Genomic DNA, 67,747 nt, shown 5'->3' with positions numbered 1-67,747 from the left:
GTGACCGTGCTCGCCGAGGGCAGACCGAGAGCCAGGATTAACGGGTGGCCAGAGCCCCGGTGCGGATTAAACAAACCCGGCAACTTTGGACTTTGCAGCGGCATGCACCGCACTGCACTTCACTGCATTGTAAGTGCAGGGAAAAGGCAACGGGCGGGCACGATGGTGCGCCCGCGCCAAGGAACACGCCGGGATGGGAGCGGCCCCCGCTCTCGATCGCCCAGCGCGGCCAGCCCACCACTCATGACGGCAACCGGTCCGCCAACACGGAGCGAAAGCCCGGAGAGTCCATGGGAACCGGACGCTTTTACCCACGCGCGATCGAGATGATGCCATTTAGGAGGCCGTTTGACGGGATCGCGAGTGCTCGTGAGCCACGGCAGACGGCACGGGCGTACGCTGATGCTCGCCTGGCGGGCAGCGTCTTTCGGTTGTTGCGTTTGCCCCGCGGGCTGCTCGATCTGCTGGCTGGTGTCCCCTCCCGGCCCCGGCTGGTCCCAAAGGCGAAACAAGCCGGGCCGGCCCAATTGGTGCGCGTGTGCTTTTGTCGCTGGACTGGCTGCAGGCCGTGTCGTCACACCAGGATGTGCCCTTCGTACTTCCCCCCTCTTTCTCTGTTTTCTCTTCTCTCCTCTTCTCTTACAGGTGACATCTCAGTTCTCAGAACTATGGCGTACTCTACTGCTGATGGCTCTTCGTATTTCCGCAGCACGAGACTCCCTCCTCAGCGAAGGCGTTTCAACTTTCTTACCGAGGATGGCATTGGCAGGTGACAGAAGTACGGGACCTACAAGAAACAAATATTCAGTCAAAATGGGAATCACACTGTTATGGTTGTATGCATCCTGTTATGCAGAGACAGGATGTTGTTCAACTCTTCTGAGATGTATTTGATTGATACGACGATGAGTTTTAATAAAATACATTTTGTCAGAAAAATGAGTTTTAATTAAATATATTTATCAGAAAAATGAGTTTTAATAGATTTATTCTCCCTCATTAATTGCGCCATGTAAGCAAAATGACGTGGGTGGCTAAGAAATGTCTCCAATTTTATTCTCCACTCGTGTTTTTTTAATAGGTCTCATAGCAGATCAGTGGAGTCCACTCCCAGCCTCCCAGGTCCCGGGAGGATTCTTTTTTCAATAATGCCAGCATCATCGATTAAGAAAAAAAAGAATTAGATGGCCAGTACAACACCTATACAACGCCCTGATCGGTTCATGCAATTCAAGATACGTACTGCTTACACGATATCCATCTGGATGCCATGAAACCGCGGAAGAGGATTTCCGATGAATGCACGCGTGATTATTTTCAAGGCCCCTCTCTAGATATCCTCAAAAAAGGCACGAAGAAGTTGGACGCATCAACAAGCTAATTTTATCGTACCAATGGCAACAGCGCTAGATGCAAGATGGACGCACTTTGTGCCACTTGGTAAAGGGATGCCACTTTACCACTGCATCGATCTTCTCACGAACTCAGCAATCGATCGAGCACCTGCCTGAATCTTTCCCCACTTTGCGGGCCAGAATATACGCTCGAATCGAGTATATACGCGAATCTCGAATCACAGAACCGATGCCACCTGCTGCATTGATCGTGCCTAGCTTTAGTCTCTCATGTGGCCACCGCGTAAAGCATGCACGCACGTAGAGGAAAAGAGCTGCCCAGCATGGTCGAGGCTGAAGCAAATATTCCTTTCGGATTCCAGTAATCCCCTCCCTGTCGTAGTATAAAGTTCAGAAACTTTGTCACTTGTGTGCCGTCTGAAGTCCGAGCAACTTGGGCCATGTTGTTCTCTGTCAAGGGTAAGGATCGTGGAGGTACGATGACCGTTGGTCAAGTCTACTGGCATAGGCTTTCTGTCCGAGGTAAGAACAGATATGTCTCACTTTATTTTTCACTTGATAATTTTCCACTAAAACACCGGTGAAGGCTCCCATTGGTTAGGTTTTTACAACAGTTTTTTCTTAACTGAAGACGAAACAAACAAAATAAAAACATTTGCTACAATGGCTACGTGCATCGACCAAAATGCACTACCTTTTTTTTCTTAAAGCACAAGATGCCACGCCACAGTGTAAGACAAGTACCGCTTTCTCCGAAAAGCTATCTTTCTCCAGCTTCCTAAAAAACCGCATCCTAAATTTGGAGTTGTATCATGGACTATGAACTGTGCAAAATAATACCAATAAAACAAGTAGCGTGGGATGCAGCCTCCTTTTTTATTTTTTAGGGGTAATAAAAAGCTTGCTATCCTAAAACCCAGAACCCGCGAGGTGCGCAGTGGACCATAGGCTTGGAGATCTTTCCTATGGGCTTATTTACATGTTGGACCTCATTTGACCTCGTCTTTCGGCTTTATCTTTGAGGCTTCTGATTTCTTACTCTTTTAGCATCTGGGATCACGCCTTTTTGCGGATTGGCAGATCTCCAATTGCAGACGATTTTCTCTCTAATTCTAGCCTGAGAACGCATAGCCTATAATGTAAAAGAACAAAAGTAGAATATCGAAATCTAACGAACAGGGGGTTCATTCAAACGGTCGTGGCTTCACGAGATCCCCAGACAGACAATTATAATAATGAAATGCAGCTGTCCATCGTCCATGATCGCTTAGAGTCACAGTCTCACAGGCATCCATGGACGCATTATTCTTCCATACATGTCGAGCCAGTGCATGTCTGCTTCCCGTTGTCAGCTTCCACTCTGGAATATACATGCATGCAGCACAAATTAACGAAGCTGTAGCCAAGCAGTGAGGAAAGAAGCAACTCTGCGTATGGCAGCTTCTCGACTCGAGCATGCATATTCCTGAGCTTAATTATTAAGCCCTCCGATCCATATTAATTGCTAAAATATTATACTCACTCCGTCCAATAAAAGATGTCTCGATTTTGACCAAATTTGAATGCATTTATAACTAAATAATGTTTAGATACATTCAAATTTTGACAAACTTGATACATTTTCTGTTGGACGAAGGGAGTATTAGACATAATACATCCATATTTAGACATATTTGAGATAATTAATATGGATCAGATGAAATATAGAGCTCCAAGGAATGGACAAGGTCGATCCTGATGTGCTGCGTGGGCGGGCATCTTGACACCAACGCTAGAAGGCAAGCAAGCAAGCGCTGGATCGAGCGCCCATCTCCGGAAACGTGCTCTGCACAAAGAAACGAAGCACGAGCTACTCCCCGGCCTCTACGTGTATAGATACGGGGTTGGCACCCCATGCGTGATTGCCTGCGTTGCGGCATCTCACGGTCGCCGAAGCTTCTTTGGTTTGGTTTCACGTCCCGTCCCGTCCCGGCCTCCCGTGGATTATTGCCATGTTGCGCGGCCGTGGCCCGACGCGATGCGCCGGCGCCCCGTGTCCGGAATTTCTCAACGTCGACGCGACGGGGCCGGAGACGTTTATTGATGTGTCTCAGTATCACCCGGCCGGTCGGACGTACGGGATTTGATGTCCACGCACGCTTTCGGTCGGCCGTGTCGAGGAAGCTCTCGTGGCGGTTTCCTACGCGACAGCAAGGGGGGTATGGGCCGCCGGAGCCCGACAAGCGCACGGCGACAACCACCGGACATCAACGTTCCGTCGCGCGCGGTGGGCGCGGCAGGCAAGTGAACTGCATTCTGCTGTCGATCCGCTCTCCGTCGTGTAAAGCACCTTCGTCGCGTTAACATCTTCCGATCTGTCCATCACGGAACAGCGGCGCGGCCCGCCACGCCCGGCCCCGCATGGCCGCAAAAGGACGGGAAGGAACCGTCCATGCGCGGAAGGAGTGCCGATGCCGATGGATATATGTACCTGGACGCGTGGGCTTGGGCCCGGAGTTGACCGCAAGGCCTCAACCAGCTAGGCGCGGTTGAAACGGGCCATAGTGGACACTAGCGGTGCCAGAACTTCACTACTACGACTCCGAAACATGTTACTCCGTAGTACTCTGCGGAGTAAATAAGCCGAATTTGCTGAGTTAGCACAGGATCAACCGTTGCATGTCTGTCACCAGTGGCATACCACTGACTACTGAGGCCTGAGTTTGTTAAGAGAAAATGAAGTAGTATCACTGATGATACACCCCAAGGCATGACGAGAACCCACTTAAAGTAAAATCACCGCAAACGATCAAGGCATCAAGTTAGTGATGAGCTAATAGTGACCGGACCACTCACGGTCGTCCATACGCTGCCCACAAGTGGCGACATTTGCAACCCGCCTTCTCAAATGTAACCACCGATAGCTAGACGTACTGATGGCGCTTGTAAGTGGTGACATTTATAACACACCTTAAATATGACAACACCGTCAGACATATCTTTGGCGCCCGACAAATGGTGACTATCAAGTTCCTAAGTGATACTGCGTTAACAGTTACCAAGTTTTTCGATAGTAGTTAAGCATGTTTTTCGATTCGGTAGTAACTACAAGATTCTATGTACCGTTGAGACTAGAGGCTGCACATGAGTAGAGATGTGGTAGTCATAGCAATTTTGCAGTGAACGTTGTGCATATTTTGTAGCAACATAACAGCACTAGTTTTCCACAGTATATCAACACTACAACACTAGCTTCCAGTTTAGATGCACTATGCAATGCGCATCGTAGCGACACGGTACACTATGTATTGTAGCAGCAACGTAAATTAGCACGCTAGATACTCATCACATCCACACAATTACGCTCATCACGAATCTCAAAGAGTCGTCCATAAGACAAGGGTGTGCACTTGCCCTGCTTAGATTTTCCCTAATAAGGGACCTGCCCACACTTGTATTATGGGGCGACGCTTTGAGGTTCGTGCTAACCACAATTGTAGGGTTGTGATGTGTATCTACGGTGCAAATTTACGTTGCTGCTACAATACGCAATGTATAGTGTTGGTATAGTGCCTATTATACAGTGCAAGCTAGAGTTGATATATTTTGAGTAAATATCACAAAACTCCTGGTTTCTGACAAATTTAAGCAAAACTAAACATTTTTTCTTCACATAACCCGTATTCTTGGACAAAACTGTATCGCAAAACCTATAATCTCATTGGCGACGCGGCTAACAAGGAAGCTGACATCAGATCCCACCTGTCAGCCTCATAAACGAAAATTGTGTGGTTCGATTTTTTGCCGGTTCGAGCGGGCCTGGACTCGGGGCCTCCGAAACGAAAACTATGTTAACTTGATGTAAATCCCTTAACGAGCATCAAATTAACCAAGTTACTAGGGCCGGTTCGGATGGATGCGCCAGATTTCTCTTCTTATAGCAGCCCTAAGCCTGCCCGAACTGACACAGAATCGAACCAAACCAGACTAAGTTAAGACAGTTTTCATTTCTGAAGGTCCCGATGTCAGTTTCCCTGTTAGCCGCATCGACAACGAGACTACGGGTTTTCCGCTACTGTTTTGTCCAAAAATGTGTGTTATGTGATTAGAAAATGAAAGGTGTAGTTTTGAATCTAGATGGCAACGGGGACGAAACCCGCCGGATAGTGGCTGCCCAAACCCGTCCCTGCGACCCTGAACCCAAACTCGTCCCCGTACCCTTCTCCAGTCACGGGTTTCAAAATTTTCCCAGACCTGTCCCCGTCGGGTTTTTCATCCCCGTCGGGGAACCCGAACCCGTTTTCTATACAGGCAAAATAGCAGCACTACACAGGCAAAATAACAGTAACAACATTAAAGAAAAACAACAGCTTTTAGTACCATTCACACATATAATAATAGCAACACGACAACATCAAGTAATGGGTGAGGATTTAGGGTTAGGGACAATATATAGGTAGGGTTTGGGGTGCACATATGGGTTGGATCGGGCCACTTATATGGGTTGTATTGATATCTTGGCGGGTTCATCGGGTACATGGTTCGGGTAGTACTGTCCTGGGTCTAAACCCATGAAACCCGCTGGGTTTCAATTTTTACCCATTTACAAACCTGCGGGGATTAAATTTGACCCAAACCCGTCCCCTAACGGGGCCCCATTGCCATCTTGAGTTTTGAGTTACAGTTCGTCATAAATCAAGGATTTTGTGATATCTTTATCTTTACACTTATAAAGATCTGAGTTGGTGGTCGCGAGTTCACTCCAACAATACTACCCCTTAATGGCTACGGACTCATCTAATTGCCACTCATTTTATCATGTTCGCTGCAAAATTTGCTATGATCACCCCATCTCTACTCACTCACATGCAACCACTAGTCACAACAATACATTGAACCTGATAACTACTTCCAAAAAATAGTAACTAGGGTTACTATTACCAGACGGCTTGGTATCTATATATTCCAAATAACCTGGTAGATATTTTCAAACAACCTGGTAATTGTATATACAAAACTGATAACTGTTCCTAAATAATCTGGTAGGTGTATCTTAAAAATCTAGCAGCTATACACAACCAATTTGATAGCTGTATTTGAGAACCTGTCAGATGTATCTGCAAAACCTAGTAGATGTAGCAAGAAAAATCTGGTGGTTGTTTCCAAACAATATGTTAGTTCTATTTGAAAAACCTAGTCACTATTCACAAATTATCTTGTAGGTGTATTTGAAAACCCAATAACTTGTTGGAAAATTTGTTAGTCGTGTGCACTTGTTTCACGTGGTAGTGAAGTGAGCATAAGTAGTGCATAAAAATGAAAGGCTAAATGGATGTGGAGATGCGGAGTTCTACATGGATGAAGAATGAAGTTCAATAACCAGGCAACCAAGTGACCATGCCAAGTCCTACATGGATAAAGATGAAGTTCGATAACCAGGCAACAAAGTGACCATAAACTCATAACTACTGACGGAAAAAAAAGTCGCCAATTTTTTTTCTTTAACTAAACTGAATTAAGTTTCAACAAAAAAAAAATCAGTGCCAATATACAGTTGTGAGAAGGAAACTAATGCGGAGATAGTTGGAACATATTTTTTAATCAAACTTTCCTTCAAACTCAACCGAATCAAGTTTCACAAATAGATATGGAAGAGGCAAAGGGAAGAGAGGTAAGGTGTTTTGGTGGGTGCAAGTGTTCTCCACGATGGTAGCAGATCCATTATCAGATAACAGGCTTGAATAAAACATATGCGACTAAGTGATGTCATATCAAATAAATTCAGCAAGCTTAAAGTGTTTCTTGTACTGAAATAATTGCATCCAACGAAAGCAGCATCCTAGTAGGTTTGAACTGACGTAAGTTATGCTTCATGTCTCCTAGGAGTGCAAAGCGGCTACCGGGCACTATTGCCACTAGTTTATCCCTGTACAAAATAATTGTGACAACTGACGAGTAGTTCAGGCCTAGGGAAAGAACAAGGACCAATCTTCTCTAGATTTTCTATTATCTAAGAGTAGTCTTTTTGTCAGGAGATTTGAATGTTGGAGTTGAAAGAAAACAAGCAGTTACATGTAATGCATAAAAGGCTAATTCGTTTGATGTCAACTTAGTGTGAATAGAAAATCTAGAGAAGTATGAAAAAAGAAACATCATTTTGGAAACGAAAAGTACAACCCAATCACACAGATTGGACTACCCGCATCAGCAGAACCTTGAACTGACGCACTTTCAGACGTTATATTAAAAGACACATCACCAACCGCAGGCATAAGATAAAAATGTATCAGTCATTGTGACTTCAGCGTCAGAAGTGTTCCAGAACACATGGAGAAAAAGAAACATTAACACAAATGTGGAATGTTCCCTTCATGCCAGAGTGATTGTTTATTAAACCGAAAACTTGGTTAAATAGATTTGGAAGTTACTAACTTGAACACAGCAGGAAGGTATCTCACAATTGCGGGACCTAGCCCTAGGATTACACGTTTGGCTTGTTTCTGCGACAGAATCCGTAAATCACAAGACAACTTACTACTGACAATGTAATGGATCGATGAATTTGAATTTATTCATCTTTCATCAACTCGCCAACAGATTGGTCTGACTAATATGTTAAATAAAGCCAGCAACTATTCATCTTTATCTATTCATTTAAAGAAAACAAGGTACCGTGAGAAATTATAATTTCATACCCTTTCAGTTGACCTTTTCCATTTCATACTGAAAGCAAAAAGGATCTTACAAGAATACCTTCAAAGCTTTGCAGTTCATCACAACATGGAAACCTGTGCACCTGGATCCTCTGGTAGCCATACGTCTCCTAACAAGGCAGAGAGGTAGCATCAAATGATAAGTCATTCAGTATAAGCAATTCAGAACAGTGTGTTTCTATTAAAATAAGTAGCACATCACATGAAATTCAAGCAAAAGGTGGTAGCACACATCTCAAATGCAAATAGTAGAATGGCAGATTCAGACTCCCCTATAAACATTCACTACCTGCTAATATGGAGTGTCAACTGATTACTCTGATTGGGACATAGAGTCTGTTGGAGGATGACACAGAAGATTGTACTGTGGCGGCAGGTTCAGAAAAACTCATCAAAGGTTCAGGTCGCTTCCTCAATGGCAGTACTTCCTCCATTTCACAAAGGTTGGTGTATTTTGTTTCGTTAAGACAAGACTTTGACCAATAAAATCTCTATTGATATATGTTTTTCATACATGAAATTTATATCAATGGATTTGTCTTTAAAAGTTCTTGCTAATGATCATGATTTCGTATCATATAACTTATGTATTAATAGAGTAATTTTTGGTGAAATGCTTGTCTTAACGAAACGAAATACGCCAACCTTTATAAAATGGAGGGAGTGCAAATCTTTGTACAGATCGTTCATGGAAGATGCACGTCAGTTCATCAAGGCAGAGAATAGGGTCTTAAACTACAAAGCAACTGTTTCCTATCAAAATTAACAACAGAACTACAGGCAGCGTGCACCAAAAAATCCTTACAAAGTCCCGCAGGTCATAGTCGCAAATCCTGGATCGGTTGTACGTGGCAAGCAAAATCACCACTGGCCAATATATCTCTCAGTATGCATCCAATCCGATAATTGTTGACCCAGGTGGCCAGACAACGTGGAGATTTGTGTAAACCCTAAATTGTTTTTGTACATCAGATCTGTAGTTCTGAGAAATTCACTCATATAGTTATGCAGTATTATCAAAGTAGCTAAATAGCAAAACACAATTATTTTATGTTTCCATTTTATATATGAATAGATAGAATAAACGGACATTCTAAGTGGGGCACGTGCCCCACTTGGTCTTACGGGGCGGCGCGCTGAGGCCCCCTTTCTCTTCTCCGACCCCCTTCCCTCCGAATCGTGGCTCTCGATTTCATTCCTGCCCGCGATTCTCCTTCCCCAATTCCCCTTCCCCGATTCCATCCCTCACTTCCTGTTCCTCTGGTGCGGCGGCGGCTTGGGGCCACGGTGTGGCGGGATAGCTTCGGGTCGACGACAGTACAACGCGTAGCGGCGCCGGCAGCACCATGGTCCCAGGACAGCGGGCGGCGGCGGATCCATGCGGTGGTTGAAGTCGTCGCTGACCTGCAACCAGTTGCTGTAGATGGGCACGGGGAGGTGCAGCGGCCGTGGATCTTGGGCATGACAATCGTGACCAGCGCAATGATGATGCACTGACAGAGGGCCGCACAGCCGCCGATTTTGGTGAGACCGAGGCAGCAATGGAAGGTGGTGGAGTGGAACCAGAAGAGCTCGTTGTCGTCAGCGGCGCATCACGACGTCGTTGACATCCTTGTACTGGCTGTTGTCGAGGTTGGCCAAGGGAAGCTCGTCGCCGGCACCTCGCTTCCGTTCCAGGGACAAAGTAGCTAGCTGGATCACTTCACATAATGAAGACGACGGTCCTTCCGTCATACTGCTTACTACTCCACCAATAATCAAGTGCAGCCAGATTCTCGCCACGGCCTGCAGGCAAAAGACATCTGCAACTCCAGGTTATTTGAACATTAGGCTTCAAATGGATCAGATCCTGAATATCCATTCCAGGCTGAAAACTAGGATCATCTTTACTCCCAGGGATAAAAATGTTGTAGCTCATCAGCTAGCCAGCAAAGCTAAGAAATTCTCAGGATGTTCTCCTATCTTCTCTTGTACCAACAGTTCTCATAGAGGTGCTGCTTGCCCTCTTATCCAGCTTTGTAAACATCCTAGCCTAAACTCCTTTAGGCTGACATCTGTACTCTGCTGCTGATACTTGATTAAATCCGCCTTTTAAAATATAAATATAAAAAACAAATAATCAAGTGCACTTGAATGCATTGCGTTGTTTTTGAAATCTCCACCCTCTGTTGAGTGTTAGCTTGATTTTTTTTAACCCACACTAAAATGTGGATATTCCATGTTATCTTGGGGTGCTATTTGTCACGTCATGCACTGCTAATTGGAAAAATAATTGGCAGGTCGGTTGGTCCTATTCACCATGCTGTTTGTTCATATTTGCCATGTTTGTTTGGCCAGATTTACCATATTGTTTGAAAACAGCCATAGTTAACTTCGCAAATATGTATAGTTAACCTGCCAAGTGGGTATAGTTAACCGGCAAATAGACATAATTAATCCGGCAAATATGCCTAATTAGCCTGACAAGTAGGTGTGGGTAATCTGACAAGTAAGCACAGTTAACATGACAAGTAGGTGTAGATAATCTGACAATTAGACACAGTTAACCTAGCAAGCAGGGACAATTAACCTATGGACATAATTAACCCACCAAATAGGTGTGGCTAATATAGCAAGTAGCCACACTTAACTAGACAAGTAGGCACAATTAACCCAACAAGTATGCATATTAGCATGGCAAGTAGGTGCGAATAATCTGGCAAGTAGGTGCAGTTAACCTGGCAAGTAGGTCTGGATAATCTGGCAAGTAGTCATAGTTAACCTGGCAAGTAGGTCTGGATAATCTGGCAAGTAGTCATAGTTAACCTGGCAATTGATGTGGATAATCTGGCAAATACACATAGTTAATCTAACAAGTTGACATAATTAACCCGGCAAATAGGTGTGGGTAATTTAGCAAGTAGCCACGGTTAATCGGACAAGTAGGCACAATTAACCCGACAATTATGCATAATTAGCATGGCAAGTAGGTGTGGGTAATTTGGTAAGTAGGTATAGTTAACCCATCAAGTATGCATAATCAACCTAGCAAGTATGTGTGGGTAATCTGGCAAGTAAGCCTGGATAAATTGACAAGTGTGCATAGTTAATCGGGCAAGTAGAAACAATTAATCCGAGAAGTAGTCATGAGTAATTTGACAAACTGGTGTTTAAAAATCGACAAGTAAATATTAACTTGGTAAGTAAGCACAATCATTCCGGCAAGTAAACGCTTAGAAATCGACAAATAATATGATTAACCTAGTAAGTATGTCATAGTTAACCCGACAATAAGGCATGGATAATCCGGCAATAAGGCATGGATAATTGAGAATTAATATGATTATCCTGGTAAATAGGTGTGGATATCTGGCATTAATACATAGATAATTTGGTAAGTAGGATATTAAAAATAGACAAAATAGACATGGTTAATCTGGTAAGTAAGCAGTCAATCTGACAAGTATGTGTGGATAATCTGGCAATTATTTATTTAAAAATCGGCAAGTACATATAGTTAATCGGTTAATATAATAAGTAGTCACAATTAATCTGACAAGCAAACGTGGATAATCCGGCAAGTAAGAATAAAAAATCTGGAAAATAATCACAATTAAGTGCGTAGCAAATATTGGACCGACTAGTATAGGTTGGAGCATACGTGGATGATCAAACAGGCAAAAATATACTACCTCCGTTCGATAATTTTTGTCCCAAATTTGCTAAAAAAATGAATATATATATATATATATATTCGTAAAAAGCGTATAGACACATAAATACATGTAATATTTCGACAAGAATTACGAAACGTAGGAAGAAATGATCGAGTCAACGGACGAAAAAAGAAGAAGTCAACAGATCGAACGCTGGGGGCTCGGCGATAGCAGCGTAGCACGATCACCTGCCCCCGCGCGTGATGTGAGAAAACCCAGCGTGGGCTGTTTTTTCTTTTTTTCTGAGAATGCCTCCCGTGGGCTGCTGGGCTGCTGCACGCGGCTTCGATCGGATGGGTAGCGGGCTGGGTGCGGTCGCGCTGGTGGGATGCGCCGTACGGGAGGAATACGTGGGGCACGCCGTTATGCAGTAACGTCCAAGAATAAAACGTGCACACACTTATTAAGCGTTGTACGAGACTTCACGTGGAGGAGATTAAAATTAGTTGTTAACCCTATTATAACTCCCCTATGCTCTAATCAATCATACATCTACTCAACGCATAAGTCAGAGTCAATTATCCTAGTAAGCTCATTCCATTCATGCGAAGTGACAACTGCAGCAAATAGTAAAATGAGCTAGTAAAATTTAAAAAAAATTCAAGAATCATTCTCATACATGGTTCAGACATGCTGTGATGCTCTCTTACCATCAGTAACATAAGAATTATTTTGAAGTTTGCTCCCTAATTCATTTTGAGAAAATTCTTGATTTGCCACTAATATTTATGTTACAATCAGTAACATAAGAATTAGTTCCGTTCTGTTCTGGCAAAATATCTGGTCGAAACAACCTTTATGGTGAAAACTCCGTGGAAACCACATGTAGAAGTTCTACAAAAATTCTAAGCGTATACCATTTTTAGACGAAGTAATGCTTTACAAACATGTAAAGTTTGAAGTACAACCTCAAGTACGTTTGGAAGTTAGGAAAAAAAATCAGCATGAACGGTGATTTTACTGTTCGTCACTATTCATTTATCTGTTTCATTTATCTGTTTCTCTGATTCATATCTCCCAAATTGATTGAGTTTGGTCATCAAATTTTGCATGTTTATATTGCCACACTGACACGGCTCCTCAATACACTGCATTTAAAAAAAACTTCTGCATGTGGTTTCCATGGAGTTTCCACTGGATATTTCCCCGATCTGGATATGTCATTGAAATTTTCCTCACTCTGGATATGCGAGTAACAATTTGTCCTGGTTACAGATTAACCATTTTCAGTAGTTGACCGTTTATTGAAATAGTTGAAAGACCATTCTGCTACTAGTGTTTTAAGAAGTAGAAGAGGTATGTTTCAGCATTTTCTAGTGGTTGTCCCTAGTGCTTTGGATATGAAAGAGCAAGGGAAACATACATCTTTTACTCGTAACAGGTTAAAAATGGTCTTTTAACAGACAACTAATAGAAATGGTAGATCGGGAACTAGGACAGATTTTGGTTGCCCATCTGGAACGAGGAAATTTTCAATGGCAATGTCGGCACTGGAATAAATTTCAGTGGTAAATCAAGAATAGTGTTCTTCCATTTCATACAGTGTCAGTAAAGGCAGCCTAAATCGGTTAGGCTTACATCTGGCATTACAAAACTACAGGAATCACACTCACCCTCCTGGGACCCACCATCAGCTCAATCAGTTTACCAACATATCTAGTGACTTTTCTTAACTAGAGAAAGTAATATTGCATATAAATCGGTAATTGCATGCACCCCATATACTTAGACTATCTTTTGTAGCTTACGAACCCAAATTTCATCGAATGGTTTATGTGAAAAGCAAGCACTACAGCCTGTGGTCTGGATCAATGTAAATAAGGAACTTTTTGCACTTCATCTCGTATTTAGTACTTTGTCACCTCCGACGAGACTGCAGTAGGTTCATGTAATATATGTGTACGTATGAGTAACCTTTCCAGGTCACTAAAGGCCTGTTTGAATTGAAGGATTTTATCCCATAGACAATTTTCCTATAGAGACTCCTAGGTTCAAAGGAATGGATCCTCAAAAATTCCTATGGATTGCTTTCCTACCCCCTATTCCTATAGGAATTCTAGCAAGAGGTTAGACCTCTTGGAAATATTCCTTTGTGTCTTGACAACTATGGCATACACTCACCTCTATGCAAAATTCCTGTATTTTTCTTGTGGTGCAAGCAAACAACTTCTAATACTTATTCCTGTGTTTTCAATTCCAAGTAGGATTCAACATGTCATAGCATCCTATTCCTGTGTTTTAAGATTTTGGGGATCCAAAGAGGTTCTACCATGCTTCCTATCATAATTATGATTTCTGCTAAGGCCAAATAACAGAGTGTACGCAGCGCAGTTTATCTGGACGACTTTATAATTGTGACCTAACCCATGACTTTTGGGCGCCATCCAGCAATGACATCCTCTGGCAGAGCCCGAGTTTTGACAAATGAATCCCTCGAGAAAATGGTCTGCAACAGAAAAATCAAATGCTGTTAGGATAGGGTTCCCAAGGCCCATGCTCCTCAATAGAATGCAGAATGAACTTAAATGTACGAAGGAAACCCTTTATGGACTGTCAGATTGGTAGTATGGTAGCTTACATAATATATTAGTCTGTCACTAAAAGTACTACTCGGTCGTTTATAGGTCGTTCTAGTTTTTCCACTTTTTCGCATATTAGAGGTCGTTTTAGGTGGTAATTAATGGCTGCATGCACTAATCACTCTGGTTTCCAACTCTACACATTCTCGCTACCAATTAAAGATCTTGTGATTACTCCTTGGAGCGCATGGCCTGGCCTGGCCTGGCCGGTGCAGCCTTTGCATGGCCCATTTTTTGGTGCATGTGGGCTGCCAATTAAGAAAGTTCAAGCCCCAATGCGATTTTGCTGCAGAAGTAACTCAAAGCCAGCCAGTTTATGCTATGCTAATTTATGCCTTGGTATACGTGAACAACCTAAACCGGCCAATAAATTGGGAAGGAGGGGAGGATTGACCTATCTTTAGAAGTACATCAACAAAGTATATGCCAGCTTTTCTAAGGGTAACTTGCCCCATGTAGTGAGCATAACAGGCCATTGTGACATCACAAGAATTAGGGGATGTGTATTATATTCAACACATAATTAAATATGGTCAGTTGTTCGCATAAATGCCCTAAATAACATTCAGTCTCAGTTTGCACACCACATGTTTGCCTAGCCGTGATTTGGTATGAAAGATTGAAGGGCACAACACACATGCGATGCAACTACTCGATATATGGTATTTTCTCCTCACGCATAGGATACAAAGACAAACCAATTGCACCTTTGATAATTACTAACTACTTTCTTGTTTATTCTTGTGTGGGTGTCCACTAGATGAGAAATAGCACAAGACTCTAGTTCATTTGCATTATCGAGTACCAACAACCAAAAAGACAAATGTAAATTTTATTGCACTAGACTCTAGTTCATTTACATTATCAAGTACCAACGACCAAAAAGACAAATGTAAATTTTATCACAAGATGATGGAAACATACCTTCATGTATGTCGTCACATGTGCAAGTGCATCTGGGACAGACCAAGTCTTGTAGTGACCTAGAGCGATCTCCATGTGATATAATTTTGGACCAAGAGATAGATCAGCAGCAGAAACTGTTCCACCATTAATAAATGGACCCTGCAATTAGCATCTCAGATCAATTCATTGTAAATTTCATCTAAGCCATGAAGAAGAAAATGTTAACAACAAAGCTAGTATGCCAACATAAAAGGTTCTTGTGAAGCAACATCATTACACAAATACTCTGAGTAAAATGTAGTTAATATATTGCATAACAAATTCATCTTTAACTGAGCTAAGTTAATCCGAGTATCTAGACTTAAAAACTCTGATGAAAGTTTGGATATAATTTCAACTTTCAAAATAGTTCCTTTTTTACTACTGCTAGAGCACATGTCAGAGATACAACGTGAAAAGGATACTATGTTGAGTTTAAGTGGCACAAAGGTGTTTTTCCCTATATATAAACATGGTTTGGGGGCTTTAGATTACACGGCCTCTTGTGCGCCCTTCTTTCCACGATTTGGGACTCTACCTTTGGGCCCACGCTCGCCTTGGAGACTAACTTATCCCCCAAATCCTTTCCAAAGAGTGATACATATGCCACCAAGTCAAGCGACATGGGGTTTCTTGTTGGAGCTAGCCGGCGGCTAGCCAATGAGCCGCTCAACTTGCTCACTAGTCGAGTCGCTTCACCGAGTCGGGATGGTCAGACTGGCTAGGTGACTTGACAGGAGAAGCAGAAATGTCATCTTCCAAAATCATCGGGTGGTCAAACCACCTATGGACAAGCAACATCGCCCACATTTGTATGTCAGACAGTTCTTATCAGGTGATTATAAAACTACTAATTAGTACGCTCACTTGATTCGGTTATGCTTTATCGTGATGTTCTGAAGTACATAACAGGGGTAAACACCAGCAGGAGAATGGACAGGTGGAGCCAGCTTGATTGGGATGAGATTAGATCACATATGTGATGGACTAACTTGGGGAGAATTTGATTGCTCATCGATTATCAGACCTTTCATAGCTGGCTAACAACTTGGGAACAATCCCAGGGATCATGTTCCTGACAAAAACCTGGACCTGATTGATACGTGGTAACTAAAAGATGACATGAGCTTATCTCCTTCGTGCAGCCATACTGCTGTAGGACCAAGTATATGTGCAGATTGGGAACAAATTTTGTAAGATGAAGACAAAAGGTGTAAATAACCCCAAGCACATAAAAAAATTAAGGTTTGAGGGGCATCCTACTTTAAGAAAGCAATGCCAAAGGATTCTAGTCATAGGCAAGAATTGTGTGTACATTATTTTTACATGATTTAGCTGCAAAATCCAGACAAAAAAGGTATCAGATCAAGACAAATAAGGAAGGTGATTCCACAGATATTTTTTCATTCGTTAGTTCAAGAAATTTGATTCATAGGCATTCGTATAATATATGGACGTAATGTGATGTGGGACCTAGCCTACAGGAGAACGCAAGAAGGCAACCAAGGAGGGGGCCGCAGCAGGAACTTAAGGGGATAGTATCCCTAACTATCCCTAGTTTGCTTTAGCAGATATTTGTTTGATTCTCAAGTTAGTTATTTCCTAAAGTTGTTAGTTTGGCTTAGCCCCCAAGTTAGTAAGCTGGTTATATAATAACTATTCCCTCGGATCCTAAATTGTTTTCGAAATATTACATGTATCTAGACGCTTTTTAAGAATAGATACATCCATATTTGGGCAAATTTGAGTCAAGAATTTAGGATCAGAGGGAGTAGCATTCTCGATGAACAAGGCAAGCACAAACTATCCCAATTATCTCTCCCTATTTTCTTGATTTCTTCCCTGCTCTTGCGGTGCTGCAGACTCCTCTTTGGCTGTGCGTTGCACCCACACTATAACATGTAAGTACTATTCTATTATGAGCTTGGTGCTTATTCAAAATGCAATAATGCCTAGCCCTACTTTTCTCCAACTATCGTATGAACTTCTTCTGGGTTTGCATATGGATCTTATGCAAGGGAGACATGGAGATGTTGATATGACTGACGGTGTGACCAAAGTAGTACATGGTAGGATTCATGTAGCACTACACTTTTTAAAATCCTTATGTGTAGATATGGCAAGTAGATAGAGCAACAACACTTTAGAAGAACTTAAAGCTATTCTTGTCAAACCACTACTAGCTAGACTATCTCCTGAAACATTGATATTGCTACTAGGCCCACTTACATTGTCTTCTAGATAACTATTGAATGAAGTCAGCTCACTAAGTATTGCCTGTTCTGTTCCATCGTTGGGATCTTTGCTTTTGAGGAATCCAATGAAGGTGGAAAATATTTTTGACCCTCTGCGAAGAAATTCATGCACACTTATTAGTATGGCAGTGCGAACAGAATGTCATATAGTAAAAAAAAGAAATATATATATATATATACCAAGAAAATGCGCCAAAAGTAGCACAAAAGGGCAAAGGGACATACTCGCGGAAACATCTTAGAGATATAGTTACATGCACCGTCACCATTCATCTCTAAGTTTGATATGCCATGTTATAGTTACTAATTTATGTAATAACTATTAATGAAGGCACTAGAAATACAACTTACGTTGAAGCCCTTTCTGGTGGAATTGCCAAGGACGGCTGAGGATATTTTTCCTCTAATGCTTGTGTAATAACATCAGAATCAGCAACCCATTTCTCCTCAAGCTTTACAATAGGCACCTTGCCTTCTGGGTTAATTTTCAAAAACCTGATGAAGCCACGCAAAAAACATTGAGCAAAGTAACAGGCACTACTGATATGAATTCCAAAACAGTAGTTTTGTCATCCAGATGCATACCAATCTGGTTTGTTAGCGAGATCAACTAGTTTTAAATCATAAGCCAGGTGTTTCTCTTCTATTGTCAACAAAACTCTCTGCGTGAAAGGACCTGTGACCAACATATGAAATTTAATTCAGAAAGTGGTGCAGATGTTTCAACAATAGAACATAAAATTTGTAGTGCAACTATGACTTTCAGTTGCAATGCAATTGTAGAGCAAGCTCTTCCTTTAGATTCAGAGCCTAATTTTTTTGTTTCTATTCCTGGTTTTCTGAACAAAGCTGTAATTTCAGAACTGCTTTCGTCTGATGCATAAAGGCTGAGGGTGATTATCTAAAAAAACTATATCTATCAGTTGTGGCATTACACGCCTAATATAACGGCAGACAGTAGTTCATGCTCTTATGTAAGAATACAATCTTGCCAACAAGTTTTTTTGGTATCAATCAGATCCAATATTGCTGTGCCTTGGAGGCTTGCAAAAATGAATATTTATGTTGTATTAACAAAACATTAAGACAGTGTGTTGTGTCTATTGCTGAAGTAGCACTTTCTCTAACCCAGTGAAATGTGTAGTTCATGTCTGCGTGTGAAATAATGCCTTGGTATCAGTCCACAAACATAAACCCATTCAGCTTGTTCATGTGAAAATTATGGACAGTTATAGGCTCTTGGGTGAACTGGTAGGTGGATGCAATTTAATATGGTATCAGAGCCAAGAATCTCGAGCTCAAACCCCACCGAACAAGATATTAATAAAAATACATGCGGCCTAAATCGAACCCATGTCTAAGGCCTGGTGGACCCTAGATGTGAGGGGGCTTGTTGAATATAGGGTACGTTTGGTTTATGCCCAACATAGCCCTACCAAATCTTGGCAAAATTGGCTTGCCAATTATTTGGCCAACAATTCTTGAGCCCACACTTGGCCAAAGATTTGGCAAAAATCTGTGAAAGGGATGGCTAGAAGCTCATTGGCAACCAAATATTTGGCAACAAGCAAACAAACACCAAATTTTAGTTTTTCTTTTGAGAGCAACACCAAATTTTAGTGGGTTGCCAATATTTCGGCATGGTTAGAGTTGGCTCAAAACCAAACAGGCCCATAATGCCCACCTTTCTCCAACAGCTTAGTATTTTGGTGAGCAGGTCCGTGTATGCAATTTTATAAAAGTCATCTGTGTACACAAACTTCGGTTGGTCTCTAGATCTTTATGAAACCAACAGTTGCCCTTCTACAATATCGATCATTCTAAATGGCATAAGCTGACGAATTAATTGAAAACTAGTCTTAAGACTACTCAGCATATCAGACAGTTTTATCTTATATATTCATAACTCTTTGGGCCCTATGCGTAATACAGTTTGGTAACATCCAAAACCAAAACATTTTTAGCATAAAAGTATACATACATTTTGAGTCCAGCAAATCCTATGAGTCTACACAAGTGTACTACTTATAAAAGTTTTGGGTTGGCGGTGAGCTCACTCCACACCTGCACTCGTACATGATTCTTGTCTGCCGTAGTCACTGGCACCACCAAAGGTGACTGGGTGAAAAAAGTGCAAATTGATAGGTAGGCTGGGATTTGGATTTCACATCAGAAGTGAGTTGGGCTGGGCTGGTCAGACGGGCTGGACTCAGGCAAACCATAGCCATCTTGCTTTCATTGGATGGCTAGTGTTATTTAGGAGTTGCTAAAAAAGCTGCGACTGCCATGTCGTCAACCCAAAACTTTATAAGTGGTACAGATTATCTGACGAGACACAATATATGAATATAGTCATTTCCACAATGAATTCTTTGATTATGCTCTCTTACCTGCAGCAACACACGGGGTAGAAAACTAGAACCTAATATGAAAGACATTCTTAACCTGCCACTCGCCCAATATACTACCATGTCAGCATCAGCATTCTCCAAATATCTCTACTACTTATAAAGGCACCAACATATTCATCCCAACGTCCACCCCACTAAATGTACACGGAGTACTGATAGCCCCACAATTAGACTCACTAAACACGAATTACTTACTAACCATGTGCATTTAGTGATTACCTATTGAGGCTGAAATTCCACCCAGCAGGAGAATCTTTCAGCCCCTTCCCTTCTGTTCTCCGCCACCTCCTGCCTCTGCCCCGACTCGCACGCCCACCCCCGTCCTCCTTCCCTTCCCCAGAGGCCGCAGCCGCCGCCTCCCCTAAGCGGGCCTCCTCCGCCGTGCCTCAGCCAGACTCCACCTGCGATCCACAGCACCGCCGCCTCCTCCCCTCCGTAGCCCTCCTCTGCCGCGCCTCAGCCCGCCTCGCCCGCTAAGCACCTGCGATCTGGCCACTGCGCGAGACGCACCTCCGCCTCCTCCCCTACGCGGCCGCCGCGCGACGAAGCACCGCCGCCTCCTCCCCTCCTCTGCCGCGCCTCAGCCCGCCTCGCCCGCAAGCCTCCACCTGTGATCCGCGGCCACCGCGCGACGAGGCATCGCCGCCTCCTCCCCTCTGTGGCCCTCTCTGCGGCGCCTCGCCCGCTCGCATCCACCTGCGATCTGCGGACGCCGTCAGAGCCACGCGACCAGGCATCGCCGCCGCCGCCGAGCCCCCCACACGCGACCAGGAATTCTGATCGCAACCCGCCGCCATCTCATCCTTGATTCTATCAATACTTCTCATTTTTCAACTTCAACCACAACATCGTGAGGACCAGTACAGCAGGTTCATCGCACCATCCGAGGTACCTAATACCTGCATGTTTTGCCGCAACAAAGTGTATGTTTGATTTGGCTTTCAAGAACTTAGCAAACGGCAATTGTGGAATAGGAGCATAGGTTGACCTTCAAGAATAGGAGTAGAGCTTTGATCTGGACATAATTTCTTCTTATTTGTTGCTTGGCACTGGATAACAAATAGTTTGGTGCCGCCAAATTTTCATGCATTGCAATATTAGTAGATTTTCTGTTGGCTTGGGGGCTGGGTTCATATTGGGCAGCTATTTATCAGTTTATTCTAATTCAATCTGGACAGCATGGAGGATCGAATGCTATGCTCTCTTAAAATCCTCCAAGGTTGTTATTTTGTAAGTAGACCATATCTTTTAGCCACATTTCACAAAATTATCATGCATGTGCATATCGAAGCTTCCATATCTTTGGAACTAGACTACTAGAGACTAAAGAACACTCTATGAATTGTCGAAGGGAGACTGCAGACTGTAGTTAACAAGTTACATTTGGACAATGTGGAAAAATTACAGAATGCAAGCGAACCAATTGTTTCTAATCAGACTGAAAGTGACAAGGTGATCAAGGGAAATGTACTAGACAGGTATTACCTATTACATGTTATATGGTGATATTGATAGTAGTTATCTCTCAAATGTATCAGCAAGTCATTTGTTATTGTACGTCAGTGGAGATTACTACATACGCTTGCATATCATTTTGCATTTCGGTTCTTATCAATAGCTTGGACTAGAGAGTACTGGACTGTGGCAATATTTTCTGCAAAAGAACGGGATATGATATAGTGTAACTGCAGCATGAAGTTTTGTCCAAGATATTTAATGAAAGCACCTGATTAATAATGAAAACTGATGTGGCTTTTCCATCTGACTAAACCAATTTATTTCTATCTTTCAGTTGTCTTTAATCTGCAACTTTTGTAGGGATCAGTATATCTGGGACAACTAATTAGTTCACGATGATTATTTCTTCTGTCACTTTTATTATACCCTTACTATAAAGGGATGAAACAAGTGATGAAAGGTTGTACATACAAAAGGGAAGTAGGAGAGAAGCAAAAAGGAAGAAATTCATGAATAATTTTGGTTTGATGGAGAATGGAAGGTGCAACTCTCCATTAGTGAATTTCTTATTTCTCGAGCGTATAAATTGTATGAGCCATATCTAGCCGATGGTGAAACTTAAAAGAACTGAAAACATGAATGAATTTATTTTGTCGATCATATAGCAGGGATGGTTGACAATTTTAGGCGCTCCTTATTTTTGAGAGTGGCTCGGAGTACGTGCTCGATTACTAAGTTAATAGTTTTGTACACGATCCAGTAGATAATGAAGTTTTTTCATAACCTTGGCCAGAGCAAGTTTTGAGCAAAATAAACCTGAAGCTTTTTTTGGAAATGCACGAATCTCTTGGTTGATTTCTCTCACAGTGAACTAAGAATAACTGCATCTGGGTGCCTCTTGGTTGATTTATCTCACATTTTGTTTTGTTTAGAGACTTTTCCAATCCATTTGCAGAACTCGAATTAAACAGGATGACATCGTGTCTGGTATGTCAAGTAGTAGTCTGACAGAAGACCAAGACATTTGTCATCACTGTTTATTGCATTATTTTCTTGTTGATTTTATGACAATCCTGCATAGGTCACTCAGCACAGCTTCATAGGCCTAGAGATATCCCACCTGGAACTTGCTATGTTCACAAAATAATTGTTTCTCTTCGTTTTTTGTTCATCTACTTTTCATGTGAGAAAAAATAAGTGCTTTGTTATATGCATATGCTAGCTTACTAGGTAGAGTAGAAATATAGCCTCAAAAAAAAGGTAGAGTAGAAATATGCAATGTATGCAAATATTATAATGTTATCTGAGTGATTTCCTCAAAGTAATTGATGACATTTATTCCGAGTGAATTTCTGTGGTGGCAGATTTCAGTTTCTCCAAACATCGGGCTCTCTGCCAGCCCATCTCAATGATAATCTAGCATATAAACAGCCATTTGTTAAGCATAAGAATTGGCGGATCCCAATATGGTTATTGGTCTCTGTGAGATGAGTTTTGTTAGGCAACAAACCTCCTGAACAAATCACTATCAGAGCCCAATATGGTTATTGGTCTCTATCATTCTTCAATTTTAGTTTAGATAGTATAATAGACGAAATGTTTTCTTGGATGCCTCTTCGCGGCCAGAACGCAGTTCAGACTAAGGTTTTCTGGCTTGTTACACACATAACACTGAGGTAATGTGGCTGGCTTGGGACATGTTAAGGCGGTGGCCTGTGAGCAGAGAGTGTGCCTGAGGCGGCTAACGGCTACTATCTCAACCTATGGTTCTTGCACGTTAGGGGTAAGCAAGATATCAAAGGAATAGAAATCCTGATTTGCTCGAATTATTGCCTGGTTATCATGTACTTATGTGCAGCTATGAGCTAAGCATTTGGTTTTAGTTAACATACTCTAGATTAGATGGCCGGAATTAAGAAAACCTGCTGAGATTGGATGAACCGCTAAAATATACATTCTGAAGTGATTTTGTTTCATTTTTTTGCCCAGTTTCAACACAGGCATTGATGAAATGTTTTATATTTTGTAACGGCCTATGGGTCGTCAACTTCTTTTCTCGGAGAAGAAACAATGACAGTATCTGAGGAATAAGCATCGGCTAACTCTGTGCCAGCAGCCACGGTAAGACAGAGGATGCAAGCGTTATCCGGAATGATTGGGCGTAAAGCGTCTGTAGGTGGCTTTTCAAGTCTGCCGTCAAATCCCAGTGCTCAACCCTGGACGTGCGTGCACGTGCACACTTACTAGTTGTAAAAACAAACTCATGAAGATGAACATTGACCAAGAAAATTTGGATCCGGAAAACACAGATGGTAGCCCAAAGAAGCACGAAGATCTGAATGAAGCTTATCAAATTTGGCAATTTCCCATCTATGCACATGCGCTGCAATTGGTACGAACACTTTGCTGACTCTGGTACCTAAAATCCTACGTTCCCAACGTCCAGTCCCTTGCATTTTCAATACTATTTACAACAGAAATAAAGGGAGGGCGCGGACACATATAGAGGGAGCTCACAGTCGCCGAGGCGGTCGGGGACGGTGATGGAGGCCTTGGCGCAGACCTCCAGCGGCTCGGCCGAGGCGCGGGCAGTAAAGGCGCGGCGTGTAGGCAAAGCTCGGGGCCGGGAGAGGCGGCGGCCTTGGCGGAAGGTGGTAGCGAGGAGGGTCGAGGACCCCGTGGTCGATGCGGTGGCGCAGGTGGTGGTGCGGAGGAGGACAGCCATGGCTAGCTCGTCGGGACCGGTCGCCGCGGCGCTGAGGGCCTGAGGTTTAGGAGGAGAAGTGGGGGCTGAAGCTTATCTTCGGCTTCGTTGCGTGGCCGCCCCGAGAGCAAGATACCCGACCGGTAGGCTATGGCGCTCTGAACCGCTGTTTTCACCAGCAGTTTTTTTTTCCTTTTTTTTTCCTGAGGCCAGCAGTTTTGTTTCTTTGATGTACTTTGGCCGGAAACTTCTTTCTGTTTTGAAACTTCTGCCGGCTGGTCGGTTCGGGGTTGCACACCAAGATCGTAATTGAACGAGTTGATCACACACAATCACGAAGCACAGTAAAATAGATGAACAACAGGAAATAGAGAGGAACAGAAACTCTTTAGGTATAAGAGCTCACAACTAACGTTAAGTGGAGGAACGAGTCTACGGGAGATTGAGGGAGGCGCACGTATCGGTGGCCCTCCCCCCCACCCCCCCATCGACCGGTTCCTCAACACTCCCCCTTGAGCACTTATCCGTATGCCATATGCCTCAAAAACTCGGAAAAAACCCAGTGGGAAAAACACATGAAGAAAGAGCGCATAAGATACGATTGCCTCGTTAAAAACCTCATGCGAGAAACACAAGAAAACTCACTGAGGGAAAAAGAGTACAACCTGCTCAATCTCCAAGATGAGTATTTGATCGCCATGATCAAGATTTATCGATGAGTATGTGAAGTATCTTCTTCTGAACCTTGCATCTCATTAAGTCTCAACATACCGATTCCACGCACACACCTTTCAAAGGTGTATGCCGGTAGTGACTTGGTGAACAAATCAGCAAGATTTTCACACGACTTAGTATGCAGGACCTTTACCTTGTTCATCTTTTGCAACTCATGTGCATAGAAAAACTTAGGATTTATATGATTGGTGAGATTACTCTTCACATAACCCGTTTGTACTTGTGCAACACAAGCTGCATTATCTTCATAGATAATGGTGGGGGTCTAGATGATGTTCAGCCCACAGGTCTGCTGAATGTGGCGAACCATCCGTCGAAGCCATACACACTCACGTGATGCCTCGTATAGTGCTACGATTTCCGAGTGGTTCGTCGAAGTCGATATGAGACTTTGCTTTGACGATTTTCATGAAACAACAGTTCCACCACATAGAAAAATATATCCAGTCTGAGACTTGGATGTATGCGGGTCCGACAAATACCCAGCATCGGCATAGCTTATCAAAGATAGGTCTTGATTCTTTCTATAAAATAGCCCAAGATCTTTGGTCCCTTGCAGATACCGAAAGACATCCTTAACACCTTTCCAATGCCTTTTGGTAGGTTCAGAGCTGTACCTAGCCAGCAAATTGACGGCGAACGCAATGTCTGGCCGTGTACAATTCGCGAGGTACATGAGTGCTCCAATAGCACTCAGGTAAGGAAATTCCGAACTCAGAACTTCCTCCCCCTCTTCTTTCGGCCTGAAAGGGTCCTTGTCTTGCTGTAATGACCACCCAATCATGGGAGTGTTTGAAGGATATGCCTTGTCAAATCCAAATCTTTCCAACACCTTTTGAGTATAGGTAGACTAGTGCACTAGAATCCCATCATGGGAATGTTCTAGTTACAAACCTAGACAGAACTTGGTTTTACCCAAATTCTTCGTCTCAAATTCCAACTTCAAGTAGGAACTTGCTTCCTCGATATCCTTAGGTGTACCGATGATATTCAAATCATCTATGTATACCGAGATTATACAGAATCCATCTTGGGATCGCCGTATAAATACACATGGGCAATCTTCCTTGCTTGTGTAGCCCTTTTCATGTAGAAAATCGCTCAGGCGATTATAACACATTCTACCCGACTGTTTAAGTCCATATAGTGACTTCCTGAGTGGAACACTGTATAGACATCTTTTTGCTCTGTCTTGGTTCGGAACCGGGAGAACATCAGGTATCCTCATATAAATGTCTGAATCCAAGTTACCATACAGGTAAGCAGTAAGAACATCCATCAATTTCATTTTTAAGTCCATATTGACTACCATTGAGATCAAATATCTAAAGGTAATTCCATCCATGACCGGGGAGTAGGTTTCCTCATAATAAACCCCAGGTCGTTGAGTAAACCCCTGAGCAACTAACCTTGCTTTGTACCGTACTACCTCATTATTCTCATTTCTCTTGCGGACAAATGCCCACTTATAGTCGACAGGGCGTACGTGGGGAGGGGTTCGACACACAGGTCCAAAAACCTCTCTTTTGTGCAGAAATAATAATTCGGTAGCTATTGCCTTCTGCCAATCTTTCCAATCCGACCTCTTCTTACAATCAGCGAGCGAGTTAGGCTCGGGGTCAAGATCGATGATTGCGGCAATTTTCTTAGCAAAGTTTATGTCGACATTAGCAGTCGCTCGGTTTATTGATTCTCCCATGTTAACATAATCTATGGCCATTTCGTCATGGGGCGTGTCATGCGCATCCTCTATCTCCACAGGATTTCCCATTCCTAGAGCGAGGTTCTTTAGTTTTTCCGCGCCGATGTGTGCGCTCACATCTCCGCTGGGTGCTTCCACTGTTGGAAGGTTAAAGTCCGGAATTTCTTGCGCTGGAGATTCCGTACTTGTGCCAGGTCTCAATTGGCTCCCCTCACTCTGTCAGGGCTTTTTTAGTAACCAAGTGTGATAAATCCCCCTTATCCTTTTTCGTCGGGCGTCCCCGAGTACTTGGGATTTGAGGAACCGGATTTCTCGTCCTTTTAGGTCTTTGGACTCGAGCGGGTAGACCCACAGGATCCTTGGGTATCTCTACCCTTTCTGGTACATTGCGCGCAGGCACATGTGATTTTGTCACACTTCTCAAGTCACTAAAGTGATCAGGCAGTTGATTCGCTAAAGCATGAAAATCTATTATCTTTTGGACTTCTCTATGTGTCTCACTTCTCGACTTTTCTCATCAAGAGGTTGATTTCCTCCCCCTAAAGTCGGGAAGAGATCCTCGTCAAAAATGCAGTCAGCAAAGCGGGCCGTATGACAGTCTCCTGTCATGGGGTCCAGATACCTAATTATGGACACAGTCTCATAATCAACGTATATCCCCGACTTACGGAGCGGTCCCATTCCTAATCGCCGAGGGGGTGGTATCGGTACATATACCTGGCAACCGAACCTAAGAAGGTGGGAAATTTTCGGTGCCGACCCTTGCGCTAGTTGGACAAGTGAATGGATGTTGTAGGCCCTGGGTCTATAGTTGATGAGATTTGTGTCGTGCAACATTGCATGCCCCCAACATGTGGTTGGTAAATTACAACCCCGAAGGAGTGGTCTGGCAATGAATTTAATTCTCTTAATCAATGCCTCCGCTGTTCCATTTTGCGTATGGACATGCGGTACAGAGTGCTCAACCTTAATGCCAAGTGCCTTACAATAATCATCGAACACTTTTGAAAAAAATTCTTCAGCGTTGTCCATTCGAATAGACTTTATACGATGATCTGGGAAATTATTCCTCATTTGTATGATTTGCGACATCAACTTGGCAAAGGCATGGTTCCGTGTAGACAATAAGATAACACATGACCATTTAGACGAAGCGTCTATGAGCACCATGAAGTATCAAAACGGCCCCGAAAGGGGCTGAACCGACCACATATATCCCCTTGGATGCGTTCCAAATGCGCAGGGATTTCATCCCTCACTTTCAATGGTGATGGTCGAATGATTAATTTCCCCGTCGCGCATGCCGAGCACACGAAATCATCATGATTTGGGAAATTTTTAACATTCACCCCATGCCCATTTGAGTTGTTAATTATATTTCTCATCATTCTAATACCCGGGTGGTCTAATCTATCATGCCATAAGCAAAATAGTTCAGAGCTTCTAAATATAGTTTTTAAGGTAGTGTACACGGGCGGCGCTACAATCTTAGTGTAGTAAAGCCCAATGCCGAATGAAGGGAATTTTTCAACAACATGCTTACCGTAGGCATCGCGCTTTGTGATAAGTATGCACTCTTTGCCATTATCATCATCGGTCTCCACATGGAGGCCATTTGGGCGGATGTCCTTAAAACTCAAGAGAGTTCGAGTCGACTCTGGGTACAATAATGCTTCCTCAATGAGCAAAGTTGTTTCCATGGGGAGTATGATAGTAGCTTGTCCAGAGCCTACTATTTTTGACTCACCCCCTGCGATAGTCATGATACTCCCCGGAGTCTTTTCAATGGACTCGAAATAATGAGTTTCTCTCAAGATGGTGTTTGTGCTACAACTATCCACAAGGCACGTTTCCTCCATTCAAGCGCCACGCGTTCTAAAATATAGCATCTAATTAATTTATGAAGCGAGGATGTAGCAACATAATTAAGTAAATGCATTACATATTTCAGAACATAACAAGCCATCAGTATTAAATAAAAGGAACTAATGAATGAACCATATGTCATCCAATCGCTGTAAAGAATATGGTTTGCTCTCATAGAGCTTACAACCCAATTGTATCAATGAATAAACTAAAACATTAAGGGAACAATAATGACTAGGCCATTTCAGCAATCACGCCATCAGGCTCAGCCTGGACTTGCCCGCTACTCATATGGCGCCATAGAAGGCCCCACAATGGGTAACATGGGTACCTCGCTTTGGAAGTTGGCGAGTTGGTCCTCCTCGAACCGCTCCCTCAGGGCAGTCCAAAGAGCCATTGCGCTAGTCTCAGCCATATACTCTTCCTCGAGAATGTTGCAGAGATGGCACCACAGGAACTGCAGCACCTCATCATTTTCCTCAAGCGTGGTGGTAGTGACCTCGTGGGTCGAGTGACCGACCGCCCCTAGGAGTCCCTTTGACTCGAGGAAAAGCTCCACATCACACTTCCACTGGCATTTGCGCCGCTCTAATGAAGTGCGTCAAATTCCCGATGGATTATTCCGTCCATCTGCATTTTTGCAAGTAACCATGAGATTACAACAGCAATCCCTTGCACAAATGCGATGGTGATACAATGTATTCAATAAGACAATGTTCCAATATTTAAAACACGCGAGTTCATGTCTTACTTAATGATTAAAAGCAATAAGTCATAATTACAATTAATCAACAATGGTAAAACATGCTAATACAAGCATGTGCATAGAGATGCCAAGTTAAACATTTCCTAAACGTGAAAATTAGCCCCAGAAACACATTCCCGAAGCCATTTTGAGCATAAATGTGCAGTTTCAGCAAAAACTGACACTTCCAGGGACTTGCGCGCAAAAATGAAGCACATCAAACATTTGTGCGTAACTACGGTAAAATTCCGGGGCTAAAACACAAAATTCCTGGCCCAAAATACATTTCGGGTCGCCAGCCCATCCCCCCCCCCTTTTTTTCAGCCCAGAAGCTGGCCCATCCCGCACAGCCCAGCTAGGCCGGCCGTGCCAGCCCCTAGGGTTTCCCCGGGCAGCGGCTGCACAGCAGCGGCAGGGTGGCTAGCGGCGGCGGCGGCAGCCCAGCCATGCCCGAAGCAGCGCGGCCTGCACACGGCGGCACTCGCGCGTACACAGCGGTGGTGCACGCGCACATGAGGCGGCTGGGGCGGCCCGCGCGCGCCGCGCCTGTGACCCCGGCAGCCGACGGCGGCCTGCGTGCCCGGCAACGGCCCGCGCGCGCCTTCCATTGGCGGCCCGTGTCGCTCTCGAGGCTGCAGCAGCCGGCGGCGGCTCACGCCCGTGCCCGGCACGGCGGCGACGGTTCGCGTGCCCGGCAGCGACGACGATGGCAGTCCGTGCCCGCGCGCTCCTGAGGCGGCGGCGGCCGGCGCACGGGAGGTGCGCGCTCGCGCACTGGCAGGGGTGGTGCTCGCGCTCAGAAGCAGCGGGGGTGGCGCTCGCGATGGGAAAATTGGGCGACACGGCTCACTGCCATTCATGGCTGCGGTAGCCGGCGGTGCGACGCTCGACGGCGTGGCGCCGTCTCCCCTAAAAATTGGTCAACAAGTCCCTCATGCGGTGGGATTGATCGGCAATTGTGTCGGCGACTTGATCAGCAAGCGACCCGTGAGGAAAATCCAATCTTGAGGTGAAATACAACGAAAAGAAACTAATCGAAAAAACTGAATCGTAACGCAGAGAGGAATCCATTTTTGCAATAAAATTTCAGATCCAATACCTCCGTGATTTTGTCGAGATCTTGGGGTAGACTCGATGAAGGCTCGGGGTAGAGGCTCGTGCTGATAACATGTTGTGCAACTCCTGCCGGCTGGCCGGTCCCGGGCTTGCACACCAAGATCGTAGTCGAAGGAGTCGATCACACACAATCACGAAGTACAGTAAAGTAGATGAACACTAGGAAATAGAGAGGAACAGGAGCTCTTTATTAATTTCTGATCTCAACAGTACGTACAAGGTATGCCTCCTCTCCTTTATATAGGCCCAATAGGTAGGGGATAAGAGCCCACAACTAACGTTAAGTGGAGGAACGAGTCTACGGGAGATGAAGGGAGGTGCACGTATCGGTGGCCCTCCCCCCCCCCCCCCCATCGATCGGTTCCTCAACAGTTTCTAGTTGTGCTTGGAGAGGCTGCCACGGGATAAACGAGCCAATATCATGTACTACTATAATTCAAAAATATATATGATACCAATAAATATTTTTTTCACATATCATATACCAATACCATATATCATTGATGAGTCTCGCTATATCCGCCCCTCCCCCCCCCCCCCCCCCACACACACATCTCTAGTTTGAAGTCTAACTAATGTACATATACTCCACACCATGTGGCAACCTCTGCACCACGTGGGCTGCATCCGTGGTTCCGATACAAGGGCCCCCACGCATCCCTAGTTTGAGTATCAATGAATATCAATACCATATAGCGTTTGATGATACCATATATCAATGGAATATATTAATAAGGTGTCCAACACCACGTGGCAGCCTCTGCACGCACCGCTAGGTACGGAGTCATTAGAATCACCAGTTTGCTACTTTTGCATGTATTGTATACTACTCGTTTTTAGCCAGGCGCGTATTGATATAGGCCATGAACCAATATAGACACAAATTTATGCCATATTAATGATATTTATGTGTTACAATTTTGTATTAATTACGCCATAGTTTTCATATTAATTACGTAAAATTATGCCAAATTAATGAGATTTTGTGTAAATTACGTCTTTTGAATGTGTATTGGTCTATGTGTGTCTATTATTTTCTTTATGGGTATGCAAGTCTTATATTGATGCACAACTAATAAAGTACACGTGTGTTGGTACGAACAACAGAAACATGGACATTGATAGAATGTTATATTTTCAACCGTTTCATGTAAACTTCAGACTGAGTATGGAGGACAAAGTCTTTTTTTGGCTACCATCATGCTCTCCTCACACATCATGGCTCGCTTTCCTCCTTGGCATTCAAACTTTGGCTACTTCTGTGTGTGACCCTGTTGAGATGGAAAATTGGAAATTATAACATTTATATATTGTGTCCTAGGCTCCTTGCACTCATACGAGTTTGTGGCATTGTCGCAAAAATAATATTCGTAAACAAAAATTTCATTATATATTTGAACCTAGTTTCCATTTAATCAAACGGTTAGGAAAATAGATAAGCATGCTTGACAAAATGGCCATATAGTCCTGCACAAACATAAATTCAAAGAGAGGAGAAGGCTAATTTTTGCAAACATGTACTGAATTCACCTCATTATACCAATTATGTTTGCCTATTGTTCAAACAATTTTTAGGAAGGATGTTCCTAGGAAGAAAATTTTGGTATAGTTGTACAAAATTTTGTGATGGGTTATACTATGAGAGCTTGTCACGCTCTTCTTCCACCACAAGCGTCAAGAAAATAAATATTTAAACTAAATTTTGACCGGAAAATCTACCATACACATGGGCAAAGCTAGCATATACCCATTGGTTTAGAGCGTTGTTTGCTAATTCTGCTTAGACTGCTCATAATAGGAGTAACATAGATGGTAACAAGTAGTGTCAACTAAGCAATTTGATGGTGTGGCATGTTATTAAATGAAGAGAGTGGTTTGGAGTAACTAGGTACTCCCTCCATTTGAGTTTACAAGGCCCACGCGGAATTTTATGCCAAATTTTGACAAAAAATATGTTGGTAATCTGAAATTATTGCGGCACAAAAGATATATTGTTAGATTCGTATTAGAAACTCTTTCTAATGGTATAACTTTTATATACATATATTAAATACAATTTGAATAATTGTTGGTCAAAGTGTGGCACAAACTTCAATATAGCCTTATAAACCCAAACGGAGGGAGTATGTTAAGACATCAGAGAAGTCTCCTTACTTCGGCTCCATGGCAAGCTATTAAGGGCCAGTTCTTTTCAGCTTCTAAAACAGTTTTTAGGTCCAGCACAGGTGAAGCCGAAAAGAGCTCGATTCCAACCAATTTCTAGGAGCAGCCCAAACCTCAAAATCCTTCCTACGAGAAAACGCTGGTCCAGGATAACTTCCCGGGCTTCTGAAAAATCCCACCTTTCTTTGCCCCAAAAGGTCACTGCAATTACAAGAGAACTGCCACCGCAGGTACATACCGATTCGTTCTTTCTTTCTTCCAGATAGCCCTTCCCCATTGCTCCTGTCTCCTCTAATCCTCTTGTCCTCCTCTCCAGCCAAGAATTTAGGGTTCCTCCCCCAAGCAGCCGCCGCCACCAAGTCTGTGCTGCGTCGTCGCCTGTCGGAAGCCATGACGCCGGCAGCCTCTCCGGGATAACCTCCGCCGCCGCCCTGCTATTTCGCGGCGCCTCTGTCGCAGATTCGTCCCCCGGCTGCTGCCTCCGTCCCCATGCCGAGCCGCCGCGGATTTGTCCGCCGGTCCGTCGCCGCAAGAAGGCCCCGCTGGTTCTGCTGGTTCGAGCCCCATTAAGCCACACGACCGCCGGATTCATCCCCAAGCCGCCGGTCCGCCACCCCACGAAGCCGCCGCCGCCGTACTCCTCCTTGCCGCCGGAATTCAGCACGGCCGCGGACTGCATCTGCTCCGAAATCAGATCGACGACCTCCACCTCCTCTGTGTCATGTTCCTCCGGCCCGACCACCTCGTCGTGCTCTTCGTAGGAGCAGTAGAAATTTTGATTTAGAGTTTGAGTAGAGTTTTTGTTGTTTGTGTGAATGTTATTCTAATATACAGAGAACTCGATTTTGTTGTTTGTGTAAACTCTGGATGAGCATGATTTTTTTGGGTCTAATGGAGAGATCGGATTCATGTGATTCAGGTGGTTAATGGTAGAATTTTGTGGATGAGAAGAGCATGGAACGCTCGTTTCAGCACGGGGGGCAGAGGGGTACCGAAGACTTTCCGTCAGAAAACTCACGCAATAAGCTAGTTACAACAGAAGCTGAAAAGAACTGGAGTCTAGTGTTTTAGGAGCTTTTCTCCACAGCTGTTTCTGTGGACAGAGAAGCTTAAGCCGTTTCTGCAGAAGATGAAGCTAAAAAGAACCGGTCCTAAAAGGTGCTTGGTGAGGCTTCATTCTCGCCATTATATCTATGTTAAATTTGGCCGTCTTACCCTTCTCCAATTGAAGGTGACATGTTTCGGTGTTTTGCAATGGTAAAACTCACTTATGGCGAGTGTGTTCCCTGGAAAAAATATATGGTTGATAGATTTTCCACCGTTTTCTCACATGCTCAAACATGTGTCTTCTTTATGCATGGTTTCATTGTCCAACGTGACAGAAGACAACCTTGTAAGATACCCCGTAGTTGGGTCGTAACCACACTCCTTAGTATTATGAAGGATATAAAAATAAAAATAAACAAATAAAACGAAACCTCACGTATTTGTCTGTCTAGCAGTAGTGGTGTTACAAATAAACAGTCAGTCGCGTTGCCAATTTGCCATGCCGTCCCGGTCCTCCACACCGATCTCCACGCATGAAAAATATAAATATACGACATTTTTAAGGGTGAGACTCCATTTGTCCACCTTAATTGCCAATTTGGGGATGTTTGGATAAACGAGGGTGGACAAAACACCTTGTTGTCCGATGAGAGCCCCATTTGTCATCCTCATGAATGTATGATGTGTTGGTTAGGCGGACAACGGAGAAAAGATGAACAGATCTTGCACAAGTGTAGACTCTTTAGGATGTGTTTGGTTCGTAGCTGGGTCCAGCTATTGCTCAGCAAGTCTATCATGGCTTTGCTGGGCTAGTTGAGCTAGTTGTTTGGATTCACCAGAAGTATTCTAGCTTTTGCGAGTCGGTTCTAATTATCTAGAACAGTTACCATCGCGTAGAATGTGCGTCCGAATTCTTGCCGATGAGAGCGAGCCAATTCGGCTCTCCTCGCGCAGCAAGCTTTTCCTTGCTATCCCAGACTATTTGCTATTTTTTGAAGGTTCCAAATGCAATTTTTTGAAGGTTCCAAATGCAGAACCTTGCTAGGCAAGGCTAGGAGACTTTTTGCTTGAGATCCAAACATATACCCTTATTCTCTCCGAAATTTGAGAAAGAAATGAGAAGATAGACACCTTTTAAACAAGAGAAATGGAGATTTCTCGTTAGATTGCATTTTTGTCCACGAACATTTTATAAATGGACAAATTGAGAGAGTTTGGGACTTGAGAGTGCCTTCGAGATGCTCTTATTGGCAGTTGCCCTTATCGCCACTGACACTGGTGACCCCTCAAGTGGGACCCATATGCCATTGAGGTGAACATTCGCCACGTACGTATCGTGTGAAACAGCGCCGCGTACTGACGTTGACGGCCCCGAAATGTGGGCCGCCGGGCTTCGTAACGTCACGAGGCGGAGGGATGGCAGTTGGGTTCAATCGGGGCCCCGCCTCCTCGCAAGCAAGTGGGCCGCCGAAACCGCCTCTCCAATAAAACCCTCGCGCCTCTCTCCTTTCGTTCCCCTCCTCCGCGCACGCACCACACCAAGAAGCATCCCCTCCCCAAGAAAGAAAAATCTCCCCATGGAGGCCGGTGACGGCGGCGGCGGCGGCCATGGCGGCGCGGCGGGGAACGGTATCGACGAAGCGGACGCCGCCTTCTTCTCCGGCGGCCGGTACCGCTGCTGCTGCTTCTCGGCGCCGTGGCAATCGTCCTCGTACGGCCGCCGCGCGGTTGCCGGGCCGGACGAGGAGTGGTGGCACGGCGTAGGGGAAGGAGGAGGAGGGGCTGGAGCAGGGGCGGAGAGGCGGAGGTGGTGGCGGCGCGGGGTGGACGCGTTCATGAAGGTGCGGGAGTGGTCGGAGCTGGTGGCCGGCCCGCGGTGGAAGACCTTCATCCGGCGGTTCCGCCGCGGGCCCACCCGCCACGGCAGCGGCGGCGGCGTAGGGAGGAAGCTCAACTACGACGCGCTCAACTACGCGCTCAACTTCGACGAGGGCCACCCCGCCAGCCCGGAGCCCGGCGGCGACTTCGCGGGGTACCGCGACTTCTCCACGCGCTTCGCCGCGCCGCCCGGCTCCGCCAGGTCGTCCATGGACCTCGGCGGCCGCGACGCGCCGTCGCTGTTCCACCACCCGCCGCCGCGCACTCCCCCCGCCGTCGCCGCGCGGGGCTGACTGGCTGACGGCAGCCCGGCACACCCACCGATTCTTCTGTCGTAGTGGGGGTTTCGGTCGGAGACGATAAGGCTGGGACGTCCCTTTCTTCCTTCCTGGCGATGGTGGTGGCGATAGATGGTGTCCATAGGCCCGTTGGTGCGTGTTCAATTCTTTCGTTTTCTTTGCATTGTCATTGTATAAAATATCAATTTTGTCGTACTATTCACAGAATTTGTTCATCAGTCGCGTTTTAGCGCTTGTATACATACATATATATGAGAGGAATTTGCATGGCGGGTCCTTAAACTTGACAGGAATATTCAGTTTCATCTATTAACTTGCAAACTTGAAAAACGAGACCTTAAACTTGACACGCCGATTCATTTTAGTCCAAATCGACGAATTCGGGCTAAATTCGGTCATGCTGGCTGCTAATGTGGACATGGTTGGCTTGGACGGGTTCTTTTCGCGAATTTTTGGACGATGAAATCTTCCATTTTAACCCTTTGAAAGAGTTCGGTCTCGAACCCGTGGTCTAGCCCTCACTTGGAGGAGGTGACAACTACAATATTTTCACAAAATACACTTCCTCATCCTCTGACTATCCTCCCTGTGGCCACGATATGCTCTCATCTCTAGGGCCAAGACATGATAGAGTCACCTCCCTCGCCGGTGAACCCACTTCGGTCCTACATCGGCGACGTTCTCGCGATCGGTGTGCTAAGGGAACGGGGGAGGTGATGGGGGCAGTGGTGTTGACTGCTATACGACGAAGCAGCTGGCGGCGCTTTTGAACCATCGGTTCAAGACTTTGAAGGATTTGGCTTTGTGGACCGGGTATGAGACCTAACTTTTCATGGGGTTAAACGGAATACTCCATCGCTTAAAAATTTGCAAAAATGACCCCTTATGCCAGCCATGTCTACGTTAGTTGCCAGCTTAGCCGAATTAATCATGAATTCGTTGATTTGGACTAAAATGAACCAATTTGCCAAGTTTAAAGTCTCGTTTTTAAAGTTTGCAAGTTAATGGATGAAACTGAACATGACTGTCAAGTTTGAGGATCTGGGATGCAATTTCTTCTATATATCATCTCAATATCTCATAAATATGTGAAGAACTGAATTTCTTGCCCAAGAAATTGGCAGAGCAAATCTGCCAGTACATTGTATGCTCGCAAATGCTGGATTTAATTTTTAGAGGTTGCAACCGCTGGGCATCCAATATCCATCGGTGTCAACTGCCACTCATCTGGCTGTCCACACGGTACACCCCGTGAGGTAGGGATCTTGGCGTTGCCGACACGATTCGTGCAATCCGCCAATCACGTCTGCATAGTTGCATCAATCCAGCGTAGGAGTATTTAAGAAATCATTTTTATAGGAGTATGATGTTGCTGGCTTGCTGCTGATCTCAAATCTCAATGCGTGTTGGGGTTTGGACAGTGACATCTCCTTGGCCAGTGCCAAATCCCGGCCTGTTGCGCTGTTCGGGCGTTGGGTTGCGTGCCTTTGTCTGGTCTAAAACAAACTGACAGGTTTGCATGACTGGATCTGTACTGGACTGGACTACGAGGGTCCGATTAATTCAGCTGCAGCTGGTGTCGTTGAAAGATCAGTTCTTCTCTGAAAAATGGAAATATTACCTAGCTGGCCTCGGGAGTCAGTATTTTTATTGAAGAACAAAGGTCCAGACGAGGGATGGGTCTTGGTCTCAGGGTCAGTCCCCAACCGAAAGAAGAATGTCTTTGAGGCCAATTTGCGTGGATAGGGTCTATTTGGATAGAAAGGTATATGTTCCACCATTTTGGAGCATATATAAACTCAAAAACAACTGGAATTGAGGAAGGAAAAACACAACAAACTTTGAAAAGCGTGGTTTGGATGTCATGCAGAGAAAAACAAGGTAATTGTAGACAAGGAAGAAAAAACCACGGAAGAAATTGCGTTTGTTTAACTCCAAAATTCCTATGAAACTAGGGATTTCAAAGAAATCTAGATAGCCAATCCTTCCAAACGGCACTACAGAATTTTTTCATATAGGAATCCTATCCTCCAAAATTGCTAAATTTTGCTATCCTCCAGAATTCCTACATTTTGCCATTGTTTCAAATATGTTATGTTTATAACAGAACTCCGGGCATGATTAGAGCTTCTTTAAAAGGTTTTCATAGAAAACTTGGTGCTTTTTTAGAAAATTTCCATACGTCATTTGATTTGTATGATTGAATCTTATATGATTTTCTTTCTAAGGGTTCATTTGCACTATATTTCATATAAAAATCATCCAGTCTAACCTCTTGAAAAGAATCCTTTGTTTTTCCTGTGGTTCGATCAAACAAAATTTAGTGCGACCAAAATTATGTACGAGTCAAGTGAACATGACATTGCAATGCTGTATTTTTCTTTTTACTACAAATCAAAGAAGTCCTTAGGACTCTCTGCAACCCAGAAATTACAGAAAATAATTAAAGTTAAAAACATAGATGTCATTGCAATGGCATGGTGTATGCCACATGAATTCAAAGCGCAGAAATCAGTGATAGAAGTTGTTTGCATGCGCCATAGCCAAATTATTCATGAGCTATTATGTGTTTGGTGTAGCTGTCGTAGTAGACTCGTAGGTAAGGTTTATAATCTTGCAAATCAAACAATCTCTATGATAATAAGAAGAAAACAAAATCTAAGAATTGAAATTCATAGTAGTACAAAAATCTAAGGTATGGATTGCACCGTCACAATATGATGCGTGATTCGGACGATTCAGACAGCTACAATTCAGAAGAATCCAACCATGGCGGAAATGTAATATTCCCACTCTTGATGGTAACATCTGGCCAATCCAGCTCCCTTGCTTAATTTTCAATATCTGTAGCGTCTAAAATGGGAATGATACTCTTGTGATCTGACTACATGCACAACGCTCTAGTAACTAATTGGTGCTGCTGTTAAACTAATAATTGGTGCTGCTATTTTTAAGTTGAACGGGCTAAAGATCAGTGACGACCACCATTTACCAAGCCTACTGTATGGTGGACAGTAAAAAAAAATCGCAGCAACAAAAACATACACATACAACAGCCGTTATTTCCTATAAAATTACTGAACTGCAAGCTCTTCTTTTCCTACATTAAGGGTGAGCTTTGGGAGCGTCAATCAATAATCAGCGGGCATCATATTGTTGTAACAAAACTTGAAAACTAATAGGCACCGTAGCTGTGGTGTTTGAGTACTTACTGACCAGCCAATCAGATAAAAGCTACCTGCCAAGATACAATTTGGGGATGAATGTTGCAACAGAAACTTCATGTTTCAAAAGCTGATAATTATGTGTTGATTGATGCGATCCAAAAACCTATACCGTCCAATGTGATGACTAATTGACTCATCATAATATTGTTATTTCACGAATTCAAGGGGATGTTGACTTCCTGACAGCAGTGAGATAAAAGCCCCTGAGACAGAAAAAACCAGAACACGTATGACCATCTTGGAACGAATGTTCAATAGCAAACCTCCAACGTTTCTTCTTGTCCGTTTCAATCATGCATGAAACTAGCCTTTACACGTGAGCATCTGCGTATTAACAAAAAAAGGACAACGGATGTGCTGAAAGCCTGAAACTAGTATCCACCATCTTTCACAAAGAGAACAGTAATTTATTCTGACCTGGCTCGTCCGATCTTCACATGTGGGACCTGAAGCTCACCAGTATTCTGAGACTTGGAAACACTGCTCATGAAAAGAATCTTTGGGGCCTGAATCTGGGAGTGGACATCTGAAGAACCCATCTCAAAGCAGCTGCATCAGATGTCAGAACAAACAACTATATCAGATCTGGTTATTAAGAATAATTTTCTGGATCAGCATTAACTAATGAGTGAAATGCATGTGTGTTTGGTACGGCAATAGTTGTCCATGTACGGATTCATAATCAGATGTTAATACAAAATGCTAGATAGATTGCATATGATGCCTGTATTACTAGTGGAGGCATGAGAGGCTGGCACTTCTTATTGCTATCCGACTAAATATGACACAAAGATGGAAGAGCAGATAGGAAAATGCATTTGGCTCTTGAGATCCACACGACATGACACTGAATTCCACTTCACTAAGCACCTTCCCGTTTTTTTAATTTCTCTTGTCAAGATATGGTATCATGTTTAACTATTGGATCCACTCAGGACCACAAGGTGCAAGAAGCTAGAGGAGGATAATATCCAGTTTGATATCAATTCTTGCAAAAACGATAACACTAAGCACACAAAAAACTAACAAAGACTAGCTGGTCATCAAAGATGGAGCACCAAAGCAGAAGGCGTGAACATGCAGATAGGTCAACATTGCATTGATATTACATTGATAAAGAGTGAAATCACTGTATGTCACAAAACGAAAAATGAGCTGAAGAAAGAAATTTAAGCATCCAAGAAGCACCGGCATTACATTTAATTGGTACAAACACATACAATTTGTTATCTGTAAATGTATCAAAATTAAGGTGAATAAAATGATATCTCTCTCACACAATTATGGCCGAGAAACACAAAATATTACAGCAGCAGACGTTACATTTAACCAGTAAGAACAAATAGATGGCAGCTGTGAAGCTATTGAAAGTTAAGAAAATTCAAATCCCACTGAAATAAGCTGGCATATCTATACTCCCAGCATAAAGGTCTCTGCCAGCCCAGGAATGAAGCAAAGCATGACGATTGCTTTCTCCTGTTCCATCTTTTTTGCTTTCTATCAAGATAAAGCAAACTATCATTTCGTTTGTGAGTAAAGAGATTCTTGAAAGGGGAATGTAAACCCCAGAAAGTGCTTATCGAAGGAAAAGTCATTGAGAAAGGCAGCAAATGACTGACAAACTAAAGGCAAAAGAAATATGTTTAGTTAGAGTTTAAATAAATAATTGGTAAAAGAATGAAGGCTCAATCGTGAGAAGTTCCTATAGTATGTAGATGTCAATCACTATGCGCATCAGATTGACAGATGAGGGGAACACTAGGAAATAGGAACCAATTCCCCATTGGCATGAACTCAAATTTTAGACAGTAATCAACCATGAACTTGAATTTAGAAATCTAAAATAAGAGTCTGTATTGCTATTCTGCATGTGAGTTGTACAATACAGTCAACACCCTTATATATTTGACAGTCAGGAACATAAGTTTGTACATGAGCAATTTGACTAAATAAGAAAATTGCAGTATCTGACTGACACTTGATTGGCAGCAACTATCACAAAAGGAAAAATACCAAATAAGCAATTAGATACATGAATTTAAACCTATGAACCAGTAGGTTCTGGCAAACTACAGCCACATACAGTTTCTGGAACTTCTACAAGTGATTTTTATACGATGTCCTTCTACTTCTACATTAACGGGTTATTCTACGAAGCACAATTGCTCATAATAGTAACATGGGTTTTACTCAAACCATATCAAAAGATTAGTGGATCAAAATGGTATTAGTGAATGGGAAAAGTATACTTGCAACAATTCATCAGATTTATGACCTACATGAAAATTCATAAATAGATCCTACAAATTTAATCTCAGCCCATCAAGGCCGTCCCAAATCCACACAATAAACTCGCCATTTTTCCTAAAGTAGCCCCATCTACCCCACATCAATTGTTTCTGCAGCAGCCTCTGCATGTATCATTCCTTTCATTGCACAAGCATCCACAAGTATCTGATCCATCCATCACAATTCAGTAAGATCTTAATACATTCAGATCAGACAGGTAACTGAAACAAAAAATATAGATCAAATACTCACTTAATGCCAATTATCAATAGGTTAACACCATCTTTGGATTGTTGGTGAGCAGCTTAAGAATTTTTAACCATAAAAATATATTCTTCACGCTACCTTTCTATGGGATAACCGACACTTACAATTTCCAAAATTAGAATGCTCTACTATCCATAAGCGTTTTCAGAAGATGTAGTTAGTACTGAAAAAAGACCCAAGTAATAAATGGCTTTTCATCTATTGCTCTAAAGAATGTCAAGGCTGGAGTCAGAGGTCAATGCCAACTACAATTGACCAATTTTGTAAGAAATGTTTCAGATATATGACAGTAGCTTTAAACCAATACAAGAACACAAACAAAGCAGCAAGCACCAGATGTCACATGATCAATCCCATCTTCATGCAATACACTAAGCTGACATGACTACCAAAAAGTTATCCCTCCATGAGATTAACCAACTCCAATCAAAATCAGAACATAATTAGACTAGAATGATTATAGGTAAGGAATTAATTGAGTAACACTAACAAGAGAAATATTAGCTAGTATCACAGTACAGAGTCACATCACATGTTCGGTTTATCTCCGGTGCCACCTCTCTTCATCCATGGAAGGCTCCCTGCTTCTGAACAATCATCTGAGCCTGCAGGTAACTTGCCCTTCAGATTAGACCACTGCCAAATCTTAGACATGGAGAAGCTCTCGCCTTTGTTCCGTGCACAAATTTTCTTTCCCTCCATAATGTCAGCATTGACAGAACTTATCCCACCAGGTCTTGCTCTCATTGCACCACCAGCGCCATTTCTATTTTTCCCCGGCTGGAGGGCCACCTGGAGCTCAGAAGTCCCAAGAACATACTGATAGGTGCCCATCGAGAAGCATTTCCTTGCATCCAAACTGCTGCTGCTACTCTCCCCTTCCTCCCTCCTCAGCACAGCAGAATTGGCATTTCCACCTTCAACAGCACCCTGGGTGCCGACATTCTTGAACTTGCCTAGCCTCACTGGAAACACCCTCTTCTCGGCAACCGGAGTCTGCACCCCCTCTGAAGCCTTGTGCCCAGACAATCCGAACCCATCCTCGCCGTACTCGGACAACCTTCCTTCCTCTAACCCCTCATCAAAATCGAACATCGGGTTATTCTCGGCTGTGAGTCCTGGGGCGAAGAGCACCGCACGGCAGAGCGGGCACGTCGAGTTGGACAGCAGCCACGTGTCAATGCAATTCAGATGGAAGGCATGCCCGCACAGCGGCAGCAGCCGGAGCCGGTCCTCGGCGTCGAACTCGCACAGGCACACCGCGCAGTCGAAGGGCTCCTTGTCGCCACCACCACCGCCCACAACGATCTCCCGGTATGAGAACACGGGCAGCGCGTCGATGAATGCCTGGTCCAGCCCAGAGTCGTGAAGGTGGAACAGCTGCTGCAGCTGGCGCTGCAGCGCCGCGTCCGCCTCCCCCGGGCCCTGGACCGCGGACGCTGAGCCTCCTCGGCGGCGGTGCTGCTTCTTCATGAGCAGCCGCACCAGGAGGTGAAGCAGGCCGGAGATGAAGAACACCACGGCCAGAATCACGATGATGAACAGCACCGCTGGGCTAATCTTGCCGCCTCCCCCGCCGGAACTCTGCACCTGCGGCGGCGGCGGCAGCGGAGGGGGGTAAGCGTACGGGAGCGAGTCCCTGACGACGAAGGCGGCATGGAGGCGGCGCGGGGACGGAGATGTAGCCGCCGCCGCGTAGGATCCGGAGGAGGAGGAGACCACTTCAGCCATGCCTCCTACAAGCTCGGGCTGGAAGACCCCCACCCCCGCATCTCATCTGATCCGACAGCCTACCACCCGCCAGAGATGCGATCTTTTGCAATCAACCAACAACAACAATCCCCCGGCCCAAAAGACTGCCAACCAAAGTCGCACCTAAAAGCGGCGGGCTGCCTGCCCTACCCTCTGATGCAGCGGGGAAGGGGAAGCGTCCAAGGCGCTAGGTACCCAAGAAATCCTCGGGAACTCTGGGTCGGGGGGCACGGAGCAGGCAGCCAGCCACGGATGGGGAGGGAGAGGAGGAGCCGAAGAATTCAGGGAAATGGAAGGGAGGAGAGTGGTGTGGTGAGGTGAGGTGGGAGCGCACGAGACCAGACGAGCTGGGGGAAAGGGGAAAGCGACGGCGGTGGCGAGTGATGCGTCTTGGGCTCGGTGGAGTATTTTTGTGGTGGTGCGGCCGCGCTTTCGGCCGCAATCATCGTTGGGGGTCGCGGTCGCCGGTTGCGATGCGATGCGAGGGCAGAGCCACACTGGATGGGCCCCGGCTCACTGCAAGTGGGTCGCCGCAGTTTGGCCTGTCTAGCGTTTCAAACTGCCTCTGCTTCATCTCGCCCCGTGAATTGACCCGCATACACAGGGCCCGGGCCCGGGCCAGTACGAAGGTCGGCACCATAATTTTCTATTTCTTAGCTAAAAAAATATGTTTGTTTTTTCTGACCACCGTAACATGACAGTGGCACGAAACAAGAAATTTGATTATTTGTGTGGCGGGGTCATTGTTACTTGGGAATGTTAGCAACCTGTGTGTGTTGCTTTATGACACAACAAGAAATCAATTCACTATTTCAAAATGTCTGCCCATTCTAGATCAAACTAAGTGGGAGGTTAGGTACCCTTTACACTCACAAAAGTGACAGGGACAAAGCTATGATAATTGTGATAATTGTGAGTAAATTTCATATAACCACATATTTTGTCGTTAGGGTTTTAGCGAGCTACAATTGACGCCAATTCTCTCATAGAACCACAACTCTCTTGAGACAAGACTTCTCAAATAACCAAAAATTCCAGTTTAGTGGGTTTGGTTTGACAATATTTTCGACCTCGGTCCACATATAAGTGTCTATGTCGAAAAATACCCGTGCAACGACCCACCCCCGTTAACCCGGCCCTATCCAATCCCCGGACCCAGAGGAGATCAAAAACCCGTTAAAAGATGACGTGACACTTACATGTGGGCCCATCTATCGAAATCGTTATCAACACACACTAAAACTAGGTTTTAGAAGAAACTAGGTGATTCCCCGCGCGTTGCCGCAGAAAAATCTATATGCACGTCTGAATATGATTTTATAAACAAATGATAATAATATGATTTAATGTAAAATAAATATGAATATTGTAGGAAAAACGATTGTATCATTCATACCTATGCAACAAAACAATAGGTGTACTTTTGATGTGCATGAACATTAACGATTATGAAGAAACAAAAAAGTGAAGTTTCGTCAACCTGAATATTTGCAGATCTTAGAAAAATTGACATACATACATATCATGAAAATATGTGTGTTTGGTGAAATATTTATATGCAACTTGAAGATGAAAAATCTTAGGTATCAAAATATTAAATTCGAATGGATCACCAAGATGTGGATGGTGATGTGAAGCTTTTGAATGTCCATGATGTGCATGTGGATGATGATGTGGACACCTTACATGTCAAGCTTGCAAACATTAATTGCATTTTGTAGGTTATATAGATGTCTCAAGAGGCAGTGGTTCCGTGAGAAAATTAGCGTTAATTGTGATTTCGTGAAATCATAAGCACAAGATGTGTGGTTTTATTAAATTTTCTCATAAATTGTCGATTGTGTCAAGAAACCTAGTTGTGTTCGGTTTTTCTTTTGATGGAAAAGACGATCGATTCCGTCATTCGATTAGAAGAGAAGCATTACAAAGAGTAACAACGAAGTTCCTCGAGAGGAAAACCCAAAAGAAGGAAATAAAGAAAGAAAAAAGGGGTCAAAGCACCCAAAAGTCAGGTAGGAGCGCTAATCTCCCGAATCGGCGGAACAAGCCCGCAATCTACCTCTATACTCCTCCCACACTTCGTTTTGTTTTTGGGTTGTAGATGTAGAGTAGCTTCGCTCCTGTTTAGTGGGTGAGCAATTTTTGTGTCACTACATTTTGTTATTGAAAGATAATAACATTCTCCTTTGTAGAAAAGGGAAAAAGAAAAACTAACCAATCGCTTTGGAGGTTATTTTGTATGCATCAATTGATTGTGATCGTGGCCTTTGACACACCATGCGGAGTTCTATGGTTGGACGAAGTTTGTTTGATTTTAGGGAGTGTCTATTTTCTCAGTAGTCTAAGTAATAGTTATTTCTCAGTCAACAATCGTAATCATTCAATGGAGATTTTTTATCCATTCATCCTACGTTAATCTTACACGAATCTCAATGATTGAATCAAAAGGTTGTTATCATCGTCTAAGAAATAGTTATTTCTCAGTTGTCTAAAAAAATAGAAAAACCATTGATTTTATCGTAGAAGAAAATGAAATTCTCCGAACAAATTTAGGTCAATGAATTCGTAGAAAGAATCATAAGATTCTTCACTGAATCACAACAGGTTCCAATGCGTACGAAGGCTCGCGCGAGCCTCGAGATCCTGACAAAAGTCACGAAAACTCTGTGTCATAACAGGCCAAAACTGTTTGACCAGTACTCGGTTGATTTGAGGCTGGCCCAAATAGTTTCTGAGCTTTTGGCGACAAAAATTACCGAAGAAGTAACGCGACGCGGTCCGATGAACTTTGACTTCTTCCCGTCCAGCTCGGAAAGCTCCAAACGCGGGCCGAGAAACGAAACCTACAGCAGCTGAGAAGCAGAAAAGAAAAAACTACAGCGGCGACTGCATGCGAGCGGCTGTGGGACTGTCGCTAGCAAGCGCTGCGTGAGCAAAAAAAGTTTCGTCCTTTGACCTCGGCAGTACACGGAGTCGGAGAGTACGTACGGGACCAGGGCAGGACACTGGCATGTGGATACGTGATAGCGTGTAAAGTGTTTTTGCCTTTGTCTTCAGTTAAATTGACGCGCAAGGCGCCACCGCGGGCCTGCGGCAGAGTCCCCAAGCTTTGCCAGCGTAGGCGTACGCGGACGTCGTCGTCTGCTTCACTGCATGGTGACCTTGTTTCGTAGCTGCCGCTGGCCCCCTCTCGTGTCGCTCAGTAGTACCTCGTCGGTTTTCTCTGTTCATTGGCGTGTAGATGGAGCTAGAACGTGTACCTTTGTGCGATACGGGACCGGGCGGGTTTATCGGGGGAGAGAACACACGCAAAGTGAAAAGCTCAAGCGCCTCGCGTACTCGCGTAGGTCCAGCGGGTAAAACCATTTTCGGTCCGTTTTGTTGTTTTGTGTGTTTGAGTCGCGGTCCGGATGGAATATACCACTTGTTCGTTAGGTCTGCTAGTGCCCCTGACGCGACCACCCATGCGGGCCATGGAGGAAAAAGAAGCGAAATGAGGACAGGCGCACCGCAAAGATGCTGTCCTCCTCGACCTATTGCCAACCCAAAATTGAGTTGGAAATGGGTCGGGACGGATCGAAAAGCGGATGATTGCCGAAATAGGTCGCTCCGTTGGGGGGCGTGTTTTGTCCATTTCGGTCTGAACGGACCGCTCCAGCCGAAATGGCTCGCCCCGCTGGAGTTTCCCTAAGTGTTTAAGTATAAGTCTTTCTTTCATTTTAAGTTTTGGGTGAATTAGTTCAGTGCATTAAACGCCTCATGATTTTAGATTTAGGAGACCGGAGGTTTTCCTTTTTCTCTTTTTGACAGCAATTGACGGTTTTCTCGTAAACAGACGGTTTGAAGTTTCCTTAAAAAACTACTACCTCCGTCCAACAATAAGGAGCATATTAGCTTTTCTTTCACCAATGTTTTGACCACAAATTACTCTATTGATATATAATTGTATGACATATATTCATATTCATTACATTTGTACTCAAGGATATTTGCTTATGTTTATGATTTTGATCACATTAGTCACATATTCATGAAGTAATTTGTGGTCAAAGGTTTGATCAACCGAATCCTAATATGTCCCTTATTGTTGGACGGAGGGAGTAGGGTTTTGGACCTACTTCCTCAACAGTTGGGGCAGAGAGCAGTTCATTCTTTCCCCAGATTATTCCTTGGGTGACTGATGGTCCTCCATTTAGCTCCTGGCGAAGGAGCGTTGTGAATTGACGATGGGCGCTACACTTTGTGTGCTGGATCATATCTCCTGGCGAAGAAGCGTTGTGAATTGACGATGGGCGCTGCACTTGTGTGCTGGATCATATGGAAGAATAGGAACGATGTGGTCTTCGAGGTTGCGACAACTAATGTTGGCGGCATCATTGTCGAAATTGGTAGACAAATATGGTGTGTGGAGGCGAGCAAATCTGTTCGCAGTTGATAGGAATCTAGGTCCTGAGATGTTTACCGTGGCGTGACAGTGACACTGCCTAATGTAAACCTATGACTCTTGTATTGCTGCTCTGCTGCTACGTGTATTCTAGAAAAAGAAAAAGAAAAATTGGGGCTTTTATTTACAGGAATACTGTCGAACGTTCTTCTTTCTCTCCTAGAAAGAAGCCCATGCATGAATATGGGCTCTCAGCATCCGTAGAAAGGGAGGCCCTCTGCATAGGATCGTCTGACAAAGATCGGGCCCAACGGTCAAGGCCGGAAACATGACCGCGAAGGCCTAGTTTCTAGTTGGACTGGCCTAGTTTGGAATGTTGCACCCGAACGGTCAAGGCGCCGAACATGACCATACGAAGGCAGCCTTCGGTCCCCTCCAGTCGTCTTCTTCAGTAAAAACAAAAAAAAAATTCCTATGCGACCCACCTCCTAACGAGTAACGACCCAGCTTCAGAGGCAACAAATCTCTCCTCCTCCTTCCATGAGTATGAAGCTGCTCCGTGCCAACTCGATCAATTGGAGTAGCACGCAAGAACAGTACGGCGTGCAGTTCCGGCCTTAACAACCCAATGATTTGCGTGGATCACGAGATCGGCGGATCCTTCCTTCCTTTCCCCGGATGCCTACTACGAACCCGTCGCCGCCACCCGACGACCGGCACCGCAGACCCCCAAGAAATCGCAAGGAAACCGGCGTCCCGGGGTATTGATCACACGATGCCGAGCCGGAGAAATGTGCGTGTCCGTACCAAGGACCACCGCTTCCCGCCGCTACGTACGTACGTGAACGCCGACGGGACGGCTCTGCCGTGCTCTGGTTCGGTTGGCATGTGCATATATGTCAAACCTGTGGACGTCGGCTAATACTAACAAGCTTGCTCTGTTCAGCCCGATGCCGTACGAGCACGATCACCGACCGACGGCAACGTTACGAACAGTGCGTAGACCGTACAGGTGCAGCGTTTCTGGACGGCACTAATGAACGGCCAAGGCACGACGACGACCGGGTGCTACATGCGTGGGCTAGCTAGCTATTTGTGACATCACTTCGATTCGGATCACGCCCTTCTCGGCTACCTAGCTACACGACTCGCACGTAGTAGTACAGCTTAATTTGAGGACGCAACGCTGTAGTCAACTCTTGGTACTTGGAAGCCCACGCAGAATGCCAGGGAAGATCGTACCGATCTGGCGCATCTAGCTGCAGCTGCAAGCACCACTCACGCCTCGACAGAGAACACTACGTTTCTTATCTTACATAAATATAAGTAGAAGTATAAAACCCCTTCTTCTCCCCCTTGGCAATCGCATTCGGGACATTCATGATGACGTATGGGCCCTAACAGCTGCCGCAGATTAGCTTGTTCCCGGCCGGGACCAAAGACCAACCCACCGATGTGATTGACTGAATCTGAAAACTTCAATACCCCTCTTTGCATGCCGTCCCGCCCCCACTCGCTCTGAGACTCTCTACAGTCTCGGGGGCTTGCTGTGGGCTGTGGCCGCGCGCCCGCCGTCGACAGCGGCGCGGGATCCGTTAAATGGCAGAAAGGAGAAACGGACAGTGCCCACAGCTGCATGCTTGCTTGGGGGGGCATTTTTACTTGCTCGGCTGAGATGAGCCCATGAACAACAACAATTATTCGATCTCGCTCTCGTGTCCTCTTCTCGCACTGATGATTGTGTTGTGTGGCACTGTTGCCGGGACACGGTGTGGGGGCGGTGCTAATGCTGGCTGCTGCTGTTTGAAAGAGCCAGGAACCTACAATAGTTCTTGGCAGAAGACCGCCTTGTTCCCTTTTTTTCTTCCGGAGTTCCTGAGCATAAAGCTCCGAGCTACTGTACGTCTGTACTCAGTTATGATCGAGCACGCCTTCATGAATTTCGGGGATTTTTTCACCAGTTTTTCTTAGCACAAGAATTATTCAAGATACGTACATATTGCATCTGCGGTTCTGGCACATGGTTGATGATGGTATTTCCATCCTCTGGTACGCTAACTATCCGCTGGATTTATGTGGTGTCGTCTACTTCAACAAGCTGCTCTAGCTTCTTCCTTTCTGAAAAAACAATATCTGCGTTTCTGCACTCCGTCTGAAGAGTGACCGAGCTTGATTGGTCTTATCAGGCGCGCATTAGGTTGTTGGAGAAGATGTGCTAGGGCCCAGGAGAAAAGGAGTAGTCAAAACGTACGCTTTGCATCAGAGCGCAACACAGAGGAGCTAGAGGACGCGCGCGCCGTCTCGACTGGGGCATGCCATTGCCATGTCCAGCTGTGCTTCCTCAGGTACCATATCTCAAAAATACACATGTGTGAATGCCACAAATCCAATCACTACTTTGCAGTAGCTGTTTCAATGTACGGCAAGATCCATTCCGACGTGAGGAGCAAAAATACTCTCGAATGATTGGGTTAGATGACGATTTTGCAAATGGGACGGTCTAGAGATATATGACTGATTGAACGACTAATTAATTTTACACTAGCTAGAGAAGCCATCAGAACAACACAGCAAAGATGACGTTTGCGAATTGCCTTGCCACCCACAGACACCGAACGTACACTTGGGGAGAGACAAGGTCTCAAATTAAGCTTTTGCCTAGCTAGCTAAAACCCGCCGGCCTCGCCGGGCTTGCCGCCCACGTCGACGAAGTAGGACGCCATTGGAGCCGTACTGCCGCCCCCAGCGGCGCTCGTGCTTGTAGTGCTCGCGCTCTCGCCGCCGCCGTTGCTCGCCATGTCCATGGCGCCGTGGCACTGCACGACGTAGTCCTCCTCCTGCTCCTTATCCGTTTCCTCTTTGGCCGCGCCGGCCGGTGGCGCGGGCGGCGGCACGACGGAGGGCAGCTTCGAGAGCAGCGCCTCGAGGCTGCTCATGGACGGCATGATGTGCATGGAAGCCGGCCCCGGGACGGCTGCCGCGCCGTAAGGGTCGTAGAGCTCCGGAGGCGGCGGCGGCGGCGGCATCATGCCCGGCCAGGCCGCGGCGATGTCGGCCACGGCGCCGACGCCCGGGAAGACGCCGGCGGACGAGGGGTGCGGCAGGAGCACCCCCGGGATGCTCTCCAGGTACCCGAACTTGCGGCGCAGCGTCACCACGTAGCCCAGGTCCTCCGCCACCTGCGCTCACTCACCACACGGTCAAAATTAAAACGAAAGCCCCGGCCCGTACGTAGCATCACATCAAAAACCAAAAAACCGCGTGCATGGGACACACAATCTACTACTCGTGCCGTGCCACCACGCCAGATAAGCTGAGGAGGACGATAAAAGCTACTCTTTCTACGAATAGCAGCGCGCTATACTGATACTGCAGTGCACGGACGCGCGTGCAGCACATGTTTGCTTCCTTTTCCCTTCTCGGTGGAAAATTAATACGAGCGTCAGAAAAAGACCAGCGGGCATGCAGTGGCTAGTTAAAACACGAGCTGGGAAGGAAAGAAAAGGAAGAGAGTGCACGTAGGAGGAGTACCTTTTTCATGGAGCCGAGCTGCACGACGCCTTCTCTGACAGCGATCAGGGCGATGGTCTGCACAACGCACCACAGAGAGAATGAGGGGGAAGGAAAGAAAAGAGAAAGAATTGAACCACCAGCTAAGCTAAGCTAAGCTGCAGGGCACGCGATGCGATGCGATGGCGATGCAGCAGCAGAGAAGGCAGATGGTGATGGAGGAGGCAGAGAGAGCTTTTGATCGAAAGGCCGGCGATTGCGATTTGTCAAGGCAGCAGCCGTAAAATACGTAGTAGTACGTACCTGGATACCAGACTGGAACTGCGCCTCCCATGTCCTCGGTTGCTGTAAACATCCGCGTAACAGTTAAGAATCTGGCTGATTTACGATGAGTACATGCAAGGTAGGTTGATTAAGTTGGGTAATCTCCGATGGAGCGCTTACAGAGTCAGCAGGGTTGCTCCAGGAGGAGATGAGGTTCATCTCCTGCTCCTGGGGCTCCTTGAACACCCACTTGTGGTTGTGGTCCGCCGCCACTTTCCCAATCAGCCTGCAGCATGCAACCATCAACACTTAATTAACCATGCAGTGATCACCTACTTAGGCTAGCAAAGCACGTCTGAGCTGACCACGACTAATCTCGGCCAGTAGCACTCACCCTTCACCGTAGTTGTAGATGTCATGAGACATCTTGAAGAACAGCTCAGGCTGCAGGCCCTGCTTCACCTCCTGCGCTGCTGCCGCTTCGCAGTCTGAGTACGCACCCGAAGCAGCTGCTGCCCCGTCTTGGCCGCAGGCTGCAGAGGTGGCCGCGAAGTTGCAGAACCCATCCTCCCATGCCAGGATCCTAGATGAGAACGTTTTGCAAGAAACCAAAACCCAAAGACAGTAAGCCATAAAACGTAGGTGAGAAGTTATTTGGAGAAGTGCAGCATACAACAACAACTACACAAGGACTCCATGTGTACCAACCAGTTCCTCCTGTTTCCTCTGGTCCTGTCATAAGCCACACCTGGGAGATCCCATCTGGTCAAACAGATTGGGCAAGTGATTAATCAGTCAAGAAACAGCAGCTACTACCAACATTGATTATGTAACACGTACGGTTAACATACTTACATGTACCCATGATGGAGAGAAAAAAGAGGAGGAAGGGAAGAAATAATGGAGGACTCACTTGGGGGGAGGGTAGTTCCTGGGGAGGATGCGCCAGAAGACGGCGTAGACCCACTGCGAGGCGTCGCTGGTGCAGAGGCTCCGCAGCGTGTGCTGGAGCAGGTGCGTCACGGCCACCGGGCTCAGCTGCTCCTCCATTGCCGCCGGCCGGCGCAGCCCAGAGAAAGCCAAGCCAAGCAAGCTGAGCTTGATGGCTGCAGTTAATTGCACTTGATCTCTAGCTAGCTACTCGCCCGAAGTGAAATCTGGATTCTACTGGCGCGGATTATGCGCCGTCAGTGGCAGGGAGAGGAAAGGAGCGTTGCCAATCAAGAATCTTGGAGTGGAACTAGCTAGCGCAAGCTAGGTGCTTCCTTTCCTCCGTGTGATCTCTCTATATGGTCGTGACTTGTGAGGCTTGCCCACCGCCGAATGAGAACGCCACACTTGCCCAAAATTTATACTCCTTCCTCTCTTTCTCTCTCTACCCCCTTCTCTCAACCCACCTCTCTCTCTACCCTCTCCCTCAAGACTGAAGATGATGGGGTCTGGCTTGGGTTGCTACATATTATGAGTACTTAAATGCTGCATGATATACAAAAGATATATATTTTTTTCTCTATCTATCCAACTTTAACCATGGTCCACAATTTTGTTTTATTATTAGTTCTGCGGAATGAGAAAATTCTGCTTGTTTTAGTCCTTGGATGGTTTCGATCCCAACTGTCTCCTTCATGCCCACACATAGACTCAAAATGTAGAGGACTGTTCTTTGTACGGCTCCTTGCGGATTAATTGCGGCGAATCTCTAAATAATGTGTTCCTCCTGCCTTGCCCATGCTTTGCGGCTGTCTTTTCTTGTACAGCGGTATTTTTTTTTCAAGGGGAGACATATTAAAAGGCGGAAAGATTACAAGCTTTTACCATTGCCATTGCAATTAGCAGGCTGTGGTACACAAACACAACCAATAAAACACACCCTCATACGCCCAAACTGAGCTAGGAGATGAGCATCAGCATTCTCATTTCTATGAACCTTGGCCAAAGTATGTGATGTACCAAGCACCATTTTTTCTTGTACACTTGCATTCTTTAAGAGTAAGCTTAACAGAAGTCTCTATTCTTTTGGTATTCTAAAAATGTATGAAAAGCGCATGATAAAATAGAAATCATTATATATGGAAAAAAGATGACTTGGAAATACAAGATTTCAGTTAACTTGGCGTTCGATTCGGAGTGACAAGAAAAAAAGGCGCAAATCCTAGTAAGGCTTTAAAATCAAAATCAAACAACGTGCAAAAAATAAAACTAGGATGTTATTATGGAACCTCATCCTGTTTCTCTTGGATTGTAGAACTTCTGATATTTCTTCAAACAGAGACCGAACCAAGGTCCCTATTTTTTTTTTGCTTCACCTCGTTCGTTCTAATCAAATGGATAAGTTGTACCACCAATTGAAGAAATGTTTCTTCTACTTTTTCTAAGAACCAAAGTAGCATCTTGCAAGCTTTTCTAAGCCATAGAATTGAACGTTTGCATCCTTAAATTTCTATATACAAGTCAACGTAATTAGATCTATTGTAGTAAAATAAAACTCTTATATGGGCCGGCCGTAAATCCTACGTGACGACGACTAAGTCAACATTTTCCAATCATAAGTCAAGACGCCCACGTGGCGCAGTTAATCTTACGTGACAAAAGAAAACAAGTCAACAAGTCAAGTCTCTCATGTCATGGTCAAAGGGTGGAATGAGATAGAGTAAGGGTAAGAAAGGTGGGGGGATGAGGCTTTTGGTCCATGGTGGACCATGGACCAACCTTCACTTTCCCCTCATGGTGCACACAAAAGTCATGGACCAAAGCGCTACTTTTACCATTTTACCCCCATTTTTCTCTTCCCCTCAAGGGTAGTCATGGTCTTTCGTCATGGACTCCTAGGCTATAAATACCCTCATGGGGGCATGTACCATTCACTCTCAACTTGAATAAACTCAAGGGAAGAGGGCTAGAGTGCTCCTTCTAAGGTTCGCTCTCGCGCGCCGCTCTCGACTAAAAGTCGACCGGCCTCGAGGAAGCCTTCTAGGGGACTCTAGTTTCGAGACTCTGAGCTAACCTTGGTTGGCACGGGCTCGAAGGAGAAGGGGTTGGGTTAGAGTTACGAGGGTATTCTAACCTCGATACTTGGAAAGACGCTTTCGGTCCAAGTACGAGGCGGCCCCGACCAATCTCTCGCTAAAGATGTCTTCGGAAGATCCGCTCGGCCCAAGCACTTGGCTAACAACCCCCTCGAAGTCTTTCCTAACATAGGATTAAATCGCACCCGCAGGGTCGATCGAACCTATTCAAAAAATATCGACGTGTCACTTGTCCAAGTATACGGCGACCTTCGCTATAAGGCCAGCGTGCACGCCCTACTTTTATACCCGCACTTGTGCCATCGAGCATTGGCACCCCTTACTCTAATTGTTGTTGACAACAATAGTGACGCCGACCGTGGGGAACCCTCGCCGCAATTGAAGATTTAATGGCCCCGACGAAGCCTACTTCATCGGGTCCTCAACTTGCCGCGAAGTCTACACGGTTGCAAACAAAGAAAGCAATTGCCTCGGGGGCTCCCGAGGAAGAAGGAATACTCACCAATCCGGACTTCACCGCGAGCATGGTCGCTCCGACGGAAGTCGCGGTCGCCCCTTCGCTACCGGCCGTCCCGAAAGGAACCGAGGTGTTCGAAACCGTCGTAGGCGGTCCCTCGACACTCACCAACGTGGTGGCAAGGATCGGCGAGCTGCCTACGGTTGCCACCCTCGCAGGGGATACGGAACTCGGCATGCCTCGCTCGATGGGCTTCCCGCCACCTTCCCTACAACCGGTAGTGACCCTGCCCTCGGAACCTACAAGAGGAAACAATGTGGCGTCAGGAGGATCCGCGCCAGAAAATCAAGGAGTCCCAGCCTACGACCCCTCCAACCTGGGATTACATCCACTGGCGCTCGCCGCGATCGCCCATGGAGCTCCTTGGTATCATCCTTATTGGGGGCTTCCGACGCAAGGTGCTCTCCAAGTCGCACACGCTCAACATCAACCTCGCTTTGCGAGTGCCCCGCAAGCGCCCCTTGCTCCTCCTGTCAGGGTCGAGCAAGGTGGCAACCAGGTACCACCTCAAGCTGCGCCTTGCGGGGAACGAGACCCCAGCGTGCATGGGAACGAGCAAGTGTCGGAATCCGGAGCCCGTGATGGCGGCGAAAGGAATTCCCGTATACGCTTCGACCCTCCAACAAAACGCCGAGATCATTCTCCAAGCGACCTCTAGCGACGAAAGCGACGAGGGAGGACCTCGCCACCGAAGGAACCAAAAGAATCGGCCGACCTGCAACCCGCTCACGCGGGAGATCCAAGACGCGCCTTTTTCGCCAAGGTTCAAGCCTCCTACAATACGGCCGTACGACGGGGAATCGAATCCTCTTCAATTCCTGGACGTCTACTCCACCGCAAGACGGACCGCCGGTGGAGGCCCCGTCGAGATGTGCAACCTCTTTCCGCTCGCGCTCACCGGAATGGCGCAAACTTGGTTTTATAACCTACAGAAGAACTCCATGCACTCGTGGGAGCGCCTCCAAGAGGTCTTCATCACCAACTTTCAAGGAAACTTCAGAGAACCCGTGCAGGCTCACGAGCTATACGCCGTAAAACAATAGCCGGGGGAATCCCTCCGGAGCTTCTTCCATCGCTTTGCGAAGGTGCGAAGCCAAATCACCAACCCGCCGTCGACCACCGTGATCGACGCATGCATGCAAGGCCTTCTCCAAGGAGAAGTGAATCGGGCCCTAAGTCGTAACCCACCGAAGACGACCGAGGAGCTTTATCGAATCTTGCAAGAATACGCCCGGGGCGAAGACGGGGACATCGCCAAAAAGGACGCGCCATGCGCCGCTCCCGAAGGAGCTCCCTCGTCCGACAAACCCCCTGTGCCAACTTCGTCTTCCAGGAAGAAGAGGAGGTGGGGAAAAAAGGCCCCCGGCGACCAAGCCCGGAAGATGTTCGCCGTCGAAGGACAAGCACCATCCCAAAAGACTTGGCAACCCAAGAAGCCACCTCGCCCTGCCGAGGGAGGAACTGGGAGATGTCTCATCCACAACACGGAAAGCCACAGCACCGAAGAGTGCAACACTTTCATCGCGGCTCGCGAATAATTTCAGGCACGAATGCAAGCCCGGTGCAGGGATGAGAAGACAGCCGAGGCTCCACGCCTCGCCAACGTCCTTGTTGCTGACCCAGCACCCAAGAAGGATAACCTCCCTTTTCAGGAACCCGCACATCACGTCGGAGTGACACTCGGGGGCTCCGCCACGGGACGGGGATCAAAGCAGCAACGCAAGGAGTATGCTCGCGAAGTCAACATCATGGGAATTTTCACCCCGACACCACCACCCAAGTGGGCGAGCGTGCCAATTGCCTTCACTGAAGAAGACGCCAAGGGGATACGCTTCCTGATGTGGGTCGGGGTGGCCCGATCTTTCGATGAGATTGGTAACTCTCGATTTGGGTAGGAGGTGACGTTGACTACTTTTTTTATTGGCTTTTTCTAGACTGTAGGTAAAACAGATCTAAACTATGGAAAAACTGAAAAAATCTCATCGAGCAACCTTAATCTCTGATACCACGTGATGTGGGTCAGGGTGGCCCGATCTTTCGATGAGATTGGTAACTCTCGATTTGGGTAGGAGGTGACATTGTCGATCGACTACGGCCTAGGAGGCAGCGTCTTAGCAATCGATACACCAACTCCAAAGGGTTATTGATCACGTGGGGGCACGATCAACCTAACCACGAAGGTCTTTGTTCCTGCAAGCAATCGAAGAACAAGCAAGAACAAGATAAATAGCGGATGCAATCTAAAATTGCGAATATAGTATATCAAACCAATGTCTCAATGAGACGATAAGTTGGAGTTCCGAAAGCGGTAAAACAGGTGGTCTAACCGACACACGCGATTACACGAAGTAGTAGCGATGACTAACTTTGAACTAAACAAAACCCAAGGTCCTTAGAGGGGTTCATGGGGTATATAAAGGAGGAGGGAGAGATATTTTCGTCCACCTTGAGTAAGGAGGCCGAAATTCAACTCTATCTCTAACTTTCCTAACAAACTACAACTCTTTAGGAAACAGAAAAACAGATCCGTCAGCTTGTTTTGTCCGCCACGGTCAGCACGAGTCGAATCTCTTGATGGGGCCAGATCCGTTGGAGAGGTCTTGCAATTACCTTTACAACAGGTACTTCTTTGCTTGATTTGGACTCCGGATGCGGCCTGGGTGATGAAGACAAATTCGGGTCTCCTGACAGTTCGGACCTGAATCGGATTCAACTTTAATTCATGATATCTTTCTCTAGCAAGCTCCGTATCATGTGCCGTTTGATTTGTTGGAAAGTAGACTTGATAGGCTTCACTTTGAATCTCCCTTTGCAGGCTATCACACTTCATCTTCACTTTGGACTTGTAAAGTTCAATAAGATGCCTACATAATAAGATTACACAAGATAGTAGTTCCTCCTCTTTGCAAGTAACATATTGAAAACATTTTGTAATTGAATTCACCTGATTATAATTGTTATTAGATACACCAACAATTAGGGTTCTAATGGTCGTATCCATGGTTAGCATCTCCATATCACTTCCCACATGACGACGCCTTCTTTGTGACGGCGATCGTCGCCAATTGTGAGCTCAAGAAGATTTTTGAGGATGATGGAAGCTCCAGCGACATCCTATATCTGAGCACGTTGAAGAAGCTGATGGAACCACAAGGGAGATACAAGAACGGCTCGCTGCAGCCATCCCTTTATCCCCTCACCGGCTTCGTGCCAGGGAAGTCCATTCAGCTGCTCGGACAATTTGAGCTCCTCACGACCTTCAGAGACGCCACAAATCATCGGACCGAGCTTGTGCGCTTCGACCTGGTGGATATGGAGGCCTCCTTTAACGCCATCCTTAGGAGGATGACGCTAAACCGTCTTTGCGCCGCCATCCACCACAACTTCTTGTGCATGAAGATCCCAGGCCCAAAGGGTGCGATAGGAAGACACTCTACCGCCACGAGACCAAGTACGCTGAAAAGGGAGAATCATCCAAGAGTATAAACATGCTTTCGAACGCGGGAACATCCGAAACCAATCACCCGGAGCGCTACATCCCTAAGCCCCTCCGCGAAGAACTCAACGAACTACGCGTCTTCCAAGATGACGCCACGCGCACGGTGAAGATTGGAGCCGACCTACCGAGTAAACTCGAGGAAGAGCTCGTCGACCTGCTTCGAAAGAATTCCGACCTCTTCGCTTGGTCACCTTCCGACATGGGAGGAGTCCCGCGCGACGTCATGAAACATCGCCTCGCCGTGAGACCCGACAAAGCTCCCGTAAAGCAAAAGCTTCGGAAGCTCTCCACCGAGCGAAGCGAAGTCATCAAGTTAGTAATCGCCAAACTCTCCGACGCCGGTCTCATCCGAGAAGTTTGGCACCCTGAGTGGTTAGCCAATCTGTTCTTGGTAAAGAAAGCCAACGGCAAGTGGCGAATGTGTGTCGATTTTACCGACTTGAACAAGGCGTGCCCAAGGACGACTACCCACTCCCTCGGATCGACTAACTGGTCGACTCCACGACAGGATGTGAAAGGTTGAGCTTCTAGGACGCCTATTCAGGGTATCACCAAGTCCACATGGCCAAGGAAGACGAGGAAAAGACCAGCTTCATCACTCCCATCGGCACCTTCTGCTATCGCAGAATGCCTTTTGGTTTGAGGAATGCCGGCGCAATTTTCCAATGCCTCGTCAGCCTCATCCTCAAAGAACAATTGGGGAGAAACGCCGAAGTCTACGTTGACGACGCCGTCATCAAAAGTCAAATTGTGAAGACCCATCCCAAGGACCTGCAAGAAACCTTCGACAATCTCTGCAAGTATGGCATGAAGCTCAATCCGGAGAAGTGTGCATTCAGAGGTCGAGGGGGAAAACTCTTGGGCTTCCTCGTCTCTCAACGACGGATCGAGTCCAACCCGGAGAAAATCCGGGCCGTCGTGGAGATGGAGCCTTCTCGCTCCGTGAAAGATGTGCAACGCCTAGCGGGAAGAATGGGGGCCTTGGGGCGATTCGTTGCCTGGTCAGCCGAGAAGGGTCTTCCTTTTTTCAAAGCCTTGAGAAGCCTCGACAACTTTGAGTGGACCGACGAAGCTCAAAGTGCCTTCGAAGAGCTCAAGACCTATTTGTCGACCCCTCCGCTTCTCACGAGCCCAAAGCTGGGGGAGACTTTCCTCCTGTACCTTCCCGCGACCCCGGTCGCCGTAAGCGTAGCACTCGTGAAGGAAGAAGACGGGTCACAGCGCCCAGTATATTACGTGAGCGAAGCCTTGGGAGGAGCAAAAAGTTGATACACCCAGATCGAGAAGATCGCATACGCCCTCCTCATGGCCTCTCGAAAACTCCGTCATTACTTCATGGGCCACACCATCATGGTGCCAACTATCTTCCCACTCAAGGAAGTCTTCGGCAATAAGGAGGACACCGGAAGAATCGCCAAATGGGCAACGGAATTGGTCCCCTTCTCGCTGGAACTCACAGCGAGAACGGCCATAAATCCCAAGTCCTGGCTGACTTTGTGGCCGAGTGGCATGCTCCACTAACCCCGCCCGAAGAAATTGCATCCAAGATCGAGCCCCCCGAACCACATTGAATAATGAGCTTCAATGGCTCCAAGCGCCTCGACGGCGCCGGGGCTGGAGTCATACTCATCAGCTCCGAAGGCAAGATCTTGGAGTACGCCGCGCATCTTGACTCAATGCCACCAACAATATGGCAGAATATGAGGCGCTACTTCTCGGGCTTCAACTGGCCAAGGCCATGGGAGTCCGACGACTTCTCATCCAAGGAGACTCCCAACTGGTGATAAACCAAATGGACAAGTCATATCAATGCCTTGATGAGAGGATGAAGAAATATATCGAAGAAGTTCGCGAGATGGAATGATATTTCCTGGGCATGGAGGCGCGACACATTCCACGAGGAGAAAATCACCTGGCCAACAGGTTAGCCCAAACAGCCGGTTCTAAAGAGCTGCTGCCACCCGGAGCATTCTTCGAAGTAATTCGCGCCCCCATCCATAAAGAAAGAAGCCGACACCCTTGATGAAGCTTCAAAGATCAGCATGGTCAGCGACACTCCACCCTCTTGGATGACACCGATTGTCCGCGCCTTGAAAGGCGAGGTGGACGAAGAAGCGGAAGGCCCAAGCGTCAAAACTCTGCTCGCAAAAGCCAAGATGTACGTCCTCCTCGACGGCATCCTATACAAGAAAGGAGCGGCCGCATTGTTTAAATGCATAACTCCTGACCGAGGAGCCGAGCTCCTCATGGAAATCCACTCAGGAATATGCAGCCTGGCTCTTGCGCCAAGAGCCACCGCGGCAAAAGCCTACGTCAGGATTCTATTGGCCCACCATGGTGCAAGACGCAATCACCATATTGCGGAAATGCGAAACTTGCCAGAAAATGGCTAAGTCAATCCATGCGCCTGTGACTTCCCTGAAGAACATCCCGATAACATGTACACGCTAGCGTGGTTTGGGGCATACGCACACGGTTAGAAGCATCCTCCAAGCACTCCACCGAAGGATAGGGAACACGGTTAGCAAAGCAAGGGGAGCATGAGGAGATGAACTTGCTAGCGTGGTTTGGGGCATACGCACCTCCGTAAGCCGTTCCACGGACCGAACACCATTCTCTTTGTTGTATGGAGTCGAAGCAGTTGTTCCCGCTGAGGTCAAGTTCCGCTCACCTCGGGTCGAAAGGCTCCAAGAAGCCACCCCAATTGCCTTCATCGAAAATGAAGAGCATCACAAGACGACCGTCGAGCTTGTGGAAGAAGCTCGTGACAAAGCCCTCATGAGGCACGCCGTCTACGAGCAGAGCGCCGCACACTTCTACAATACAAGGGTGCGGGAACGAGCCTTCTCCCAAGGAGATCTCGTGATGAAAAAGAATGTCGACCCAAAACTCCAGCGCAAACTCGACCCTAAATGGGAAGGAGCATACCGCATCGCCGTAGTATTGGGAAATGGTGCATACCACCTCGAGAATATGAAAGGGCAAAACTTTGTCCATGCCCGGCGACAAGCTCCGGCGTTTCTACGCCTAAGGAGGACCTTCAAGGGCAATCCTTGCCGCTCCCACAAGGAGACTATCAGCGCCTAACCGGCCTTTTTCCTACGAAACTTCGAGGGATCGTAAGAGCCAATGAGGCCACGTCTACATAAGGCTTGTAAGTGCCCATCGAGTCATACCTTAAGACAAGGAAGCAAGGATCAATAAAGCAAGTGCTTGAGGAAAAATTAAGAGTGACACAAGACACTCACATGACTCATCGTCGTAAAAGAGCCGCTGCCCCCGTGCCGCTCACCGAGGAACGTGGAAAGGCCTCTGTTGGCCCGAGCATCCTAAAAAATGTCCACGGACATAGGTCGCTACTAGCGACTTGTTCCTTGGTGGATCCTAGCGTGCCTCGAGGCCATCCACCAAGTAGAACCAAGTCCCCCGAGGGCCGGAAGCTCCTTAAAATGTATTTAAGGGGAACCGTAAATAAGCAAGTTATGCATGAGCTTACTTACCTCGGAGAACCGTGCTACCCGTATGCGAGACGTCGCGCACGGGCCTGCATGATAGTAACCGGGTTAAGACTCCATAATAATCGCGGGAAAACATAGCTTCCTGAAGTCCAAAGAGGGAAAATTCCGCATGAAATTTTCCGAATGGCAGGTCGAAATGTCCGGATCACTACCGGCATATCGATAGCGACCCTCACAAGGGTACTAGGGCCCATGGCTCGTAACCATGGCCTAAGGCGCCGAAGCCGAGTCCTATCCCAACGGCGACAGCAATTGATAACACAAAAGTGCAATCATAGCGAATGATCGCAAACTGTATAAACTGAGGAAATATTGTACTTCAGAAGAAGTAAATGTAGTACTCCAAGAAACACATGTTGAGCCAAGTTAACATTTCCGATAATGTCGACTACATGGTGAAACATGAGAAATACATGCTTAGCTAAGTTAACATTTCCAATAATGTTGACTACATAGTGAAGCATGAAACACAAGAAAAAAGCTGCCTTACAACCTCTACGACTAAGAGCCTAAACATGCTAGCCATGAGGCCAAGTCAAGTGGAGATATGCAACATCGCATAAGTAAGCAGCTGAGGTACGTCACCACCTCCGAGGATGACGAGGCTCACACCTCAAGTCCTATCTTCCTCTTCATGTGCAGGTCCAAGGTCACCCTCAGGGGGGACCTCGACTCACCCACGACGGGATCCGCCGAATCCGCCGGGGCGTAGTCAAGAGAAGGAGGATTCGGGGGAGCCTTCCTCTTGCATGCAATCGACGGATGAGGTATCTTGGGGACTGGCGTGACAAGCACCGCCAAGCCCAGCACCGTCGTTCCCACCTTCGCCTTCCCACAAGAGTCCCGTAACATGGACCCCACCGCCAACATCGACGGTGTAGCCACGCTGGAGTAGCGATCGCCCACTCGGAGAAGGTGACCAAGCTTTGGGTCCTGTCGCATCGGCACCATCTTCCCAAAGCACTTCGCGATGATGTTGTGGCATCCCCCCTCGCTGATCCTGGTCTCGTAGTTGCGGTGCTCCGGTCTGCCATACGGACCTATCAGCTGCGCGGCCCACAACGCCGCCCTCTCGTCGGAAAACGTCGCTGAAAAAGACAAACCAAAATTGTTAAGTGCCTTCACAAGGGAAAACAATCAAAGCACGAAGGGGAGAGGAGTGCCACTCACGTGCGGTGACGAGCTGAGGAGGACAGAAAGATCGAGGGATTCCAATCTCGGACGTCGGACGACTCCTCATCATGAAGCGCCCCGCCATCACCATCTCCTCCATGAGGTCACGAAAGCTCCTCTCGGCGGACACCTTGATCTTGGCCACGTTCTAGAGGTCGGCCGACCGAGGATTGCCGAGGTGAGACAACTCCCTGAGGCCTCCGGCCCCAGAGTGCCGAGGGAGATCATCCATGTGCCGAAGACGAGGTCTTCGAGACCCGAAGGAGAAACCACTGGGACTCCCACTTGACGAACAACCTCTCCGCGCTCTTCCCCGGCATGAGCAGGAAGTCGTTCCCAAAGCCGGAACGAAGCCTCAGGTTCACCGAACCAAAGGCGCTCAGAGCAAAGCCGTTCGGAGTGAGCAACTCCCTCACCTCCACGGTAAAGTAGAACAACAGAAGCTTCATCGAAGGCTCCTTGTGAAGCGTCGTCTCACACAGCCACCTGAAAACGTTCAACCTCACTATCGTCAACGGGTGAAGCTGGGCCAACTCGATGCCATACGTCTCCAGGAACTCCAGCAAGAAGGGGTGAACAGGCACACACAGGTCGGCATGGAACCAAGCCGAGAATGCCACGATGCATCTCGGATGCCGCCGCTGGTCGAGCCTAACCTCCTCGCTGTCTGGCAAGATGCCATCCCCCTTGGGGAAGTATCCCGCCTCCTCCAGCTGGGCAAGGTCCTCGGGGCTCATCGAAGAAGGGAGAAGGTGGTCGTGTGCCCAACCTCCGCCGTCCACCGGTGCCATCGGGACCAAGGGAGGACCACCACAAGGGCGGAAGGAGACCTTATTGTTCCGCGACGGTCAGTTCGCCGCAAGATGCGCCGCGGAAGACCCCCTCGACGGCTCGCCGGCCGGACGCTCGACATCGGCCCCCGCCATCTCACCTACAAAAAGATCCGCCAAGAATTAGTAAAATGTAGTCAAGTTCCGAAAGGAATCGGCAAAGGAAGGGAAGCTAAGCTCCTCGGGCCGAAGCCTCCATCCCGCGCCGCAAAAACAAAAAAAAGGAGAAAGGAGCCAAGCTCCTTGGGCCGGAACCCTTTGCTCGCGCACAAAAAAAGAAAAGGCCGAAAGTCCCCTGGCCTGCTCGTCTTTCGGCCCATCTGCACCCAAAAAGAAAAAAGGTGGAAGACCCTGGGGCCGCAGGCCCGCTCTCCCTTCGGCCCGTCAACGCAAAAATAAAACACGAGCCGGGCTCCCCATTCCACCCTGCCTGCGCGAAGAAAGAAAAGGGGAGGCCCAGGCCATTTGGGCCGTCCCACGGGCCGTGGCCCATCAAGCTAGCCAGCCCAACCGAGGGAGGAGAAGGTGGAAACCGCTTCCCCCTCCTACGCACGCAAGGTGCTCGGCTTAATGCCTCGGCAAGCTGTGCCCGCGCTGCGTCTGCCGCATTACGCCCACGGTCGCCTCGCCCCGCGCCGCGTCCGCCGCGTTGCACCCACGGTCGCCGCGCCCCGCGCCGTGCCCGCTTTCACCTCGCCGACTGCGTCCGCTCCCGCGCTCGCCTCGCCTCGCGCGCGCCACGCTTGCGTCCACATCCACGCCGCGTCCGCCTCGCCGCGCCTACGCCCGTGTCCACACCCGGCCACGTCCAAGCCCCCGACCGTGCCGCACCGAAGGTGCTCGACCAAATGCACGTAAGGACCGTCGGCTCCAAGGGCGCCCAAGGCAACACCACCAATGTCACCTAACCTTCACAAGAACAGGAAGGACGTGGCCGGCAACGAGGATCCCCCGGAAGGACTTGGAGACACCACCGGCACCTCGCTCCAAGCGGCCTCGAGCGCGCTCCACGTCCCCACGAGGACTCGGTGATGAGAAGCTTCCGCGGCTGCACCTCGGCAACCAACGCGATCTCCGTCAAAAAAGGAGATTAGCTAATGCCCCTGCTGAGGTCCCTACTACACCAAGCCCTCGAAGGAATGCTAGGTGCCGCCCAACGTGTCTTTGGCACCGGGCAAGCCAAACAAGTATGGTGTGAAGCTTCAAGGGACGCAGGGAGCCCCATTTTATAGACCACCGGAGCCCCTAGTCGTCCGGGTCGGACCAACAACACGGCAACACCTCGCCGTCCTCTCCACTGTCCAAGGCCAACAAATATGGGGGGGAGACAAGCTATCTTTCCCAAAAGGAAGAAAGGAGGAAGGGGCAGAGCCCTCCCCTGCGGCCCCGACAGGGGCAGAGCTTCTCCCGTCACCCATGGTGACGACGCCCCACGCAAAGAAGGAAAGGGGGTCGGTTTGACCCCCACCCTTTTCTAGCCTATACCGAGGAGGAAGAAAGCCTCCAACCATCGGATCTAGGGCTATCGGCCCTTCTTAGCCGTTCGATGCGCTGACTTAAAGCTGCAAACCCGTACTGGGCCGGCCGGGCCGCGGCCCAAGAAACGGCCTGCCTTCAAAAAACAATGGTGCGCCCGACGGCAGCCCAGGTTCCGGCCCATCTCGCGCCCGCGCGCGCGGCGCCTGCTTAGCTAGCCCATGCGGCCGGATGGGTTTGCGAACTTTATGGGCCGGGCCGTAAACTCTTATATGGGCCGGGCCGTAAATCCTACGTGACAACGACTAAGTAGACATTTCCCAAGCATAAGTCAAGGCGCCCACATGGCGCAGTCAATCCTACGTGGCAAAGAAAGACAAGTCAACAAGTCAAGACTCTCATGCCATGGTCAAAGGATGGAATGAGCTAGAGTAGGTGGTAAGAAAGGTGGGGGGATGAGGCTTTTGGTCCATGGTGAACCATGAACCAACCTTCACTTTCTCCCTCATGGTGCACACAAAAGATATGGACCAAAGAGCTACTTTTACCACTTTGCCCCCACTTTTCTCTCTCACTCAAGGGTAGCCATGGTCTTTTGTCATGAACCCCTAGGCTATAAATACCCCCCATGGGGGCATGTACCATTCACTCTCAACTTGAATAAACTGAAGGGAAGCCTTCTAAGGGAATCTAGTTTCGAAGCTCCGACCTAACCTTGGTTGGCATGGGCTTGAAGGAGAATGGGTTGGGTTAGAATTTCGAGGGTATCCTAACCTCGATACTTGGAAAGACGCGTTCGGTCCAAATACGAAGCGGCCCCGATGAATCTCTCGCTAAAGGTGTCTTGGGAAGATCCGTTCGGCCCAAGCACTTGGCTAACAACCCTTCGAAGTTTTTCCTAACATAGGATTAAGTCGCACCCGCAGGGTCGACCGAACCTATTCAAAAAATATGGACGTGTCAACTTGTCAAGTGTACGGCGACCTTCGCTATAAAGCCGGCGTACACGTCCTACTTTTATACCCGCACTTGCGCCATCGAGCATTGGCACCTCTTATTCTAATTGTTGTCGAGAACAAGATCGTATGAAAGGATTGCCTACGGCTCAGTCGGCCTGAAATATGATTTCTCAGTCGACCGGCTGCGTGATTGGTGTGTGTGTGTGTGTCAGCGAGAGTCGATCGGTGCATGCATGTGTGTATGTGTGTGACTGTCTGTGTACGTTTACAGTAACATAAATCAAGTTCTGAATTATATGTTTGTTACGTGTATTGCTATAAAATTTTAATACAGTGTTAAAAACTTGAAATTTTAAAATGACCGATCCCGACAAAAGCACACTTGCACAGCACAGCCAACGCTACGAAGAAAGATAAAATGCAACAAAAATAATTAACAATCAAATTTTAAAAATTCCAGGTTAAACTTTATGCACTTTTCTAAATATTGTAGGTGAAATTTTATGCGCGATTCGAAAAATGGCGGGTGAAATTTTATGCCTGGTTCTAAAAATTACGGGTGAAAATTATGCGCGATTCTAAAAATTACAGGTGAAAATTTATGTGTGACTCTAAAAGTTGCAGGTGAAAGTTATGGGCGTTTCTAAAATTTGCAGTTGAAAGTTTTAAAACTGCTAGTGAAATTGTTTAAATTGCACTAAATTTTTTTGAAATATGCAACTCATCCAAAAGAAAATCGGGACGCGAGAAAATAAAATAAATCTACAGATTATCCTATACTTTTATTTTATGTTAGTGCACATATATAAACTTGAAAACAAAGAAAGTCAAGAGAAATAAAAATTACAAAGAAAAACAAAAAAAGGTATAATTGGAAACCAAAAGTAGAAAATAGAAATAAAATGAAACAAAAAATAGCACACAATAGACTCGAACCTGAGTCCTACTCTACCGTGCATGGCATCCACAGACCAAAAAACCAACCAACCATTCCTACAATGTTTCAGTTACTACCGTTTTTATTATGTTTCAGCGTCGACTGGAAAAACAATTTCTCAGTCCACTAATCCCTAGCAAAACTAGCTGGTTCCAGCGAAAAGTTGCAAGTTAACTATTTGCATGCCATCTTAAGTCATCAGGCAAATTTATTTCGTTTCCAGGGAAGTTTGGCACAGTGACCTATATATACAAGTACGAAGTTTAGAGACCCAAATGACAGTCCTGCACAAGTTCAAGGAACGGCTAGAATAGTCCATACGTCTCTAAACATCACAATTGCAGAGCTGGCAGCAAGTTAGCGACGCCCAGAACAAATCATTCTTATCTTCTCGGCAGACTGCAGAGAGCGGTCGATCGAGCCAAGCGCCCAGGAAATGCCTTCGATTGCACCCATCCATTCCCTTCCGCTGTT

General features: G+C 46.4%; 4 protein-coding genes and 1 long non-coding RNA gene across 5 annotated transcripts; 1 reads left to right on the top strand and 4 right to left on the bottom strand.

The window, feature by feature from the left end:
- Positions 1–13,233: 13,233 nt before the first annotated feature.
- LOC100830397 (probable glutathione S-transferase DHAR2, chloroplastic) lies at positions 13,234–24,260 on the bottom strand. Its single transcript, XM_003563989.4, has 6 exons — positions 23,908–24,260; positions 18,107–18,197; positions 17,873–18,016; positions 17,496–17,613; positions 15,246–15,386; positions 13,234–14,188 (listed from the first exon to the last, which is right to left on the bottom strand). Exons 1-6 carry the CDS (start codon positions 24,113–24,115, stop codon positions 14,102–14,104), a joined length of 789 nt encoding a protein of 262 aa, XP_003564037.1. The 5' UTR covers positions 24,116–24,260; the 3' UTR covers positions 13,234–14,101.
- Positions 15,544–17,489, bottom strand: LOC112270014. The gene is made up of 2 exons (XR_002962286.1): positions 16,134–17,489; positions 15,544–16,050 (listed from the first exon to the last, which is right to left on the bottom strand). It is a non-coding gene; the product is annotated as an uncharacterized LOC112270014 (long non-coding RNA).
- Positions 24,261–34,816: 10,556 nt separating the features above from the next.
- LOC100833226 lies at positions 34,817–36,802 on the top strand. Its single transcript, XM_024457621.1, has 2 exons — positions 34,817–35,777; positions 36,261–36,802. Exon 1 carries the CDS (start codon positions 34,845–34,847, stop codon positions 35,637–35,639), a length of 795 nt encoding a protein of 264 aa, XP_024313389.1. The 5' UTR covers positions 34,817–34,844; the 3' UTR covers positions 35,640–35,777; positions 36,261–36,802.
- Positions 36,803–41,651: 4,849 nt separating this feature from the next.
- Positions 41,652–43,576, bottom strand: LOC100830087 (RING-H2 finger protein ATL46). The gene has a single exon (XM_003563988.4). It carries the CDS (start codon positions 43,157–43,159, stop codon positions 41,957–41,959), a length of 1,203 nt encoding a protein of 400 aa, XP_003564036.1. The 5' UTR covers positions 43,160–43,576; the 3' UTR covers positions 41,652–41,956.
- A 6,433-nt stretch (positions 43,577–50,009) lies between these two features.
- On the bottom strand, positions 50,010–52,786 carry LOC100832604 (protein RICE SALT SENSITIVE 3). Its single transcript, XM_003560830.4, has 7 exons — positions 52,252–52,786; positions 52,047–52,100; positions 51,733–51,921; positions 51,519–51,624; positions 51,378–51,419; positions 51,096–51,152; positions 50,010–50,743 (listed from the first exon to the last, which is right to left on the bottom strand). Exons 1-7 carry the CDS (start codon positions 52,386–52,388, stop codon positions 50,231–50,233), a joined length of 1,098 nt encoding a protein of 365 aa, XP_003560878.1. The 5' UTR covers positions 52,389–52,786; the 3' UTR covers positions 50,010–50,230.
- Positions 52,787–67,747: the final 14,961 nt, after the last annotated feature.

The sequence above is a fragment of the Brachypodium distachyon genome, chromosome 1 (genome assembly GCF_000005505.3).
Source record: "Brachypodium distachyon strain Bd21 chromosome 1, Brachypodium_distachyon_v3.0, whole genome shotgun sequence".
Classification (NCBI taxonomy): domain Eukaryota; kingdom Viridiplantae; phylum Streptophyta; class Magnoliopsida; order Poales; family Poaceae; genus Brachypodium; species Brachypodium distachyon.
Note: the sequence above shows the minus strand (reverse complement) of the source record. Positions and strands in the feature narration are given on the sequence as shown.

Coding starts and splice junctions, on each gene's coding strand:
- LOC100830397 (XM_003563989.4), bottom strand. CDS start 24,115: ATGGCTGTCCTCCTCCGCACCACCACCTGCGCCACCGCATCGACCACG. Junction 18,017..18,106: donor CTCGCTAACAAACCAGATTG/GTATGCATCTGG, acceptor TGGCTTCATCAG/GTTTTTGAAAATTAACCCAG. Junction 14,189..15,245: donor ATGTGACGACATACATGAAG/GTATGTTTCCAT, acceptor TTTCTGTTGCAG/ACCATTTTCTCGAGGGATTC.
- LOC100833226 (XM_024457621.1), top strand. CDS start 34,845: ATGTGGGCCGCCGGGCTTCGTAACGTCACGAGGCGGAGGGATGGCAGT.
- LOC100830087 (XM_003563988.4), bottom strand. CDS start 43,159: ATGGCTGAAGTGGTCTCCTCCTCCTCCGGATCCTACGCGGCGGCGGCT.
- LOC100832604 (XM_003560830.4), bottom strand. CDS start 52,388: ATGGAGGAGCAGCTGAGCCCGGTGGCCGTGACGCACCTGCTCCAGCAC. Junction 52,101..52,251: donor AGGAACTACCCTCCCCCCAA/GTGAGTCCTCCA, acceptor CTGTTTGACCAG/ATGGGATCTCCCAGGTGTGG. Junction 51,153..51,377: donor AGTTCCAGTCTGGTATCCAG/GTACGTACTACT, acceptor TGCGTTGTGCAG/ACCATCGCCCTGATCGCTGT.